The following is a 60844-nucleotide window of genomic DNA, read 5'->3' on the forward strand; positions in this document are numbered from 1 at the left end:
CGCCCCCCCCAGTAATTTCCTAATATTTATTCGCTCACATTGAGGGTGCCAACAATTCTGTACTCTTCAGCAGACTAGCACGCTACCCATGCTGTTCCACGGCGGACTAGCACGCTACCCATGCTGTTCCACGGCGGACTAGCACGCTACCCATGCTGTTCCACGGCGGACTAGCACGCTACCCATGCTGTTCCACGGCGGACTAGCACGCTACCCATGCTGTTCCACGGCGGACTAGCACGCTACCCATGCTGTTCCACGGCGGACTAGCACGCTACCCATGCTGTTCCACGGCTTGTGTCCTCTGTGCCCCGGGCTGGATTCCAGCCTTTCACCTAAGTGATTATGGAAGATGGGGGAACTCTGCATCTTTAAATCAGGCACGTCAAACTCCCAGAAAACATTATATATGCTGCTTTTTAATCCCAACCCATTCAATTGGCTTTAATCTGTTTATATCCAAGAAGCCCACCACTTTGAGCAGAGGAAGCATATTTCATATGCATTGTGGACATTTCTTGTATAATTGAATTAATCTGGAGGGAGGGGTCAGTTTGTTTCATTAAAACGAAGCTGGTCTGTTCATTTACAACCCAAATAAACTTTTATTTCAAGGACAAAATATTTAAATTTGTTCATTACTCTTGTGGACTTAACGTTCATTTCCAACAAAATTCAGATGTCGCATTTTCAAAATTAAAATCCTGAACAGTCAATGATAGTACACAGTCAAAAGGTAAAGACCATTCAGTGAGATTTCACCCAGTTTGGTCCAGTCACACACAGACACACGCTCTCAGTGTAGATGAAACATACCACATTACTAAGCAGATGGTCCACAGATTCGGCGGACGACTTAGTATTTGAATATTCATAACAGGAAGTAGTTTCATAAATTCATAACACAGAGCATTGAACACGCACCAAGACCAGAGTTCTGAAATGGTCTTTTAAACGGACATCAAAACTGCAATCATTCAGCGCAGCAGGTAGGGAAGATAACGAGCCAATCATATTCTCTCATTCTTAACTGTGGTGCAGATGAATGAGATGAAGCCGTAACATGCAGTACAGTATGAATATTTAACACTGGGAAATGCATTTACACAACGTGTCTCCAAAACCCAGTTGACCTGACATCTCCTGACATTAACAACGAGGAATCTCGACAGTAAACATATCCAGCATTCACAAGTTCTAGAGAAACACCGTAGAGCCGACATTAAATGAAATTTTAAAACCACTGCCACCACTGACAAGATGTTAGATAAAAATTTACAAAAAAAAAAAATAAAAAAAGGAAATTAATATATCTGACCACCTCCAATTGTCCCAACTATCCAGTCAGAATGAGAAACAGCCCATAAACACTGTAGTGGTGAGCTGCAGCGTAGTGCCAAGTACTGCAAAGCTGACTGACAAAAACAAAACGAACACATTGACCAATATCAATGCAAGATGGAAGCAGCTCCAGCTTCCATCCCATAGGCTGATTGTAAGTGCTAAACGTGAAATTGCTGGACGGAAAGTGCAGGGAATGAACAAGGAATCAAGGAATGCTCCCAGCAAATTGGTCTAAAAAGGAGCCAGCCTAAAATGCACAGCAATAATTCAGTCCAAGATCCCCCAGGAATGGCCTTCCACTATTAAAAGGCAAGGCAAAACAAGCCCCCCCCCCTCACCGTCCCCCAACCATAAGTTCAAAACTCTGATAAAAGCAGGGAGCGAGGGGGTGGTAGTTCAATAACAAGAACAAAAACATGCAGCCAAGCGGCACAATCCCATCCAGTACATTAAGTGCGCAGCCTGCAGGCATCGATCACAAAGACTGACCAGCAGCGAGTTCGTTTCCCTCTCAACAGAAGCCGGGGGGGGGGGCGGGGGGAGACTAGCAGCAGGCTAGTGGCAGAATGTGCCTTTACGCCCAAACACAGTAAACTGTCCTCTGACACCGAGCCTCCAGTCAATGACTGTTGACAAACACCATCACTGCTCATTAGCGCTTTAGCAATAGGAGCGTCTACTTTAACGACAGCTCTCCTGGTTTGACTTCGAAGGTGCCGGAGGAGGGAATGCAGTGTAAGAGCACAAAGAAATTAGTTTCGCCTCAATGACCCTGTTCAGGATCATACAGCAGAGTACAGCACATCCATTTCCAAGAGGGGGCAGTGGAAATTGTCTCCCAAATATCTTGCATTGTTCTGGCCAAAAATCCAACAAATTTATACAAAAATAAAATAGTAATAAAAAAAAGATGACACACTAGAGAGAATATGAATAACTACGAGTGCAAGGTGAACTTTGGGGAGAATGTGGTTAGTTCTGTACAGTAGTGCACAAGGCCATCCGCACAAGTGCTGCCGCAGATGCTGCGAGACGAGTCACCTCTCGCTGGACTCCCCTGCCGTAAAGCTCAGGTCCTCAGAGCTCAGCGGGTCACCTGGAAAGACAGAATCCCACCAGCCATTTTTATAAGTGTGCTAAAACACTGGCTGGCTCACGTCACACCTGTGCCGCACAGATTACAGTTAGTGTTGGGAGTGCGGCCCTGTACCGACCTGGACAAGGCAGCGCCCGCGCGTCGTAGCGGCAGTCGCCGGCTTCCAGGGCCACGGCCTCGTCCTCGTTTTCCGTGTCGCACTCGATCTCGCTGTCGCTGCTCATGCCTGGCAGGAGATGCAGAGGCTGCTTCGGGCAAGGCAGCCCTGTGGAGAGGGTGACAGGAACGTCCGAAAACGGCTATGTCATAGCGCCACAGACGGGCTCTACCAAGGCTGGTGCTCTCAGGCCGAACGCACGAAACATACGAGATCTACGGATACTGGGATTTGCACAAAATGCTGATGGAAGAGGGAGATGTTCCTCGGTTGTACCCTAGCAACTTGCATGGACCAAGTTCCCAGTGGCTGGTAAACCTGAGTTAGTGTCACAGCAAGCCTGAACGGCACGCAGCCAGCTGAAACGCTCCTGCGTTACACCCCTGCTCCTCTCTCTCCACTGACTCCCTGTATGTCCTCACATCAAGCTCTTGTCCTTGGTGCTGCCTTTCAGAGCCGTTAACACAATAGCAGCAGCCCTACGAGTCACTCATCAGGAACTAATGTTCCATCTCTCTCTTTACGATCAGCAATTGAACGTCACCTGGTGATTAACCTCGTGGAAATCGGTCCGGTACGACATATTGGTTCCTAGTTGGGGGAATGAGCTGCCAAACTACATCCTGTCTGCAGAGTTCCACATGATCTTTGAGAAATGCCTTAAGACCTCTCTCCAGGAAATACCATGATTCTCCCAAGCCGTCTCCATCTGCTGTTCCATTGATATGGTGTCACTTAGTACTTCTAGATGCCCTGCCCAGCAAATCTCCTTGTCTCTCTTGGCATTATTTGACCTGCTTCTAGGATACTACGTTGTAATGTTTTGTATAGCTCCTGTTCCCAAGTGCTTATTACTGGTCACTCACTGGACAACTAACCTGGCAGAAGAACCCAAGCTGGCTCCGTGACACTGATATGCTTGTGATGCATTATTAGGCTCACATTCATGTCACAAATATCAGCAGAATAAAAAGGAGAGAACCAAAGCGAAAGCCTCATGCAGGACGGAGTCACCTCCTTCGGGGTGAGTCGAGGCTCCCTCCGACAGCGCCAGTAGGGACTCCCGGATCTCGCTGGGGCCCTCCAGGTCCCCGTCCAAGGAGCTGTCAGTCAGGCCAGCCCTGCAGACAGGAAATGTAAGGGGGGGGGGGGGGCGGGGGGGGGATCGACACTCAGTTCACAGCATCCTCAAGACCAAAAATCCACATCCGCAGAATCAAGGCAAGTGCTGTAAGGACTAGACACTGACTCAGTATGATAATGACCCTCTGTGGAGTGAAAGGCAAGACAAAAATCACAGCTGCACATTGGAGGTATACACTTGACACCAGAGGTGGAGATTTCAGGTCCAGAAAGTAAAAGTCCAGACCAAGATTTTGCTTCAACCAACCAGTTGAGTATAAAGGGTCAGTCACACAGAGCTCAACAGGTTGGCTGAAACAAAATCTTGGTCTGGAGTTTTTACTTTCTGGACCTGAACTGCCCACCTCTGGTGCCTGAAGGGCCTCTGGGTTCAGTGCTCACTCGTACCCCAAGGCGGGGGGCCGGCGGTTCTTGGCGGCCGGCAGGACCCCATTGAGGCCGGCCATGCTGAAGAGGTCAGCGCTGGCAGTCCCGTAGTGCTGCTCCTCGTGCTTGGAGCTTGATGGCTTGTCGCGGGATGTGCAGCCGGAGCCGGCCACGGGGGGAGCAGAGGCATGGATCCCGCCGCGCGCCTTTGGGGCCCCTGCAGCAGACAGGAGCCCTCTAGTGTCCTCTTGGGGCATGACAGCAAATCATCCCACAGGTGTGGGGCAGAATAAGGTGGAGCCTCGCAAAGAGCCAACTAAAAATTAAAACTTAATTGTAAGACGTCACTAAGAAGCTCCAAAGTGAGGGTAGAATTAGGGGCTGCACATTTATCATCCATTACAGGCTTCATACATTTACAATTTATTTTTGTATTGAGATTATTGTAGCTGGTACTGTATAATATCTTCTGTGTGTGTACTGTGCAGCCTGTAATTACAAAGAATTACCTTCAGGGTAATAAAAGTGCTGCGATTCTGATTCATCATTAATCTGACATGCAAGTCCTGAGCTAGAGGCTGCTTTCACAGGGGTGTTTCCCCAAACACAGACCTTCTACCGCACAGGACAGCTCCCCCCTCCCGCCTTCAGTAGCGGTGTCTCCGGCTTGGCCCCGGGGCTCCTTATCAGCCCCCTCCGCTGCCCTGCGCAGGGACAGGCCGCCAGCAGCCCCCCCGACTTCCTGCTTGGGTGGGGGCACCTTCTTGGCACCTGTGGCAAACATACAGGGCTCATCGTAAGGTGCTACCGATACCAGCCTGCAGCGCCCGACGGGAGCCAAACAAACAGCCGGTTATCCCAGTCACACTAAGCAGACCATCATCCCACTGAGCTTTGTTTTGGTGTCACCAAAGACCCAAGATCTTAATATAGCGATATTTCCTTAACCAACTCCTGGCAGCTGTGCACTTTCCCCCATCCAATTACAGGGCAGCACTAAATACCAAAGAGAAGCAAAATTCAAAGGTGACACTGATTTATGTTGTTAGAGAATTTTGTAATTTTGATTGAAGTCATGCTTCAGCACAAGTAAATGAACAAGTAATACAGGTGGCAGTTAAAACCAGAGGTGGATAGGTCAGGTCCAGAAAGTACAAATCCAGACCACGATTTTGTTGCAACCAAAGACCTGAGCACAGAGTCAGTGTATTCAACTGGTTGGTTAAAACAAAACCTTGGTGTGGATTTGTACTTTCTGGACCTGAACTTTCCACCTCCGGTTAAAACCCAAAACGTTTGGGCAGAGGGCCAGCAGCCACACTCACCAGCCCGGCAGTGTCTGGCAGCGGCCGTCCCCTTGCTCAGGAGCTCCTGGCCGTTGGGTTTCCCTCGCCCGCCCTCAGCATCCACTGGGGGCGCCATAGAGCAGGGCGCGCCGGACGGGTTGGCTCTGGACTCCCCAGCGCCCTGTGCTTCTAGGTGGCACTTCACATCCGACATTTTGCTGCGCACCTCTGCCATCTGGGCCTTGAGTCGGATCAGGACCCCGGAATCGGGGGCTGACCGCCGCACTGCCTGCGGACGCCGGTCTCGATCCTTCCTGGAGTTGGTTTGGACTGGGCCGGGAAGAGAAAACAAAATGTGAAATGCTGAGATGTGCAGAACAGCAGGGTAAAGGTGGGCCGCAGAAGGCAGTGGGTGTCATGCCTGCGCTTTGCAGCAGAGACCCGGGGGGGCGAGGCTGGAGCCCCCACAGGGACTCGACGCTACTGCGATCCTTCAGGTCCAGCAGCTGGATGAGGATGACGGGGTCGATCTCCAGGAGGCTGCTGCTGGTGGTCGAAGCCAGGCTGGACGCCCCACGCCGTACACTGCGCGAGCCGGGGTTCGAACCCCCTGCAAAGAGCACCAGGACCGCACACACTGGTGTCAGTGCAAAACCACTCTGAAAAACACACTCAACAAAATGCGAGTGTATTTACAGCTTAGAGCTTTACAAAGTGAACATGGAATCAATGTTGCTTTCATGGTGGCACAACATCACATGCCGATTATATGGCGAATGCACCATAATGACCAGGGCAAATCACGGCATCTGTCCGGATGCCGGCTCTTTGGTACTTTTACTTATGCCCACAAATTGGTCAGCAGATGTTTAAAGTCTAAAACGTTTATTAAACAGAATGACATGCCGAACTAATACAGATTACTAACTTTTGGGCATCACAATATGCCTCATTAATATTTTCAGCTTACCATATTGGGGCATAGATAAACATCCATATAGTACCGAAAAGCCAGATATTTACACCCAGCACCAGAAACCCGGTAATTTATCATGCAATGCTGCTCTGATGGAAAGCGAGGAGAGTCCCGGGACCATGCAGGCCGGGACCGGAGCCCCTTCCGATCAGCATTACCCGCTGCTCCGGTCCCGGGACCATGCAGTCCCTTCCGATCAGCATTACCCGCTGCTCCGCCCACATCCTCCGGCAGCTCCCCTTCCTCCAGCTCCAGGTTCCCACTGTACTCCACGTCATTCTCGCCAGACCTGGGGTGCAGCGGGGGGGGGGGAGAGAGTTCAGCTCACATAAGTACCAGACAATTACTGCCCATCAGTGAGAGATGGACGGCAAGGCAAACTTTGGTCATTAAATGACTGAACTTCAGAGATTTGGAGTGGCGTGACAGTCTAATTGGCCAGGAGCTACAAGCCCAATGGCTTAACCCACACAACTTATCTACAGACCAACAAACAGGCAGAGTTTTTTTCCTCTGCTAGAGACCTTATTTAACACAAGTTCAAAAGCAAAAAAAAAAAAAAAACAAAAAAAAAAAAAACCGTGAGGGCCTTCTAGGGAACACTGAGCCCCCCACCCCATCTAAGTGAATTTGCTGCCATAAGTAATTCATCTGTATTTCTCAAAGCCTTCCCCATCCAAATAACCCAGGACTCAAAAATGTAGACCTAGCTGGTATTAAGTATTACAACCCACACACCTTTCCAGTACAGAAACTCATTACTAAGAGTTAGAGAGAACGCCTGTTTAAATATTTTCCCTGTTTGAGTTTCCCTCATTCCTGATGCTGAAAAATGACTTGCCGAGTGTCAGTCCAAAGAGATTGATGCATCATGTCAACAAAAAGTGTTCCCTCCACATAAAGAGCATTTTACAAAAGGGGTGCAACGTCTGCTTTGTTTCAACAGGCCGACAGACCGACCAGACAGATGAAACCTCTAAAGCGTCTTATTAGGAGGAAACGCTTCTTGGCTTCAGGCCATTCGGTCGCAGGTGCCAGGACTGTAACCCCCAATCCATTACTGCTGGAAAGTGATGAACATCGTGACAAGATACCAGCAGCTCTTGGACGGGACTTAGCAGCAAAGCTTTAAATAGCCAACCAACTGCACACGCTCTGCACTTCAAGACTGTGACAACATCTCTCCCAACTCTGCAGGGGAAAAGCAGATGGAGCCCATGACCGATTTTATTCCTCCGCATTTTTATGAATACCTACTTAAAACAGCTCCATCACAGCGAATTTTGATTCTTCTGAGTTTCACAGGTGTCCACAGAACCGTTTCATGCAACTGTCATTAAAAGTACAACCAAGACATGGCCAAGATAAAAAGGAACGGCAAAATGCAGGAGTATGATCAAATATCTATAAAGACATCCATTCAAAAGTTAAAAGTTCAAAATTCAATCTACTTTCAAAAATCCCCAACCCCAAAAATTATTCAGAACTATGCTCTTATGTGTGGGGGGAATTCATACAAATTCATACAAATCATTATAAAGCCACCTTACTGATGTAATACACAATGTCCAACCCATAAAAGTCAGAAAATGGAAGCCAAGTTGTATATAACACCGAGAATTAAAAATGAACCAGAGACTGCAGGACCTAAATTATGGCTGTATTCAGATCTACAGCTCAGCTCATAGGTGGTCCTGCGCTGTCCTCTCAAATTCCACATTTCCAGAAATAACCGAAATACCCACAATGCCCTTTATTCTTGCCCGTTGTGTTCTTAGACCCTAAAATGGGTGTTTATGTGTATCAGCCCAGGGGCAACATGTGCAGCAGACACTGAATAATAGATCAGCAAAGGGCACCCGGGGGGGGGGGGGGGGGGGGGGAGGAGGGGCTGTCAGGGTGACAGAGATGCTACTGCAGAGAAATTGGGTGGAGCTATTTATAGAACTAGGAGAACATCTGGAAGAATCCAGAACGGGAGGCCAGGAGAAAGCCTGCAGAGAGAGACAGCCGGCCTTCACTAGATCCCGCTCTAACGAGAGACAAGGACATTCCGGAAAGGTGAGAGGATGATGGGGATGTACAGAGGGACTGGGAGTGGGGGGGTGCTGCTGCGGGGGCTTTAAGGGGGGGCACGACCATGTGTTTGCAGCGATGCAGAAGCTGACGTGACTCACTGATGCCTCATCAGGTCTAACAGTAGGATGAGGGGGTGTTCTGGAGCCACACGAGCAGCAGTGACTCAACTCTGATCTATTGTTTTACAGAGAGTCACAAGCTAACAGGGTTCAGCCATTTTCTGCCGAATTCAGGGACATAGAAATCGGGGGAGGACGTCTACCCCCAATGGTTTAATTTGGCTCAATTCGCCCCCCCTATAAATAGACCTTAGCTTTTATATTAAGCTGCGCCCCCCTCCCCCCCAAATATCGAAACAGCTCCTATGGTGCCGGCTGCGTCTCCATTCGCCTGCATGCACAGCAGCTCCCCACTCCGGGGGGGGGGGGCTCCCTACTCGCTCGGCTCGCTCACATGGTCTCCTCGTCGATGTCGTTCTCCTCCGTGTTGCTGGTGGCTGTCGAGCTCCCCGAAGTGCTGCTTCCGTCCAGGGGGTTGACCTCCTCATCCCCCGTCAGACAGTCCACTTCCAGGTCCCCATCCGATAACTCCTGGGGGAGGGACGGTGCAGGGCGTAGAGCACAAGGTTAACCAGAAGGGGGGGGGGGGGGATGGTAGGTCTACCCGGGCACGCTCAGCAGAACTTCACTGCTAGTTGGCATTTTAAAAGTCATAAAACTCAACAACTGCTGCAGGAAGTACAGCCAGCCATAGAACTATTCCTGGTGCAAGGCATGCTGGGATCACGAAACTGGCAGCCTCCTCTAAAGCCAGGAACTAATAGCCCTTAAACTTTAAACTGAAGGCATTTGTTCCACCAAATCTGCTATCTAAAGTATAATTAGTGGAAAAAAACAAACACGTTAATTTGATGCTGCCTGCAGGAGGACAAATTTAGCGGGACGCTTGATGACTCACGTTGGAGTCGTCCTGCTGCGTCTTCTCCTCCTCTTCCTCGTCCTTGGCCTCCGCAGCTGCAGCTTGGGTGCCACCTTCTGCCACGGACCCCTTCCCAGGCCGGGGGTCCCGCTCCGAGGCGGAGGGGCACGAGCGCCCGCCGGGGGGGGACGAGCTGCGAGATTTCTGCCTGCGGAACAGCTCGATCGCCAGCCGCTGTCACCACGGCAACACCGACAAGGTAGCCATTACAATCACGCAAAAAAATAAATAAATAACAGAGCAGAGAAAGCTTTGCACTTCAGGGCTTCCCGCGGCGCGCACCTCTTTCAGGTTGTTAATCTGCTGGATGTAGCTGGTTTGTGCAGATTCAAGCTGGCTGATGTACCAGCATTGGTCTCTGCACTTCTGGAAGAACGTCGGCGATCGTACCTGGTACCTGCCCAGCGAGGTCACAAATAAACAAACACCTCAAGCTTATGTTACAGTCTATTATAAAATTTACCAAAAACCTGCTCAAAATGCTTCTGTGAATGTGAACTAAAACACACGAGCATTCCTTAACAGCAGCGTTTCCGAATCCGGTCCCAGGGGACTCAGATGATCCACGTTTTTGCTCCTTCCCAGCTAAAAACCAGGACTGTCTGTGGGTCCCCGAGGACCAGACTGGGAAACACTGATTTAGAGGGAAAAATAATTTTAATCAATAAAATTTTAATTGGCTCCTTTTTGCCACTTAAAAATGGTAGCAACTCATTAATAAAAACCATTATAACTTGTGTATAATTGTATATTATTTGCAAAGGTGTTGCAACCCAAGTAATAGCATGATTATAAACCACTCAAAAACCGTTTAAAAGGGTAATCTTATTGTAAAGTGGTACCATAAATTTTAATCTAGCACCTTTCGTCTCTTACAGTGGGTGCAGCAAATCTCCACCTGCACAGCAGAAAAGGACCATTGTGCTTCTTTAAGTCCCTGGTGAAAAATTGCCCTTTGATGCTAACACACCAGGCGCCCTGAAGGACATGATTGTGACACTGATTGTACGAGTCATACAATCAAGGTCAAAAGCCACTGTGTAGAGTTCAAATCAGCCGTTCGGAAACCTCCCGGCCTGAAAGCTTCCCCACATTTGACCAAAGTCTCCCCAGCTCAGCATGACGTACCGGAGGACGAGGGTGTCGGTCTGCATGTTCAGGTAGCCCTCGCTGGCCAGCAGATCAAGCCGGAAGAAGCGGTTGTATCCCCAGCACTCTCCGACCTCAAAGTCGGACGCGAACTCCCGGATGATGTTCTTTGTAGGGTCACTTGAGGCCTGGTGCACCATCTCCACTCGGTACTCATACCTCCGGGGACACAGGCAACGGCGTTAGATCTCAACTCAAAAGCTGAGGTTCTTTTAAAGAAGCAGAACTTCCAGAGGTGAAACTCACAAAGCCAGCTTTAAGACCTCAGACGGACCCACATTAGCCTTAGAAAGTCCTGCTTAATGCAGTCTTACATTCACATCACCCAAGTTGTTCTACAGTCATTCTTCAAAACGACAACAGAGGAACATACTTTGAAGTTTCTGGAAGCCCAGCTGAGAGCTCGAGGAACACCGAGAGGTAATTTCCACGGACGACGCCATTTCCATCCTGTTGGTGGCAGAACACACATTTAAGGAGTGTAATCCAGGCAACCTGTAATCTGTCCTTAAAAATTTTGGCACCAAAACAGATTCTTCAATAATGAAGAACCGCTAATCATTCGCCAACACAATCATGTCGTTAGAGACGTGTTAAGCGACCACTCACTGGATAAACCTTTAATCTCCAGCAGAGTCCCGAAATCTGAAGGGGGGGGCTGTATATGGGGTCAGCTCTTTGTCTCAGGGTGCTGTGAGTTAAACAAGGGGAGCACGGCAAGACAAGTGAACCAGAGAGACTAGTAACAGACTGAATTGCAAAAATAGCAGGTATGCTCTTCATTGACTTGATCTCCCCATTAAGGAAGAGAATAAAAAAAAATGAGAATTAAGATCTTTTGCAGTAGAAGTTACAATACAAAGCTCAACATCAAATCTAAATGCCTTGGTTCAATAATACTGTGTGTGCACACACACGCACACACACACACGCGCGCACACACAATCAATACCTGAAGTTCGCCAAAACAAAGGTGCTGGAATCGTAGGCTGGTACTAGCTCACTAGGAAGAGAGAAGCACATTAGCTTGTGAAAAATACATCCTAATGAAACATTACAGAAACATTTTAATGCAAGGACCGATACTGGTTTGTGAAATAGGAACCATTTACTGTAGATAAATTAACTGGGGAAAAAGTCTCCAGTATTCAAACTGGCCAACACGGCGGCAGTACGTAACGTCAGATCTCTGACCATCTAGAAATTGATCCGTTTCTATGGCATTGCAGTGTTCTGCTAATTACAAATTTGTCCAGCATAATGCACTTCAAACAATTTTTCAACGTCTGTCACTTAATCGATAAATGCTGAAAATATACGGAGTACTGAGGGGAACAGCATTCTATCCATTCTTAAAAAATATGCCTATCATTAATTTAACATTAAAGACAAAAACCTACCAAACAACTAAAAGGTTATTTTTACAAGAACAAAAAGACCATGGTACACAGATCTTCACTAAAACTGCATAATTCCCAAAATAAAACTGCATTACCCTATTTACTTGCTCTTGATGTCACTGAATGGCTTTATGTTCGTTCCAGCTTATTATAAAACCCAGAAAAGTAAATCATTTTCAAAGGTCAGCTAAGAAGAAAAAGAAACTTGTTTAAAGTTTACTGGAGTAATCAGAGATACGCCACCTGCTTTGGGGTTAAGCAGACTCCCGTCCATTTAAAATGAAGCTTAACGAAATCTCTAGTCACACAGTATTCCAATTTGGTACCTACATCCAACAGATTCGAGGCAAACTCCAGTTCTCACTGGCTGTAGGGTTTACTAGTCCGTCAAAACCCGAGTCTTCCGAATTAAAGGTCAACTGCTTAAACCAAGCTAGAATCTGAGCCCCTTTAAGAAACTGACACAAAATGGGTTAAATGCATATGCAAAGTGTTAGTTTAAAACTAGACGCTGTTGGAATGACGATGACATAAATTTGATTAGTTCCAAGTCTTCACCCATACAGCGTATCTGCAAAGTCTGAAAAAGATCCATCAAATACTTTTGTGACTTTGCACGCTAAAGATAAAACGTCTGCAGTGGCAGCAGTGGACTGGCCTCAAAACTATGCATTCAAGTATTGCAATTAAGAGAGATGAGAGAGATGTCCCTCAGATACAACAATATCAGGGTTCGACAGGAGCAATGGCTCGTTGTATGTCGGGCAAGTTGATTGACCAGTTCGGGCCAGTGACAGCGATTCTGCTTTTCACAGTAACGATGCAGCATGTCAAAAGGTATGTTACTCAGCTAGCCAATATGCGTTAGTGCAACTTCGCTCATAAATGACGGTAGGCACAAAACACAACGGTCATAGTGGGTCAATCAGCTAGCAGCCGAGCCTCATTATGTAACAAAGCTATGCAACATGAGCAACCTGCCTTAAGCATAGCTACACCAGCTGGCTAGCCAAGACACTTGTTTAAACTTTAGAGTCCGATGCGAATACAAAATTATGGAAGTATTTAAAAAAAAATAATAAAAAAAATATATAAAAACACATACTCCCTATATCCATTATTACTTGACTGCTTTCGTCATCTGTAATGGTGTGTTCGGATATCTAGTCCTCAAACTGCAGAAGATGAGAGCAGTTCAAGCTTATGCGAACATGCTTGGTCCTCTGAATTACTGTTGGATTGTGAATATATTGCACTGCACTGGTGATGGTAGCTGTTTACATCAAATCTCTTGTGCTTATATGCACAGAATAAGCAGATGAAGATAATTTGCTTGAACTCACTTACATGCATGTGAAGGAATCCATTCCTTCAGTAATCCAAATTTACATGACATTTTATAGTCGGCGTAGGGAAAGTATTTCAATGAGTGTCACGTTTCCTTTATCACAAGCTTGTGACTGGTGTAGGTCCAGGCGAAGAAAACATTTCAATAAAACTTTTGAGTGGGCTGAAGTGACAACTCAGTTACTACTCAAGTACAAATCATGAACAAATATTTTACCTTACAAGAAATATATGAACCGTTATGACTGATTAATAATGAACGAACATGGGATCAGTACGTAACCAGCACTTCTTTTCTGGTTAATACAATTAGTGAGAGTTCGCTACTACATCATAGGTAATGACCTACGACATCGTTTGGTCTGCATAGGACAGATAGTGCAGACACAAAATTTACAGTATACTTGAAAAAAGCAAAGAGGTGGATCAGGCAGACAGGAGGAGCTTGCAGTGAAGGATACAAAGCTCACAAAATACATTCATGAGTAAAATCAAAAATGCATATTCCAAGAATTGTTTTAGTTCTTTATTTGGATGGGGGAAATGTTACACTGGACTGGACCAGTGATACCTTAAGGAGGCGATACCGTAACGCAGCCCAAATTTAAGTTAAGGCAAAAAAAAAAAAACTTCTACAGAGCTCCTTTGCAGCATGTATTTTTACGTTTTTGACGTACGTGATAACTTAACCACGCACCCCATGGTCATTTGAGGACAGCCCACATCGCCCCATCCTTTAAATCTGACCAGTCAGCCCCTGCACCATTAAGTCACTGGAATGACACATCTCTGCCACAAAACTAAAGAGGCAAGCTGTCCTGCAGTTCCCACAAACATTTCACCTCCACCTGCTTAATGAACCTCATTTACCCTGATTTTAAATACAACTAATTGGCCGGGCTTGTCCCTGCCGGCTGTAATGCTCCCATCTTCCGGACAAACGGCCACAGGGACCTCGCATCTGCTGGAGTTACGGACTCCAAAACCTCCACCACGTTCTTGCCAAGCAATCCCATGATTGCTGTGTGTACAGCCAAGGTGTCAGTCATGTTACTTCTCATAAGTACTGACAGGAAGTTAAGAGACATGACAGGGGAGTCTGCCAACTGCTTTGTGGACTTTAACTTGTAAATAATGTTATAACGCTCATCAGATCTTTCATGTTTCTGGTGTTCAACAAGCGACACCGATGCATAAAGCAGCCAATATTAACGGGGTTAAATGATATGCAGTGGATTAGGTCACCTAGATGAAGACAGGATGTATGGGTCACTCTTTCACCAACACCCACTTCAAAATAATTTTTGCAGCTTGATGCAATTAGTCTCATCAGAAGCACTTCACTACTTCAGATGCAACGTGGCATTCCTACAGCAATTAGAAAGGTCAGCTGTGAATTTGCAGAAATCACAGTACATTTTCATATCAAAGGATTACATAAGTGCTATCAAAAATTCTCCTCTTCCTCCCCCCACACTTCAATTTAATCTTTCCAGTGGTGCAATTACAAGCAAATACGCAATTTTGTCCAGGCTGCAATACTGAACAGAATGACAATTGACATCTTGGCACCATTTTCATAGACAGCGCTTAGGGTATCAATTATTTTCTCCTGCAATTCTCAGATATTTGACATCAGAAAGCCAGTGCACAGTACAGACACAAGCGAGCCACCCAGCTAGTTTCCATGGTGCACTTCCCGTCATCAGCAGTGAGTCAAATGCGTTACATAATTCCCATTCTGGATAACAAACGTCAGGGCTTAAGGACAGGCAGAGACCTGGGGAAGGGAAATGCTGCAGGACGGCAGAGCCATGCGACGTACAAACAGCATAAGAAGTGACTCACAAGTGCTGCAAGAGTGCTTTTATAAAAAGAAACTGTGCAATCTAAATATACAAACTGGGCCAGATATTCCAACATTTCAAACTTTAGAAAGACCATCTACACGCTGGAGGAGAGAAACCCCAACGCCCGCCACCGATTTGTACAATCGCACTTTGTTTCGCACAAACGTCGCTTTAAGTTCATCTAGAACATCCAAAAATCGTAACGTTATATCTACATCCCCTACCCCACCCAGACAAAAGGGGCTTGACACGTCCCACCCACCCATGTGAGCACCACAGTAATGTAGCACGAACGCTAACACACTGTGTGTTTGTGTCAAACTAGTTGCTCAATTGATACTTTCCCAGACCTTGGTAACCTGTAATATACCCACAGAATAGCCAGCCACACGTACTACTAGAAACAGGGCTTCTTTCCTGAGAAAGACTCCCAAATGTTTGTTCAATGATGTACCATATTATCACCTAATATATACATTATGGACCTGAATATTACACACACACCCTACAACAAAGATATCTTCTTTGGGTCCAGCCATGTTGGTTCAAAGTAGCCAACACAAGCCAAGAATTTCTTTAGTTCTCCAAACCCTTCTACGATGCAACACCACAGTAAATTTAAAATGGGACTTTTGCTGAATGCTCATATCACGATGAACAGATTTAACCTCACGCCCCCCTTCACCTGCATGAAGCAGGAGGACACAAGGGAAAACCAGCGAGACTGACCATTAACCCTGGCAGAGTGAACAGGATCCCAATAGCACCACTATGTCTGAGAGCATTGTAGTGTGGGAGAGATACATTATACCACAAGGCTGGACGAAGAACTTGCTTCATTTGAAAAGTCATATGGGAAGAGCTTTTAATCAAGCAGAAAGGGACAGTTTCAATAGAGGTACCATTTACATAAATGTCAAACATAAGACAGGAATAGAAGTTTTCTTGCTGTCTGTTGCAAGCATTGCTGCTATTCAACTAACACAGATAAAAAGCTGAATGCTAGCATGAGCGATTCACTCCTCTCCTGAAGAGCAGACTCTAAAAAGTAGCAAACATCTGAAAGCAAAGAGGCAAGGTCAAGCTTTAGCTGTGAATAAGTCTTAGCATGCAGGCATGACCAGAATCGATAAAGCGGCAAGACAGGCCAGTAATCTTAGCTTTACTCCAGTAATGCCTGTAAACTGAGTTAATTTTAGAGGTCACCATTAAAAAGATCTTTATGCTTTGCTTGTTAGGCAATATCAACGGCATTTTCTGGAACTGACCCCGTCTTGACGTGAACTGAACACAACCCTCCTTGCTTCAAAGACCATTTCTCTAACATAGCAGCTCTCCAGCACACTTTCAGTTGATGAGGGAACCCCCCCGCCCCCAACTACCACAAAGCATAATAAAAATCTGCTTTCTCCTCAGTGAATAAGCAATCAAATGATAATGAAACAGGCCAGTTCATTAGTGCAAATGTGCCTATTAATGCTTTAGTTTTACTCTTCGGTGAAACTACTCCATAGCAACGATGCATAGAGATTCAATTCACGTTCCTGGTGCTGGGCCGGCCTCTGAGACACGACCGGAGATCGCATCCCAGCTGCGGCTCTGAAATCAATCTTAAGACCAGATAGTCGACCCTGAGCTTCTACCTGCAGCTGTAGGACATCAGGAGCCACCACAAAGGTTGCAGTGGTGAGCGGCCATTGCTGCGATATGGGAGCTTGGCAGGATCCTGTTGAAGGTTGACCAAAGACCACTAGGCATCCAAGGGCATCATTGACCAAAGACCACTCGGCATCCAAGGGCATCATTGACCAAAGACCACTCGGCATCCAAGGGCATCATTGACCAAAGACCACTCGGCATCCAAGGGCATCATTGACCAAAGACCACTCGGCATCCAAGGGCATCATTGACCAAAGACCACTCGGCATCCAATGGCATCATTGACCAAAGACCACTCGGCATCCAAGGGCATCATTGACCAAAGACCCCTCGGGATCCAAGGGCATCACTGGCTAGCTGTCGCTTGGCTCTTCACCTTTTAGCACTTGGGCCCCAACCCCCAAGACCCGGAAGCCTACCTGGTGAAGTCTGGCGGTACGGGTGTGGTGACGAAGGACTGCATGGGCTTGCGGTGAACCTGCTGGAACATGAGCAGGATCTCCGGGCTCTTGGAGATCAGCTCACTCTTGCTGCAGGAGCGAAGCTGTGGACGGGGCACACAAAGCCTTTGATGGTACCATCTGCTCCAGAGATAAACACAACCTTTGACCGGACGCCACCAGCTACCACTGTCCCTGAGTCACCGTGGGCCATCCAACACCAAGCATCCCTGGTGATGTTGAGAGCACAATAACACCAAGTGTGGAAGCTTTTCATAGCACCATGTCGCACAGAATCCCTTACAGCAGGATTCCCCAGTTCCGGTCCTGGAGGGCCAGTCTGTGTCACGGTTTGCAGATTTCCCTGCTGAAACACCTTATTCAGCTCACCAGCCAATTGCCAGGTTTAGTAGGAGTGTCTGAGCAGGGAATCTACAATCAGCAGAGGTGGAAAGTTCAGGTCCAGAAAGTAAAAATGCAGACCAGGATTTTGTTTCAACGAACCAGTCGAGTACTCTGACTGTAACTATGTTCAACGGGTTGGTTGAAACAAAATCGTGGTCTGGATTCTGACTTTATGGACCTGAACTTTCTACCTCCGTGTCACAGACTGGCCCTCCAGGGCGGGAATGGGGGAACCCTGCCTTAAAAAACACTCAAGCTTGGTGAACCTTTGGTCAGAGGCAGTTTAGTGTAAATACAAATCCTGAGGCAGGCAAGTTCAGCCGATAGACTAAATTGGAAATTGAATGACTAATGAAGTTGAGTCTTCGGCCACCTCAGGCTCCTCCGATCGGTTCAGAATATGTTCAAGCCTCTCCCCATGACACACCCTGCTACACTTTCCTGCTACTCACTGCGAGGCAGGAGACACAGAACGAATGTACCAGAGGAGAACAGTCATGGCCTGCATGAGATACGTGGTCTGCGGCTTGTGTCTGAAAGTCAAGACATTTGGACAGAGAACACTGGATGAGGTAAAATTAGCCACTGACTGGACAGGGGCCCAATTATTCTGTTTATTAATAATAACATTCCAGCTCAAACTAGGGCCATCTTCAAATATCGTTTTTCCCCAGTTGAAAGTCACTGGGAGGCACTAAAGCTGGAGGAATTTAAAAATCTAGCCATCAAGGAAACTAGGATACAGAGGCCATCTGATATCCAGCCAGCTGGCTTTCAAGCTATCCACTACGAAAATTAGCACACCTACACTCGACCATGAGTACACCATTATCGTGACCACTAGCTGCAAAGTGCTCCCCTCAAAGTGTACCGTCCTCTTCTACTGCATCCACTGCCAGTCCAAACCATTAGACGCTCAATCGGCTACACTTGTACCAGTAATGGCAAGTACCAAATTAGCTGTACAAATAATGTGATTCTCATACTGAAAATAAGCTAAGTATTTGGAAGCAACAATGCATCAGTGAATTTGGTAAAATTAGTGGAAGAGTGAACAGTTTCTCTTCATACTTTGTACTCCAATTACTAGCCATCTAGGGTGCAAAAGAATCCAGACCTTATTGTGCTGGGAAGCCTGGATACCCCTGATCACGCCACTCCGACATGAAGCTACACTTTGCTTGGCTCCCTAAGTCAGGGCCATTCGTGACACACAGGAACATGCAGCTCTACCTGATGTTCCACTTCCTGTAGCAGGGACTCCAGCAGCTCCGTCTCTTGAGTAAGCGACGTCTTCTGACCTAGTAAGAGGAGGACCAGACATGCGTGTCAGGCGTGACCGTCCACACCCCCTCCAGCGACACGCGGCAGGTTCAGAGGAAGGCCACGCCCACCCATGAGGGTGATGAGCTTGTTCTTCAGCTGGTTGTCCAGACGTGCGATCATCATCTCCACCGCGTTGCGGATCTCCCTCACGCGCTCGTCTTTTGCCCCACGGACTGCCTCCACATTTCTTTCCTGAGAAAAGAGAGAGAAAAAAAAAAAAAAGTGCATTAATATATTAATTAACAGGACCACCACTGAAAATGGTCATAAAAGCAAAACAATGTTGCATCTCAGGGTCATAAACTCAATACCGTTATATCTTGAATTAGTGGCACCATCTAGTGGACAAACTGTTCTTCTGCATCTAAAAAATTTCCATTGTGCGCATCTACAGAGATGCCAGGGAATGAGAGCTGGCCAATCCAGAGCGAGCCTGACGGCCTTCTGCGAATCACTGACCACTTCCTGCACCAGGCTGATCAGCTCCATCAGGCGACGCTGCAGCTTGGCCACTTCCTCGTTCACTTTGCTCACGTGCTGCTCGTAGATCTCGGCCAGGGGCTTGAAGGTATGTCCGCCGTGCTGAGGGGAGGCAGGCGTGCGTTAGGTTTGCCAGGATGCTGACGGGCACGTACGGCACAGCCGGGCACCAGACCTAAACATCACAACTGCAATGGGCTACTGGACATCTCTGCACCATGAGACCTAGGGTTCAGCCAGAAGGACTTGCAAATAGATAGATTAATAATCCCGAAGGAAGTTTAGGAAACAAATGGCAGCGATGGGATTCAAACTCACGCCTAAATCCAATGCCACTACCAGTAGTCACGTGAAGCACATATTGAAATCTTTAAACTTTGATGCATAGACAAATTTGCATATTTTCATATTAATGTCAATGCCTAAATATTCCACTGGATCTCCAAGTACAGTAATGTTACAACAAAAATGCTACCAGGCAGTGAGAACCATGAAGTCTCTCAGCGACGGCTCCTCGGTTCTTGCTGGACTGAACGACTCAAACCCAGCACACCCAGTCTGTTTTACCCCTTACCACCAAGGCAGTTAAGCAGTTTGATTGTGAACACTTTCCATCTGCCCTCAAACCAAACGTTAAGCTGCTCAGCGGCCAAAGATACAGGTTCTACATTAGACTATTACACACCAAACACATAAGAATCTGTATCACAAACAGCCAAACTGCAACAAACATGCAATACATTACAATGACCAAAATCTGGACATTTAGTATAAACAGTTAGAAAAATAAGATATAGATCAGAGAACCCTTTGTAGATCTGAATTAGCATTATTTATGCTTCATTTGATCAGTTACTGCATCAGCACATGCCTCACAATTACACACAGATCATGGTGAAGCTACCTTCACAACGAAACACTCACACTACGCCTGTTAAAAGCTCACTCTGAAGGCCTATGCCCACAGCCATCAGCTGGCACTTAGACCTCAGCAAATCCAAGGTTTCCAAAAACGAAGGGAGTAGGTGTCCGCGGCCAACCCTTACCATGCCGCCCCAAAGCGCACACTGATGACAGATACACTTCTTGCAGGTCCAGCAGAAGACACTGAGCTTCTCATGGTGATTCTCACACCTGAAGCGCCATGGAACAGACGTGGGACACTGTCAGAGTTTAGTTATCGCAACTCCTAATGGACAGGTACTTATAATATTAACACGGGAGTAGAAGTTTGCGTGAAGAGTTCACCGCTTAGATATTTTGGGTGTAGAAGTCACATTGAGGTTGGCCTGGATGTGTCACAGGATAAATCACTGCAAGATGCTTTTATTCACATAAGCAACATCTGGCTCAGTTTTTGCTCAACACTGAACATCGACGTCCAGAGCAGTACTGGCAGAAAGATCTGCAGAATGAGCCGTGGAGTGTGGGTGTCTGCACAATGGCCCCCCAGGGTGGGCAAAGGCTCACTTGTCCTTGTCGTTCTCCTCATGCTTGGAGAGGTTGCAGAGCTGCAGTGTGTCCAGTTGCTGCGTGACCTCCTCCGCCCACCGACAGTTGACGAGCTCCCGCAGTTGCAGTGGTGCCCTGAAAGACCTCATATTTATTCACCAAGTCATGCAAAATGACCACAAACATAACCTAAAGGGATCCCCTTGGGTGGAGTGTCGGACAGTCTATTTAAAGCCACGGATCGATGCATGTAAGAAGCATGAACTTCTGGTGAACTTAATACTTAATTCCACAGACCCATTTGGCAAAACTAATCAAAAGAAAGACGCGATAAACACCAAGACTCCCGCGAAAAGAATGAGGGACACTCACCGGCAGTGCGGACACTGAGCTCTCTGCTCCGTCAACCAACGCTGGAAAAAGGGCGAGAAACAGGGAAATCGACAGATTATTAGTGCGAAAATGGTCAACGAAGAAAAGCAGAAAGGATCTTGTGTCCATTAATAGAGTGTTTCCCAATCCAGTTCTCAGGGAGCCCCAGACAGACCAAAATTTTTGCTCTCTCCCAGGACGGTCTGTGGGTCCCCCCAGGAACGGACTGGGAAACACTGCTTTAAGAAAAGAGATAGAAGATTCAAGCATTATAGCAATGACCTCACAATGAGGCCTTAACACTTTTTCCATATAAAGGCTCCATGTACCTGGGGATCTGGATATCCCTCTTGTGAATATCACCACAAAGGAACAGACTCACTCTCTCTATCATCTGTGATTCTCAGCACGATCAAAACCACCCACTGAAAGACATATTTACATCTACAAGTTCCTCTACAGTGTAGCACACTGGTAAAATGCAGCTGAACGGCAATCAACAAATGCCTTGGCTCAAGGACTAAAGCTTATTGTCCTCAACTGAATTTGAACATTAGCTGTCGGGAAAAATGTTCTACAGGACAAGCCTCTTTACCACAAGTTTACCCACATCTCAAGACAGTTGCCTCCAAGAAACTGCGACCAGCCTCCGTATTCCAGAACCACAACCCAGAGCAAAAACAAAACTGCCGTGAGACATTTCCAGTAAGACACAATGAAGCCTTCAGCAGTTACACCACACCTTACCAGCACCTGCCACCTGCAGGCAGAGAATATCATGGCCTGATGAATAAAAATGGATTTTAATTATAGCATCACTTAAGTAGAATATCAAGCTCAGCTGTGTAAGTGGGCCTACACACCAGCGCAGAGTGGGGAAATGATCTATAAATGAACACTCCCACTAAACACATGTACACAGATTGGCAGGCTGGGGAGGGACAGGTTCATGTCTCCCATGTTTACCAGATGTGTTAAGTTGAAGTAGCAAATGCCTTCTGCACAATTTCCAAATTGAATATGTACATCCAGGATCATAAAATCGGACATGAGGGAAAAACTACTGCTGATATCCCCCCTTCCTGATATCCCCCCTTCCTGATATCCCCCCTTCCTGATATCTCTTCAGTAGCAGACAGCGTGCTCAGTAGGAAAATCATGCATGTTAACCCAATATCAGTTAGTAGAAGATTACAAAGTGAATGATCAACTCATGTGGAGGCTGACTGTTATATTTCCAAGCAACAACAAACCACAAATGCATACAATTTTAAAACACATTCTTCTCTGATGCCGAGTGGCTACATTCCCCCCGAAGATGAGCTTATTTTCACGCTACGTCGTTTGACGTACGAGCCAAGTGAAGCCCCGCCCCCCCCCCCCCCCCCCCCGCCCGACCCATCCTCACCCGGATGCAGCTGAAGCAGCAGAGCTTGGAGCAGTGTGGGCAGAGCCGGGCATCCCGCAACTTTTCCATGCAGATAAAGCACCTGAACACCTCCGCAATACTCTGGGGGGGGGGGCAGAAGTAAGGGATCGTGTGTATGAAGGAAGAAAAAAACTGCATTAAAGGAACACGGGGTCTATCAGGAAATAAATAACAGTAGTTATGCATTCAACACAGAAGCACAACCCATAACTACAAACGTCTCTGAATGGTATGTATTCCAGTAACTACCATTTTGACGGGAATTTAAATTAAATGACCCATTATTTGCCTTTTGCACAAGTACATTGGAATGCTTCTTTTCATAAATTCTAACTTTTCTTCAGGTGACAGTGAGGCTATGCTGGCAGTGCTTGAACCAACGACCTTCTGGTGACAGACACTGAGGCCTAACCCACATGCGTCAGCTTTTTAATGGTAAAACACGTCACGCTCAGATACATACTTTAGAGTAGCAGTGATGTACAATATTAACTGCTGAGGCACTTAATTGTTTGGAACAACAGAAGAAAATGGACAAACAGCAGCAGTCTGGTAAATCTGGCAAGTCTGGAAATAGCCTATCTGGCCCTCATACAGTATTCACCTGTTACATCTGAGAGAGAAATTCATTAAATATACCTCAACACTCTGCTCATCCATTTCAGCCGGCTTTGACTCTCCAGGGGACGGCAGCAGCAGGTAAAATCTTCCAACCCCTAATACTTTAAAAACATGAAAGTAATTAGAATAAGAAATTTAAAGACAAATGAAAGAGCAGATTCAAGGGCTCCATCATTCAGTTACTTTATTTCAATTAAGCTCTATAAGATACCATTTGTGCAGTGGATGACAGTTCTGCTTGTTTGCAAAGCTGTGGATTTTCGCTAATTAGGGGCAATAGGGCCATTACCTCATAACCCCCCCCCCCCCCCCCACCCCCACCACCACCACCAAAGAATATGGTGATGGCGGTTACATTACAGTAGAAAAACGCCTAAATACAACATTTTGAGTCCGTTGTGGAAGGGTACCGGTAATTTGGTTGATTTTCTGTGTATAACAACTTAAGAGACTGACGACACAGCAGGTTTGCAGCAGCTACACGAGTCACAAATAACTGGGGGGGGGGCGGGTAAAAACATCCGACACGGCAGTGCAGGGAGGGGGCTGCTTTATCCGGCACCGAAGGACAGGCAATCGAGGTCTATATCAGCCAGGAAAGAGGGCATCGGGAAAGACGATCTGATTAGGCAGACATTAGGGGACTAGAAATTATGCGAGGGAAATTTATATATACACATACATACATACACACATACACACACACACACACACACACACACACACACATATACATACATACATACACATATACACACACACACATATACACACCGTGCGCCACAGTCTGTTGATCAGCCGCAACTAAAATACCGAACTAAAATAACATGCAGCCATCGTGGGATGCACACTGCAGAGAAATGGAGCTGCCGCACGTCGATGCAAAAGCTGGGCAGGACCCAGCACGGGTCCTAGCTGGCGCCCAAGTGTAATCAGCGCCAGGGCTTCGTTTGGACCATCAGGGCAAGAAACAGCCTAAGCGCAGCGCCCAGTTGACGTTGACAGATTTTTAATTTTTTTTGTAAAGCGCCAGTTTGATTGCTATTTATCATTCCATCCACATGACATATATATATATATACATATACACACAAATATATTAAACCATCATTCAGACACAGTTAAACAAATACACACAAGAGCAAATACTCACAGCACTAGCTAGTCAGGATTTGATTATAAGTGTAGTGTCCGTGCGGTCCGTCTTAGCGACGAGCGGGTGGGCGAGCGCAGCGCAGCGCTGCAGAGCAGGGGCGGAGCGCAGCCTATGCAGTCAGCGTGCACTGCGAAATCATATACACAAACAGCACATCGCGGAGAAAGATTAACGAATCATGGCCGACACTTCAAAACTTATACAAGCGAAGCCGTTATCACTTGCATCGGAGTAACGAGCGGCCTAGCCAAGCCGGTTAACTAGTAAGACAGTGTTTCTTTTTAACTCAATTGCACGCCGCTATTACTGCTTCTGCTACCCAGCTTGTCACCATAGGAGACCGTTCTCCCTCTTCTCGCGAGACTTTCGAAAGGTGCTGAAGTCCAATAGCAAAGAGAGGAGACGGTGCGAAGGCGGGACTTCAGGGTGGCGAGAACCAATAGCGCCATCCGCCACCAAGCTTTCCGGCCAGCTGATCCAATTATACCAGATGGACACTAATCTGGTTGGCTGCAGAACTGGTTATACGATCAACTATTTCGCTTACTTACGAGGCGTTATAACACACGCAAAAACACACATATCTACCCACCTATTGTGTCATTAGATTCTTTAATTCCAGTTGTAATTAATCAAGAAGACATTCATTAAGGAGTATTATTTGGTGTATGCCGCAGCATGTAATCATTATTTAATAAACATGTTTAAAGAAAGCGTTCTGACGAATACAGATGTTACTAGAATAAAAATCACTGGAACTATAAAAAACAAAATTAACTGTTTAACTTGATTGTCAAATATTATTGCAGTATGATGTCCCCATTGAAAAGCCTGGTTCTGAGTCACTGGAAATCTCCCACAGCTCCCATGGACAATATGACCCAAATACTAAATGCAGAATATACCTGGAGAGTGGATGGAAGCGGAATTGCCTTCTCGCCATGCGGAGTCCTAATGAATGAGCCATATTTAATGTCCCAGGGGAACACAAATAAATTGAAGTCTTTCATTCAGGCTAGATCCACCGAGACACCTGATCTCAATTTGAAGGATGCTCTTTCTGTAACAAGTATTCAAACCAGATTACTATGAAACGGGTCAAAGTCTAAGTAAACCTAGTAATGTGAACAAATTGAATGTTTCTTTGAAAACAAAGTGAATATTGCAATTCTGCAATTATGTGATTCATTTTAATTTTATATATATATTCTCTCTCTCACACACACACACACACACACACACAGATAGCACCTCCAACAGGAAAGAATCAATTAATGTATGGCTAAAACCCTGCGACTGGGAAAAAAATGTGTTCCACAAACATATTTTTCATGGGCCTAAAACTGGATTGGATTGCACTTAAGCCCCAAAGCTCAAGCCCGGACAGTACTTCCTTCATGCCGGGCTGTACTGATTTGGCATAAAGATAGAGGTCTGAAAAGCAGAGAGGGTGGGGCCCAACATGATGCAAGACAGAATAAAAAATTTGAAAGCACTGAGTGTTGAACAAAGATTCAGTTATGATTATTTTTTTGCCTTTCAATTTATTTCAGTGTTGCACAGGGTAAGCGTTTCATGAAGGTAAATGCTCATTTGATCATTGTTTATCTCCTACAACCAACACACTTGTGTTTACAATACAATAGTAAACAAAAACCCAATCTTCAGCATTGGGGAAGTTCTCAAATTTGACAGTGGGATGTACCAGTGCAAAACACACCTGCGCTCCCAGAGTAAGTGAGAAACTGGATCATCAACACAACAGGGATACAGTAATGACAAAAAAGCAAGGCAGAATGAGAAGAGCTTTCGAAATCAAGCTGTAGTACCAAGAACACTATAGTAAATGAACAAGAAAGGGGTGGATGTGAAATCTCTCAACATTAATGAGTAATATGTAAAAGCCAGTGGCAAAATAAAATGACATTTCATGTGCCAAGACGGCATTGCATTATCTGGCACCCTTAAATCACTGATACGATCCCCCTGATGCCAAATGAAATTCATTCATTGTTATGGAAGCAATGGGCGGAGCCTAAGGAAGGCGGAGTCTTCTGGGTCTTTATTTAAAGGCAGTTAAATTACAAGCCATGAACAATATAAAACAATATTATTCTCATAAGTTATTTTACATAATAAATAGTCACATTAAGACCATTAGTTTGATACTTAAATGTACATTTTTACATTTTTAAAAGACATCTAAAGTAGTGTACCTGTGACAGTCACTCGAAACGACTACACTTGGGAGTATGTTACAAACAAATGCAGTCCTCCACACTTCATGGGAAGCTTATTTCTCAGCCCGGATCCCCAGATACCCCCCAGACGGTCCGCGTTTTTGCTCCCCCCCCCCCAAACAGTGCACATTTTTTGGGAGCTGTGAGGGACATGGAATGTCTGTGGGTCCCCGAGGACCAGAATGAGAATCACCGGCTTAAAATATAACCATAAGATTCCTACCAGCAGCAACAACCTAGTCATACCCATACTGGGACCTTCAATATTCTGCCTTCATAAAGCTCAGAACAAAACAAAATCGAAATAAAAATGTGATTTACAACAAGACATGTTCTACCTAAAGGAATAAAATCCATTGATTCCATGTCTAAATTAAAGGGAATCCCAAAGCAAAGCCATACCCTTTAATGCTAGAATGTGTCGTGTTCTCTGTCCAGTGTTACCTACCGCTGTTATAAAGCGATTGATCAGCAGTAAACTTGAGCTTAATTATATAAGCATTTTCCACAGAACTGTCAGTCCCTATACAGTAATAACTACTACATTAACAACAGGTATAGATCAATGTCTCACCATTTTCTACACTTAAAATCAACAGCAGTAGTATGTTTGTGTAATTTATACAATAAATTTTTTATTTTCCAGATGTCTTGGTACATTAACGGCTAAACAATTAAATAACCATATCTCCCACTGCAGAAACCGATCACTGTACTTGGGTATTTAGCCTTGTTATAAATAAAAACGTAAACCATAGCAGAACAGTACTGTTCCACTGACAACGTGATTCATTTATCATCTATTGTTCTCATCCCTAAAATTAGAACACGTGGTTTCAGATACTCACCAGCAGAGGGTGTCAATGGGCAAGTTCTGACCAAGACGATGTACAAAAACATTTCGAAGCTCATTTAGAAGTGCAAGCTAGTACCTCAGATCATATTCTCTGTCAAGCATGACGTGAGGGGAACATACTCAGAATTAGGCAACCACTTCACGAATCTGAAGTACTGGGCGAAACAAGACGTCTCTGAAAAATACATTTACAATTGTTGTTGATCACAAAAAAATGCTCCCTTCAGTTTAAAGACAGATTAAATTGACCATCTGAAACTTACGTGTCTATTTTTAAAAAGACAATAGAAAGCATCCTTGAACACTTCAATAAAATCAATGCGGCAAGATAAAGCTTATTGCAGAAGTGTCACCGAACGACTGGCATTACTGAATGCTGTACTTTATATCAGCATTGCCCAGCTTATGTTTCATTGCATTATTAATTTCTCACTTTACGTTTTTAGCGCTACACCTCAGATTACAGAGGTATAAGGCAAGACAGTGACAAATAATGTCCAATGTAAAATCATAGCGGTTCACCATAAAACTTGATGTACAGTACGGCTAACGTGTGAGTGGCTATCCCAGAATGCACTGCTACACCCAGAGCCTAGCTTCTGCTGCCGTCCAGTCACAATGAAGAGGAAAAGGAAACTCAACAAGGGGAAGTTAGATTAGTGAGGAACATACCTATCAGTTCAAGCACGTGTATTCTGGAGGGCAGATCCAAAATAAGAGGAGTGCGATTTGCACTCTTGTTGCTTTAATAGTTACTATAAAATGGCTAGAGCAGTACTTAAGCAGCTAAGCTGGGCAACAGGAGGGTATAGCTTCATGCTAGCTCATCCCATTAGCATAGTCTGCTTGGGCATTAGAGCGGGGTGTGTGGCCATAAATGTTCAGCATGCAGGGGACAGTGTCGAGCGTAACGGGGGACGAGGGCAGGGCGCCACATGGAGGTTAGCCAGCAAAGACCTGCGGCTGCAGTGGTGGCGGCAGGCGGTCATTCTCCACGTTGTCCGAGTCGATCGCTGAGGGGGGAGGCCGGATCTCCAGGGGGTATTTCGCCAGGATCTCCTGCACCTCGCGCTCCACGGCCTCCCGCCAGCTGATGAGGTCGCTCTCCAGGTTCCGTGCCGCTTCCAGGACACGCTCTTGCCGGACGCCGAGCCCATTCAGCAGCTCCAGGTTCTGGTGGGCGGTGCTGAGGGCGGGGCTGCCGTCGGGGCCTGCTGGGGTCCGGGGCCCAGGCTCCTGTTTGTGGGGAGACGCCTGGCCTGACATGTAGCGCTCGAAGTCCTCTGGGCTGAGGTTCAGAGACTGGGCATCCAGCTTCTCGATGAAGGCCACTGCGCAGCACTGTGGGACAAAGCGGGAGGAGAGGTCTCCAAGCTGTCACACACACTGTGGCTCACTCTGGAGCACTCCTGCCTCACACCTCCATGGCTGACGGTTCGAATCACACCACTTTTGTGTGCATGTAGGTACTTTGGTTGGGTTGTCTCAGCCCAAAGACATGAAGTAAGATGAGTGGCTCAGCGGGCTAAGCCTCTGTGCCTGCGATCGGAAGGTCGCTGGTTCAAGCCCAGCCTTGGCAGAATGGTGACATGACTGTGGTCTCTTGCATGAGGCCCTTAACCCCCAGCTCCATGTATACCACTGCAGGTGGCTGCCCTTCACTGCCAAGCTTGCTTTCAATTATGTTTGTGTCTGTGTCTCATGGAGAGCGAGACTGGGTAGGCGGTAGGAAAATTTCCCCAAGGGGATCAATGAAAGTATCATTAATATACGGTGTCTGTAAACTGCATATAGTGTGTGCATTCTGTAGAAATCTTACAAGGTTGGTGAAATAGTAGCCGTCCTCTCCAGTCATCAGGCGGCTGGGGTTGCAGAAGCGAGTGATGTACTGGATGTTGGACTGCAGGCGAGGTGGGTTGGCCTTCAGCACGATGTAGATGAGGGTCGGCAGGAAGTCGTCGGCCGAGGCCGGCTCCGTCTTCGTGATCCTGATGGCGTTGAAGATGTGCTTGCTGCAGCGGGTGATGCAGGCCAGCTTGTCACGGGGCACCCGCCTGGAGTCCATCTCGATGATATCTGCAGCAACGATGAGCCTTAATAACCTAGCTAAGGCTATACAGCAGGTGCTTCAAAACAAACCGCAAATATGGAAAATAATGTTCGGGTGTCACTGGAAGGAAAACCTATTTCATGTACGCCGCATATCTTCAACTACACCAAACTCCATAAGCACTCATGCAAAGAATTTCACGTCATAGAGCACTGCACCGATTTCATGAGGCCCGGATGTCTCACCCGTGATGGCTTTCACCACATTATCGGACACTTCGGGAATCTCTTCGTCGACTGGGACGCACAGCATCTGAATGGTGACCCAGTGAAGGGCCCTAGCAGAAAAACACACAGATGGACCATAGAATAAGAAATATGCATAATAACGATGTAATCTGTGCAGCCGACCCAGAAAGATTAGGCCTGTACTACCATTGGCATCCATCAGAAAGGGGAATGTGGGCTGGCCTACCTACCTACTAACTCAAAGGCAGCTAACAAAAGGGATACAGAGGCAAAGCTGACAGCCCCACCTGATCCGGTTTTGGGTTGCCAGATCTTTCTTCTCATCGTCCGTGGTCTCGGGACAGAAGACATTCTTGTAGAGCCGAGTCATTATGTACTTCTCCACCTGGTCCATCACACGCTCCACGCGGTCTGTAGACCCTGGATGTGCATCAACATAACATCCATCAACAACCTCCACCTACAACAAAGCGTGCTCAGCCACAAGAGCAATCACTGCTCCCACTGACTTCCAATTACGTTTAATGACTTCAGCAAGTCTAAGATTACCCATCTGCCAATAACAGACATTGATCCAGTTATAAAGGGCTCTTCTTACCAGTACTATCAGTTCTTCTTGTATCCCATGCTCAAATAAAAATGAGCAGATGAACAGAGAGGTATACAACAAAGAAACTACCTGTGGATGTGTATATATCCTATATCCTTTTGGCAAGCCTCCCCGGGAAAGACCTCATTACAATAACTGGTCTCTTCTAGTGCCAAACAGAGTCTGCTAACAGGTTAGTTTTCACCTAATGTTGGACTGGCATTAAACTGGAACTGGACTTTGGGGTCCCTCACAATAAATTTTGCCGGCCTACAAAACCATCGGTCCACCGTAAAAATTCCCGTTTTCACCCATCTGCGCTTCTCAACAGGAGTTCCACCCTGTTCAACCTGGCAGGACCCTACCTTTAAAATGGGTCATCAGGCGGTCAGACATGTTCTGGTAGAAGTCCTGCACACACTCGGAAAGCTCATCAGCACTCAGGTCCTGGTAAGTGCGGAAAAAACCTCATTAACTCATGAGGCGCTACCCAAGCAGTTCAGTAACCTGGAAAGTCAGCATGAGCTCAGGATGGTAGATACCGTGTTTCTTAAAGAAATTAGGATGATCAAAATGTAGAGGTTAAGATGAAGGGTGTGAGTTTAACATGTTGTGGAGACAATGTGGATGCTTGGTGTCATACTGGATGTAGATTATCCAATCTTTGATCTGGTTTAGCTACGTTTAGATGATTTGAGAACATGCTGTTTAGTCTTTCTTCAGAAACGAATGGTTACTGTTTAAAAATGAAGCTAAGTGTAACCCAAGGATGCAGAAATTTAAAAATATTTGTACATAGAGGCTCCATGATAAGGGATCACAACCAGCCTGATAGGACAATTGAACCCTCTGCACAGAAGAAACTCCTTTGCGACTGGCTAATTATTTCAAAACACCAAATGAGGACAAGAACTTCTAACCTGCCCGCTGCTGGCTCCAGCCCAGCGGCATCACCCTTTGAACCAGTACCACCCATTTACCTTCAACAGAGGCAATTATCCAACTACATGTAGCTACATATAAGCTGATTTTCACATAGTTAAAATAAACGTATTCCAAACTTCAGCGGTACCTTAAATTACAATCACATTAATTTGATGTTTACAGAAGTGTTTCCAAACCATTCCTCAGAGGCCCCCAGATGGTCCACGTTTTTGCTCCCTCCCAGACTCTACACATTTCTGCTCCCTGTCTGGCAGGGAGCTGGAAGAGAGTAAAAACATGGACTGTCTGCGGGGCCCTGGGGACTGGGTTAAAACCACAGTTGTACAATATGACCAACACTGCCCATCAGGTGTGCAGCTAGAAATTCTGGGCCCCCTGAGAAATTATCACCTTGGCCCCCCCTCCCCTTTACATTACATAACTTTATAATTTTATGTATTCTAGGGCCCTGATAAAGCATTGGGCCCCCATGGTTCTCCCAGGGGCCTATGCCCCTATGGCGCCCTCTGCTGCCCATGTCGGAATGAGGCTACCCAGATGACCCACCCTCTTATTGGCCATACTCTCAGTGAAGGCTCGACACTGCTTGTGAATATCGCGGCCCGGCTTCTGGAGGTTCTTCAGGAAGTCCACGAAATCCCGGGACACGCGGTCCGTCTCGGCACTGGCCTGTCGGCTGATGGACGGGCTTGGGGTCTTTCCCTCATGGTTTTCTAGATTTGAGTAGGGGAGGTGAGGGCACAGGTTAGGGGGCTGTGTTCCGTCCCTGTGGCTCAGGTGCCTTTTTGCATTACATAAATCGCTATAAGTTTACAGATACATAATCCACATGATTTGTCATTTTTAGACATGCAGGGCATGTACCAACAAGTCTATAGAGTGTAGAAATGGTAAACTACTCATTTTTGCCAGTGTCTACAGATGAAAACCAAGAAACCATCTTTCTAAAATAGACTCAAAGTTATATATACATTCAATAATATAAATTATACATATACATACGTTGGGTCAATGCAAATGAGCACCTAGGTAGGGAAAAACCTTTTGAGGCACAGAAAAGCTTTGTTGATAAATTGAAATGTAAAACAATCGCTTCCTCCTTCCATCTCGTACCAAGATGCCCAGCCCTGCTCCTTTATCTGCCTCAATGGCAAATTCTTTTTTAAAAGCAAATATATGCATATCAAGATGCCTCACCTGCTATCTTAGGTGTCGATAAAGACACCAAAGAAAAGATATGCGTGAAAACCAACATGACTCCAACCCTGGGTTACAGGGACGTGCAAAAAGCAAACATTACAGTAAAACCTGCTAAGATACCCAAAAAAACACTTAAAACATACAGTCAAAGGCAGCAGACTCGACACTGGAGACAATGCCATCTGAAAGACAATACAGTATCAAATAGCACAGCTGCAGTTATTGCCTCAAAGGCTCTAAGCCACTGTCTATAAATAAAATTTACTGACACACACTTAAATACATTAAACTTGCTTCATTTAGCAAAACCATCTACCAAAGGGAAAAAGACTAAGGCCCAATCCCAATTCTATTTTCTACCCCTTTGCCTACCCCTCACCCCTTCCCCTTGCCCCTTGAAATGAAGTGGAAAGGGGTAGGGTTAAAAAATTTCCCCTAAGAAATGGGACACCACTACTACACTGTTATACGTCATCATCCATTGTCACTACCTCCTAACGTTACGTCAGAGGACATGCTCCGATGTTTATCACAAATTCCAAGATGTCGCCGTCAGCATCGTAGCATGTAAAGATTACTCACTCCCAAAGTTTTTTTGCGCCGTATTTGGACTTTAAAAACAAATGTTCGTTTTCACCTCGAAAACGTGAGCCTTCGGGTTTCCTCAGCTGTCCCTATACAGAATATAATTTACAAAAATGTTGTCATGTTGCAATAAGTACGAATAGTGTAAGCACCGTTCATTTACATGTACACATATGGCCGTAAGCAAAACAAAACAACGCGTTACAACATGCAGTCAGTTACCGGGTAACGTTATATGACATAAAAATATATTTCCTAATATTGTGCAATCAGTGCTATCCGCAAGCAAACTTTAGCGATTTTTTTTCAAACGTTTCTTTACAGAACATCACCGTAAACACAAACACAAGATTGATGGTAATATACATGTAATGAAAAAATGTCATAAAAATCCTTATTAATGGCAAAAATTACTTAACATTTATGGGTCTGCTTGCTCGAGTGGGCAGCCATGTTGTAAATTTCTCTTAGCCCTTCGTTTGAAGTGAGGTCCCGAAAAATCTTCGTTTCGAGGGCTATCTAGCCCTTCCCCTTACCCCTACCCCTCCAATCAAAAGAGAATTGAGACACCCCTACCCCTACACGTGAACGCGCCAAACGGAGGGGTAGGGGTAAGTGTAGGGGTAAGGGGTAGAATTGGGATTGGGCCTTAGTTTCAGCAAATCCCTTAATACTTCAAATCGATAAACATTTATTTCAAATGAAAAACAAAAGCTGAAGTGTATTTAGAAAGGACTGGACTAATCCCATTACACGGCCTTTATGTTGATACAGAGAGCAACTACACGAAAAAGCAGGGCAGCAGAGCGGATGCTGGGTCTCAGCCTAGTCCGATCGATAGATTTGCTCTGATAGGAACGGCCTACAGCAGATAAGGAGTGCGAATGGAAAACACGCTACGGGCGGCGGGGGAAAGCCCACGACTGACACGCTACAAATGTCAGAAAGAGTCGCTACGGGGCAGTCTGCACGCGGGGTGTGCCGAGGGCCAGATACGGGGCGAGCAGGTCAAAACCCACCTCTCAGTCTGGAAGCCAGTGCTGCCGTCACATGACCGGATGGGCGGGAGGAGAGCATGAACGGGCATTATGTGAGTAACGACAATGAAGCACACATGCAACACATGCAGCTCTCTATTAACAGAGCGCACAGAGCACTCGGGGCTGGCGACCATGCAGGGAGCACAAACACACGCGCATGCACCGGCTGGCCGCTGCCACCACGCAGACAGACGCAAAGGCAGACTGCGGCCAACCAGAGATGGATCTCATGATCGATCAGAGTGGTGCAGCCACTTGGGGGACAGTGAAGAGAAAACAACAAAAAAAAATAAAAAAAATCACATGACCCAGGTCAGGGGGGGGGGGTACGTAGGTGACTCAGTCCTCCACGCACTCCGCAGTAACCGCTCCAAAGGAGAGCGGTTGGGGGAAAAACAGCAGGCTCCCCGGAAGGGAAGAGAATCTCCTCTGAAGGGATAGGAATGCGTTCCCACGTCTACCATGAGGACACAGGAGTTACCTTCACTGGGGTACACTATCTCCCAAGGCTGGGTGAACATGCCCCTGAGGTCCCTGAGGAACGCCTCGCCATGTCGCTCCCTCCTGACTGGCGGCATCTTCTCTGCTCTCTCAGCAGGTGCGGGAGCTCTCCGGGAGAAGGCAGGGCGGCGTTGGGGGAGGGTGGGGGGGGTCACCAAGCGTGGGTGTTAAGCCATGCATCAAGTGCGGCAAATGGATGGCAGATGATCAAATGGATGAGGCAGGCAACCGCCTGATTTTTTTCCTTTTGTTTTGTTTACAAAAACAGATCCATAAAGATGTAACCCTCTACAGCTCCTACAACATCTGAGATCATTTAGGGGAAGTGTGAGGAGAGGCCACATCAGCCTATAATTGGCCTGAACGAAAATAAAAGACTTTGCATGCTCTGAAAGGACTGGTCAACTGATCCTGAACTAGACACACCGGAATCCACAGCATACTAAGTTACAGGATTAAGTGTCCATCGAGGGCGACGGAGCCAGCAGCTGACGCAGTCAGAGGCATAAAGGTGAGATGCATGTGAATGTCCGCAGAAACGTCAAGGCAAGCGAAAATCGCACCCGTGCAACTGCAGCCGGCCGACAGGCAGCACACGAGCATTACGGCATCTGGGACGCCTTCAGCCATTACTAATGGAACAAAAGGTGCCCCTTTAATAGGCTGATTGGTCGAGATATGGTGCATTTTGATATCAAGTGGAGAGTGACAAGAACGATGTAGGTGGCAGAGAGTAGGGATGATGCGAATGAAGTGTGATGACACTTCACACACTAGGCCATATGCACACAAACATAAACAGCTTTAGTCAACTGCTGCTGCCCCAGAGAGAATCTGCTGCGGGATCATACTTCATGGCATGTACCTGAAGTGCCCCCTGCCCTAACATAACAGAGGAAGTACCTCTCTAAGGGAACCTGAACTGTTTGGTGCACTTTGTAAATATACCTAATTCAGTGATGCTGAAGGGCTTCTGAAATGCTCCAGGCCCCCTAAAGTCCTCAGTACCTTTCTTAGGTGCTGTGCGTGACGAAGGGCTGAAGAACTTCTTCACTGTAGTGACTTTTCGCGTCTTCTCATTGGTCTTCTTCTCCTCGAATTTGGAGAAGGGTGCCAAGGACGGCTGGGGGTGAGACTGCGCCCCCTGGCTGCTGGCGTAGGCAGCTTCCTCCTCCCTCTGCAACCTGGACCGCACAGAGGAGGACAGGAGCAGAAGAATAGGAAATGGACATTGATGACCTTGCATGTATGCTATATTTATTTACTTATTCTATTAAAAATATCTATCTGGATCTTTTTAAATGCACTGCATGGGTGATCCTCCCCTATGCATTTTACTGATTGGCCAAATAAATACAGAACAATTCCTGCTAAGCTAAGAATTCTATGTAGCGAACAAAGCAACCATGTATAATGCAAAATGTTCATTCAAAATGTTCAACACATTGCCAATGGCTGTTTTTTTTTTAGATTAAGAAGCACATCTTATATGCTGCTATGAAGTATTATCTATCAACCAGGGGCTGCAGCCTTCAATTGTTTATAGTTTTTTGCAATAGGAGAAGTTATGCACCTCTAACCATAACTGTTCAACTGTTTTTGTGGGGTAAACAATTAGCGCTTGCACTACTTTCTAAAGTTAGACCTTGTCAGCTCAGTGTAGGTCTTTTGTTGTTTTACGTGAACTGCTTTAGCAATTAATGAATACTTCCTGTAAATTAATGAATACTTCCTGTAAATTAATGAATAATTCCTGTAAATTTCTCTAGCTGTGCAATTTTGGTTGTGGTCAAGGACAGTACTATGGCTTTAACGCCATAGAAACTGGGCCACTGCAGCATACATTTCAACAAAAGAAAAGGAAGCAGGCCAGCAAAGAGCCTCAGGCCCCACATTTGACTTTGGTGGGCTAGGCTTGGCCCTGAAACGCAGATAAACAGCCACCACTGATGACATCACCACTGATGACATCACCACTGATGACATCACTACTGATGACAGTGACAGTATTAGGAAACAGAGCACCATATTTGCTGGTTTACCACAATGTTAAGCCAAAGTAACCTACAGAAGTGCAGAAAGCTTCAAAGCTCACAACCGACTAATTTTAAAGCAGTGCAAGTTCCCAAATTAATTTTGTGCAAACCACAATATGCAAATGTGATGATGAAACAGTGGATGCAAACATTTAAACCAGCAAGCAACATTGACCACGGTCAAAAGGAAAGCTAACACATGAGTGAGGCTGGTTGCTGAGACAAAGACCCATGGCTTACCCAAGCCAAGACTTTTAATATTAGAGATGTAGTATGCACTTACACTAATTATATATTGTGTGTCACAAATATTTATATATGATTTTGTATGATCGGAATCAGTTTCTGTGTTTTTGGCTTACAAGTAGTCAGAGTTTCTGTGATCCTTCCTCAAACTCCAAAAACATTCTCTTTTAATTATTCACGGCCAACTTGCAAAAAACCAAAAGCGTGAATGTCAAATTTGCAAATGTGAAGGGGTTATCGTATTGTATAATTCACAGAAAACAAAGCCCCATTCATTTCTGAGCAAAACAGCCTGTGTGACATTTCCAGGAACAAAAGTTACCGAAAAATAGATACAAAGATAAAAAAGGATAAAAACAGATTAACAGAATATTCTATTAGTTGAAGTAATAAAGAGAAAGTCCAGGATTACTTCTCTGCCAATGCCCAGTCCTCTTGGATCTGCTTCTGCCGGGCACGCTGGTACTCTTCCCTCCAGCACTTGGAGCAGAGGCCTTGCCAGGATGTATTGCCATAGTAACCACATCCTTTCTTGCACAGCAGCTCTGACTGGTCCACGTGGATCCCTCTACGCTCAGACTTTTGGCTCATCTCTCTGCTGACAGGACCAGAGTATGTAACAGGTGGAAAAACAGTATTTTAAAATTTTTTAAATGCACTTATACATAACCACACACAGAGATCTCATATCAAGTGTGGCTAGTCATATCTGGAAAGGGCCATTGGGTATGCAGGTTTTCACTCTAACTCCATAATTAGATTACTAATTAGAGAACTGATTGGCTGAAGGGTCCTCACAACTGGGTTTGAACACCTGACCCAAAGGTTATCCCAAATACCTGCATACACACCGGCCCTTCGAAAATAAGATTGGCCGCCCCTGTCCTATATCAAATCTAACATCTTTTTCAACATTTTTAGGAAATTCTGGTGTCCCATGCAATTCAGAACTAGGAATGGTAGCTCATCAAAAGAGAAAAACTTAAAACATTTTTAAAGATGTTTAATACTTATGCTCTACAGAGACTGGCACTGTTAACGTCGAACATTAAAGATAACTACAGATAACCCTCTGTATGTCTGTGTGTAAACCTTGCATTATACTTTACCACACCCTCTGCTTGTGGAAGTAGCTTCAGTAACTGTAAACAAGGTCATAGTATAATATTGCATATCACAACTTCATGCCCTAACTTAGCATTTTCTTGCTGTTAGCTCAAAAAAGCCAAATGCACAGCATACGGTACAAGTGCTTATATGCAGATATACAATAGTACCAGTGTTGCAGAATCTATGGCTCAGTTGTCTTCTGCTTTTAGCTAGACCCCATAAACTGCTCACAATGCATGCATCTCCTTCAGCAACAACTGCAAAAATGTGCACCGTCTAAGAATCCCTGAGCACTGGGTTGAGAAACACTGCTTAAAATCACTGGCCACAAGGTGATTGAAGTTGATTATGATTACTGAGGGAATGATCTGATGCATTGTGAATCTTCAATTTTTACAATTACTCGATTAATCGATTATTTTTTCTAACATAAATTCAAACATATTTTAAATTTGCTGAAAAAAAAAATCATAAATATTACCCGGGAATCTTAACACAATATTAATGGAATACAAAGAAAGTAGAATCTAGGAACATTGATTTTTATTATTATTATAAAATAGGGAGAAGTGAGAACATTTAAATATTGGCCAGCAATATAAGCCGAGAGTGACACACTGGGCCGATGCTGATATCTTGATCTTTAACAAATGTGAGCCGATACCAATATTATATAGCCAATATATCGTGCATCACTAAGGCTAATATTAGCTTTTTACTTGGCTCACTAGTCATCTGCTTCAGAGTCTTGACCACTGAGATTTTCCCAAAAGCATCATAGCGTAAAGATAATCAGATAGCGCATCCAGTGAGAATAATAATGAACTTCTCCCCTGCCATCCTATATTTGGGAAATTCTACATGCAGCATGTGAACAAGGGAGCGCGCAACTCGGAAATAATGGTATCTTCATCATGAAGGATTTCGGACGTTGATCGATGCATTGAATAGCCACCTTAAATCGATGGATCTTTACACAGAAGAGCACAGCTGATAATACAGTACAAACCTAATTTTTCCAAATTATGTACCTCAAAAATTGGTGTGAATATGTTGGATTCACTAAACTTCTGTTTTAAGCACAAGGAACTGCCCTTTGTGAATAAATATAAATACCTTATACATACAATTGAGAAAGCGGGGTCAGTCAATCCCTGGAGCACCTGGGCTTTGCTCAAGGATCCCACACTGAAATCTCTCTGCGAGCAGCAACCTTATAATCACATGGACAGAGTCCACACCTGCAGGGCAAATACTGGTGCTAACAGATTTAGACAACTTTCTTAGACATACTGGGGGTTGTGAATTTTCCGTTTTAACACACTAGTGTTCTTTTTTTTTGCTACACCATAAAAGGAGGAAGTAACTACTTGAGACAACCACTGAAGATTCAAAATGTTCGAAAAATATTCTCAAACATCACACACACAGCTAAGTTCTGAAAGGCTTTTGATTTTTATATAAATATAAATAAAAACACACACAGGAGATCAAAATTAGAGAACAATTTATGAACACTTGATTTTTTTCACTAATAATGTCATATTCATTCCTCAACATTTGAAGGAATTACTGTTGTGGCTATACCACGCTACTAGAACAGTGTAGAGAACAGAACAGCAATGACTGGAGCATGAAGAAAGATCACAACTAAATTTTCTGTCTTCAGTTTCAAGGAACTGCTTTAGCTGGTTTGCTGTGTGACAGGGGACATTATCCTGCATAAAAATTTCTGGCTGATTGGGCGATGAACACAGGGAAGGAACCACATGTTGTCGAAGAAGGTTCTGATAAACATTTGCATTCACTCTGCAATGTAGTTGTATAAGAGGCCCAACTCCTGCTGCAGAAAACATTCCCCAAACCATGACACTTCCTCCTCCACCTTTCACTGACTTCTTAACACAGTTGGGATTCAGTCTTTCCCCCAGTTTGACGACAAACATGATGATTCCCATCAGACCCAACTGAATTAAACTTGCTTTCATCACTAAAGTGAACTTTGGACCAGTTCTCCTCTGTCCACACAACATGCTCCTCCACAAAGGCTAGTCTAGCCTTCTGATTCTTTCTGCTTATGAGAGGTTTAGTCACTGCAGAGTAGGCTGTCAGTCCAAATGCTCTTAAACATCAAGACACTGTGTGAGACAGGTCCTTACCCCATTCAGCACTGTATTGACGAGCAATTCCAGCTGCAGTGTTGAAATGATTCCCCATTGACATTCTCCGCATTATCATGTCTTTCGTGGATGACCAGCCTTCTTGGGGGACTTGAATGAGTTTGTGACATTGTAAAGGTGCAATATTCTAAAAATCACAGATTTGGAATGACCAGCTTCTCTTGCTATGGCTGATAGGGTCACATCCCTTTGGCCTTCATCTGCACAACCTGCTGTCGCAGGGTTTCAGTCACTTTAGAACGGCCCAACATCTTGCAAAGTCATTGATAACTGCAACGTAAGGCTACAGGTTAAACAGGGTTTGTCAGATAATTAAGGAAATTAGCACCAGCTGCCAGATTAACTCCAATAACTGGGAGGTATCTGAACATGTTCTCTAATTATGATCAGTGTTCTTTTTCAAATATCTCATTTAAGTTCCTTATACTGTGCTTCTGAATTTATGTAACTCATGACATATGGTTAAAAAAACGCTCTTTTACTCCTGTTTGGATAACTTCCAAGTAGGACTACATCAGGGTTTATCAAATCACGGTCCTCGAGGTCTGAGCACTGCTGGTTTTCCAGCCTTCCTTTACCTGTCGGTCAGGTGTGAAGCCTCTGACCAATCAGAATCAGTAATTATTAAAAACTAACTACCTGGGAGAACTGAAAACAAGGCCTGAATTTGGAATCGAGGTCCAGATTTGAAGAACCCTGGACTACGTAGTGACCTTGACATTTAGGAAATTGTAGGTTGTTCTCTAATTTTGATCTCCAGTGTGTGTGTGTGTGTGTGTGTGTATCATTTTTGTACAACAGTTCTTTGGCTAATCTACCTAAAACTGCAATGTGTTTCATACGAGTGGCTGAATGGCTGCTACATGCTACTTTTTACTCGTTGTTCCTGGTTATTCTTAGAAATACAGGCAGAAAACCCACCACCTTTTTGGGCCTCCCCTGCATACTGACACCTAGCATCCAAGAGGGATGCAACAGAGCTACGGAAGCTTCAAAGGTTACAACTGAAGGTTTAATATTATTGACCAAAGACTCATTGGAAACTGTAGGCCACCATAGGATTTAAATACTATGTCCGGTCTGGTACCACATAAACCCATTTATAACAATGGTATTAATGACTTATCGCAGCGAATCGTGTGCCTCAGATAACCAACATCTGACCACTTAAAGTAACCAGAACTGAGCCACTTCAGGATTAGAAATACTGTACCTACCATTGCATTTCAGGAGCTGGAACAGATCAGTGTGTGACCGCACTTGAGAATATATGATTGTCTTGGTTACAGGATCCCTTTTGTTATGGAGGCCGGGTTGACTTACGACTTGCAGTGCAGGAAACATTAATATTTCAGCACGCTGAATCTGCCATTTTGGTTCAGAGGACGCTGCAAAAGGCTGCAGTCTGCATCATTTGTCTTTGCAACCTCTAAAGAGGTTATTCCTGCTCCTCAGTGTTTACTGTACCATTTATAATGTTTGTTCAATGACTAAAGGGACAGGCCTGAAGACTACAATGCGTAACAGAAAAGGAGTTAAGAAAGGGTCACCTGATGGAAATGTTGCCTACGTTTCGTTCCTCTTCCAACCCTCAAGGAAAGATACAGTGCTTTCATCAGACCATAAAACATACACCTAAATAAGATTAATGTAATTTTAACAAGACAGATTTTAACAAGACCCTTAGGTTACTTTATCATTAGTCTCTGTTATTAGTCACTATCCCCATCCAGCCACCTACATTACAAGAATGTTTGCAGTGCAGAAGCAGCTAAATCAGTGGAATTTTCCCTTTTTAAAAATGACCCAGCCAGGACTCCTGTGTTGCCTATTCATGTTCCTACTAGTCAATGCATTTTACAGCCTCCAGGCATCTAGAATACCATTTGTAATGAATAACAAAAAAAAAATTATTTGTAATTTAAAAAGTAATAATTATTAGTTGTAGAATATTTTTATAACACTAATCTTCTGCATAAAACGTATATGAAAATAAATTTTACTAGGAGTAGCAGCAGTCCATGGGGGTATCAGTCTTTCTGGTATGGTTTATAAATAGCATTGAACGCCACAGAGTAAATAAGTAAATGGACCTGCATGACATGGACACTACAGAGCAAGGCAGAGAACAATGAGATGACCTCCAAACTAGACAAGACAGACCTAGGGCCTCCAGATAAAGACCAATGTCTGACCCCTGACAGATACTGGGTCGGATTTGACTGTGATCCTTCAGAAATTTATAATGTTTGTTCAATACAAGGATTAACAACATACAGTAAGCACATTTTTACTGGCACTGTTACCTGCAATGTACCTGTCATTGCAAAGAGAAAAAGAAAACTAATTCTTCCCCCAGCACATATTTTACTTCACATAAGCTACACTCCAAGTAAACATCAATATCACACATAGTTCTAAAGCAAAAAGGCACACAGGGGTCACTGCATAAAACTGAACTTCCATACAGACAGTGACCTTGGTAAAGAAAGAAGTGTAGTTCCTCATAGTGAAGGTTTGGCACAACCACCCATACAAGCATATCTGAAGGTCAACTGTGCGACTTTCGTTAAGAAAAAGAAATGGGGTGTGGCACAACACTTGTAGTCCCATCAGAAAGAAATGGAAGCTAAATGGAAAGAAACATTATTAAAACTCCAACAAGATATTTTAATAAAAACAACAAGCAAAAAATCAAACCTTTAGCTGACAAAGACTAAGTTAGGGACAGATGATAGCACTAGTGTCAGCTGTAGTTCATTTTTAAAAAGTAAAAATAAAGAAAACCCCAGCAGCCCTCAAAAAACCACTGACATCAGAAACTAATTTTGCTGAGCTGAATGAGCCAAGTTCCCCTTGAAAGTCACATTTTCTTCTCTAGTTCAAGATTAAGCAGTTTGATCACTATTTACTTTAGAACATGCATACATTTCATAACACTATTTAAAAATGCTTTGTTAGTTCTTCCTCCTTTACTAAAAACAACTCATTTTGTTATTTAATTTTGCTACAGGGACATAACGCTTAAAGAAATGTAAATACCACGCATGAAACGTAATTTGATATTTGACCCGAAGGATGTTTTCAAAGGAGGATCAGTTATGTATGATGACATATGTAAATGGCCACAAAACTGCTGCAAATATTAATCACCTTAAGAAACCTTTATGACACAAATTTCTGAAGGATCACTTATTTAAACCCCCTCTGTCACTACTCAGCCATCTTCTAAGAGTTTATTCTGGTGAAGTTCATTGGGGGGGCGGCGGGCTGGAGCACACAAAACAAAGGCCGCTAGGACAGGAAACCGGACAGACGAAACCCATATGACACGGGTAGAATAGGCATACTGTACCCACAGTGGGGAGGCGGGACTCGAACCCACATCCCTGGAGATGTGCTCCAGTGCTACCTCCATGCTGACCTACCTCATACGATCAGTTACATTAAGCAGCTAAAAAGCAAACTACCTACCTCAATAGCCAGCTTAAGCTGTATTCACTCTGCAGCCGTTTCGACTACAAGTCTGCAGTCTGCACAGTTAGTTTAAAGCTTATTACTGCGCTGAAGTATAGCGAATGTCCAAAAACAAGTGGATAAAAATCAAAAAGTGAGAAACGTTAAATTTAGTATGATGTCACTTGTCTTTTTTTCGGATACGCACTCTTTCATCAAACTTAAGTGAAGCATTATTGAAAAACGACGAAACGCTTTCACCTCGTCAGCCGGCGGGCTGCAGTTCTCTCTCCGGGTAACCTTGTCAGTTATAATGCCGCTTCAGCTGCTCGTATTTACAAGCTTCAAAACACGCAGGCCCGGAACATCTTTTGTTTCCACACAAGTTCATACTTAGTATAGCTGGCAAGTTGCAGAACAACAGAAAAATGCATGCATTCGCAGATACAGCTAACCCAAGAGACCCGACTATTTACAGAGCACAGCCACTGCTTTTTTTCATTCGCACTGCTAAGCTAACAGGCTAACTAACAGCTATAGCGAAATTCAACCTCCTGTTATCCACAAGCTCGCTACTCCAGCTCCCTCGGCTGCCTGCCCCCTTACCGTGTGATGTGCGGTGGAGGCTGTGACCTTCAGCAGCTGGGAACCTCTTGGCTTGTGGTTTACTTTCACCAGGAACCCCTTCCTCAGCCCTCGCACTCCGCCGCCTTCGCTCTCCTCCCGTTATTTTGTTCTGCGGCTGTCGGCGTCAAAACCGCGCGTGGTCACGTGGTCGCGCTGGACCCCGCGGGCGACTGACTGACATCAACGCATAGTCGCGCGACCCTGCAAATTCCTCTTCACTCAACAACAACAACAACAACAACAATAATAATAATAATAATAATAATATAATTTTGTTATGAAAAAATTATTGTTAATTACTGGCACAATCCCCTTTAAAATCCCGATTGGCACTTTTAAGTAATATGTTAAAATTCCCCAATATATATTTAATTATTACATATGTATGAATAATTTAATGGTCTCCAAAATGTATGCGTTCTAGACATTTTTCGAACTTTTTGGACGGTTGTTTTTAGTTTGTATATAATTCATAGGCTAAAATACATAAAATGCGACACCATTTTAATAAACAACCGGTGAAACTGCAGAGGCTGGTGCCATCGAGTATTAAATTACTTGAATTATACGCTTTAATTCCGTGGTCAATACTGGATTCGGAAAGATGATACTCAGTCTAGAAATTTCAAACAATAAAAAAAAATCCCTCTCAGTGTCCCACGTAATTATAAAATAGGTCCTTACTGAGCATTTCTGATTTCCCCCCTAAGGACTTCATACTGTTTGGATTTGGATATCATTGAGATGCTAACCCTGAGAAGGATCATTCCGGAGTGTGGAGTCTAAGGCAGCACAGAGATAAACCTTGGTTGGGATGCCAGTCTGATGAGGGGCACAGACTCTCACACATCATCTTAAATCATGGGCAATTCAAAAGTGCCAACTATGTTGTCTAAATGTTTTTGAGGTGGAAGAAGAGAGCAGGGGTGCCCAACTCGAGTCCCGGAGGGCCGGAGCCCTGCACATTTTTGAGTTTCCCCTCATTTAACACACCTGATTCAACACCTTGTGCTAATTACCACACAGCTCTTGAGCTGAATCATTTATGGTGGAACAGGGAAAGAACTAAGGTACACAGGGCTCCGGCCCTCCAGGACTGGAGTTGGGCACCCCTGACCTAAGGGAATACACCGCCCACAGCCAGGTGAGATTCAAACCCTCAATCGTGGAGGAGTGGAGCTACCTACAGGGTACCCATGCTCCGAACATACAATGAGAAAAACAAATAGTTTAAAATAAAAAAAACAGCAGATTTTTTTTTCACACACAAAATGAGGACTCTGTAGACGCAGTGATGACTTCAAGCACAATTATATTGCACCTTATTTAAAAAATAACTGCAAAACACACACACACACACACACTTGACTGTTAGCACAGAGCAGCAATATATGCAGTGACCATTTTTGAAGCAAACCAGTAATTTTTATAAATTACCATTAATGGGCACCCCTAAAGCTGCATACATTAATCTGTAGGTTGACTGTCTCAACTAATCTTATTTAATCATAGGTTAGCTACAGCTGTGCAGAACACACACATGTAATATGACCTGAACAATACATGTACTGTACCACATATTTAGTATACAGTCTGCAAACAAGTTTATGAGGCACTCAGAGAAATTGTTCTTCTTACAACATTGCAATTGAGGAGAAGATTATGTCATGAACAGACACTGACCTGCTGATCTCCCATCTATGGAAACTAACAGGCAGTAAAACAAGATTTTTGGTGACAGCTGAGAGGTGAGCAGGTCAGGTAACAACATTAGGTCATTACTCACAAGTTACAAGTGCCCAGTTACTAAGGTACACATGTAACTGACAAATACAATGGGTTCAATAAAGCTTTCCCACTCAAAATTACCATTCAGTATTTTGTTAGTTGGAACAGTCTAGCCCAGTGTATCCCAACCCAGTCCCTGGGGACCCCCACATTTTTGCTTCCTCACAGCTCCCTACCAGACAGTCCAAATTTCTGTTCCCTCTCAGTCCCAGCAAAAACTTGGACTGTCTGGGGGTTCCTGAGGACCGCTTTGAGAAACATAGGTCAAGCTCTGGAAAACAATTGTAATCTGTTACATTTTACTGTGTAAATAATTACAATAGAAAAAAACACTGTCAAAAACCTCAGACAACACATCACCCGGAAACCTGGGAGAAAATATCATATTAACAAGGTTCTTTTCATAATCATGTCATTTTTTTAACAATGATGTACAAATTATGAAAATATATATATTTAATAGTGTCAACTCTCCTCAAAAACCTTCTCAATAGCAATCCTCCTTGAACATTTGCTTAAGTGTTGAATTGAATTTGCACATGAGCCCAATTTCCCTGATTATGAAACTGATAAAAATCCAGGGTCTACATTTTCTTATCTGTTATTGATTGGTAAAGTTTGGTATCTAAGGCAACAGAAATTGTTAAGCAATATAACCCTGGCTGCTGGATAGAAGATTGAGGGTAATTCTTCCTCTCTACCAATAGTGGTAACTGCATGAAATTCCTGGTATAACAACATATTAAAGCACTTGCCTTATTTCATACGTTTTAGCCACCAAACTTCCTGCTAAGCTAATTACCAGGCTTTTCAAAAAAGATGCATAGATTGCTTCGGCCGGAAACAGATAAGGTTGTTTTGTGTGCACACAATAACCAGAACATTATTGTTAACAGATTACCAGTAACTTGTGAATATTTACAGCATGTCTAGCATTTCCATGTATTCGCCCTTTAGAGGTTCAAAACATCTAAGCAGTTTAAAATTCACGTCCCAACAAGTTGTGCCAATAATATGTCTATTTTGAAGCAGACAAATGTGATATTTACTCACAAGATATTACGGACCCAGTCCAGCCAAAATTATGCTTTTTTCTTCATTTATATGTTTTTGCACAACACTAGACAAATAACTCCGCAAGTTCATTAGATGTGAAAAATGCTAGTTCATTCAAATGCTATGAAAACATGGACCCTTCTGTTTTCTAGGCTGTTCTGCAGGTCCTATCTTACCATTAGAACACATTCTTTGTTTTCACTGACCAGTGACGACTTGTGTTCCCGTACTGTTAATGAATTCATCTGTGCTGCATTCATGAATGCACTGTCATACCCTGAAATACCGAGGAGATAAGAACATACAGAGGAACTTAAGCTTACAGAAAAGTAGTTTTTAATTGTTCATTTACGGGTTTGACTTTAAAAATAACACGCAACACGGAGCTGGTGAGTTGTTACCTAGAGATGATGTAAAACTGTTAAAGTGACTAAGTATTTGGTGTTAAAACGACTAATTTACTCAACATACCAGACCGTTAGGTGCATACGAGTGCCCCTTTGATCTAACTGATTTCCTGCAGCTCATTTCCTTTGATCATGGTGACAGTGGAGAGCAGATCGGTGATAGAGACAAGGATCACTTTTTTAGCCATCGCGCTCTGATCAGTGTCACATACCCAGTGATCACCATAAATACCTAAAAGCGGGTGTAAAAATGTACTAGGAACACTCAAAATAAATTAGTAGGTAAGTGAGAAGCATCTTTTATTGCCAGCAAATCTTTTCCAGTGCCATTTATGGTCTGTCATTTGCCAGCCCAGTACCAAAACCTTTGTTTCCCATGGAATAAAATATCAGCTTCAGTGCCTTAACTTCTCAAGCACAGCCGAGAATTAAAAAAAAAAGTAAAACCTTGATAAAATAAAGTGACAAATGTGCGTACGCACGTGCCCATGAGATATTTGACCAGGTAGCTTAATTTCCTCCAGCTGTGATACAAAACCACAACAGAGCAAATGACCCTTCAACACAAAACCCAGAAACAAAACATGACCAGGACTGCCACCAGGAAGGCAACAAATACACAAAAATAGTTGTTTCATTTCCTAAAAATGAGCTTATGCTAGGGGCACAAGACTTCCAAGTTTAAAAAAAATGACAAGAGTGAGCAAAATAAAATAAAACAGCTGTAACTGTCAACCTTAAAAATACATGACACTGTTTATAAAAGCCGTAAAGGACAGTCGCCATATTTAACAGGTCTGTGGTTGACGACAAACGGTATGGCTACAGCGTGGTCGACACGTGTACAGAATTAGCTCAGGAATTAGGGTGCTACGGAAGAAGTGCCTGAAATCCTGACTGAATAATGCTGCCAGCAGCCATATGGGGGCTGGAATCTGTTCCGCATTTTATGAAGAAGTCATGGGCAGGACGTCCTTTACCACCATGTTATCTTGAACTCGTAGATGGGCCTTTTGCAATAGTAGTGGTTGATGAGGTGCTTATCGCACACCCCGATGCACTGCTGGTCCGCGGTTATGCCACGCTCGGCTAGGTCGCTCACGATGCAGTGAAGCAGGTCATACACGTCCGCCACCGCCTCCCACGGCCCGAAAGACACGTCTACCTCGCAGTGGTGCTCGAAGATCTTGGCCTCGCTCTCCGAGCGCTCGAAGCGCAGCGAGTTGAAGAGCGGCCTCTCGTACGGGGTGACGGGCATCTCCTCTTTGTAGACGCAGATCTTCAGCTTGGCGAAGCGTGCCTTCTTCTGCATGGCCCGCACCTTGGCGATCTCCACAATCTGCTCCAGGTTCTCTGCAGACGGGATACAGACGGGCTGAGGCTCAGTGAAACCAGGGCTCCTCGTGTCATCATACTTTAAAGACTCTGTGGAATACAATCTATTCGCAAGAATCAGGGCAAAAAGGTGCTGCGATCAAGGCAACAAAACCTACAGGGAGACTCTGACAAATGTAGACAACTAGGTTCAGAACACCTCACCTTTGTAGTACGGAAGTAGGTCAAGGAAAGCTTGTCGGACTTTCTCTCCTGTGAGAGGCTGAGTGTCCTCCAAACTGTCCAGCAAGGGTCCAATGGCATAGTACTGCGCCTCCTTGTGGACAGCCCGCACACGGTCACGCTGCGGAAGCTCCCCCTCTCGAAGGAAGTTCAAGATATCCCTACAGACAGCCCCAAACATGGTCATTTGCAAAATCCCCCCAAAACACAACATTGTAGAAAGGATATTCGCAGTAGCTCTTTAAAATTATGATCAGCAAAATAAGAGTGAAACAAGTTTATGAATTGGCCCCCAAACAACCTCCAATCACTTTTTAAAGTTAACCTTTTTTTTTCCAAACTGACAATAGACAGGTAGTATCTTTAATTTGTTAATAATTAACTTTATCTGTAATTTGTTCCATTCATCTTCCAATCACCTAACCAGTACAGGGTTGACAGGTGTGCTGGAATGTACTGTAAGCACTTCTGGACACTGTGTCCCATCCAGATCCTCGGGGACCCCCCTCTGGGGGTCCCCAAGGACCAAAACACAGCCATAGCACGCAAGGCAGGGGCAAACCCTGAGCAGGACACCAGTCCATCTGGGCACACATCACACACTATAGGCAATACCACTTAGCCTAACTGTCTCTAGGAGCAAACCAACATAACAGAGGGGGAATGTGCAAATCCTACACACACAGGTAGGGGACGGGATTTGAACCCCAAACACTGGAGGCAACACTGCTACACACCATGCCACTATGTTAACCTCATTAAATTTACAAAACTATTAATTAGCTTTAGTCAATCTTACCCAGGACTCACCCAAAATAAGCTCCATCCCTGTCGATGAAAAAGCGCCCCTCGGCATCGCGGGGGATGTGGTGCCGGCCGCTGAACATGGCCGCCAGCATGGTGTCCTCATAGCGCCGGAGGGTGGACAGTCGTGTGGTGAAGTAGGTGCCGCCCACATTCAAGGGGATGACTTCTGGGAACTGGGGACAACAGGGTCCGATAAACAGCATCATACCAACTGGAAAGGAAGAGCTGCTTGTCTTTACTGTGAAGCTAAACAACTTGTATTTCAATTATCGGCCATTTGGGAAAAGCCAGAGATTTAATAATAATAATAATAACTCACGGAAAGGATTGTGTTTACAGATTACTAGTCTCCTAACAAACACAAGTAAACTACCCATCTCTCCAACCAACCATTTTGCATCCTATGCAGGATCAGCAACTAAACAGCAACTAAATACGTGGATCTTATTCACGGATTTTCTTTTTGTTTCAGCCTTCTATAAGGAATGTTTTCCTTTTATTGTGAAGTAATCGTTTTCATCTGCATCTGAGGAATTACAAAACTGAAACACAAATGAAATCATGCCTTATTATAACGAACACCAGGTAAAGCAAGTTTCCCTGTTACAGTAAGTGGCATCATTTCAGCACTGATAGGGGAAAAAAGTTCTTGAAGGTACCTTTCAGGTGAAATCGACACCCTGTAACAAGAATTAAACCACAAATAAAATCCAAGCATTTAGAATAGATTCCGTGAGAAGTTCACAAAGACTGAAATGAATGAAAGTACAATATCAGGAAAAGAAACTGGCAGCCTATTATCTAACAAACATCCATGTAAAACAAAGAACAATTCCTTTGTATCACATCAGTGGCTGATTGCTAGCAAACACAAATGAAAGCATGCAAAAATCCTTAACATAAAATACTCTTTGGAGGTTTGGATATGCTCTGAAGTGTACAGAATATGAAAAGTGATTTTTGGTTTAAATTGTGTCTGTGCAGGATCTAAAGTCTTAGCACAGCTAATTTGTTCAACAGAAAACTTCTTGTTGAAGTCCATCCAATGGCAAGAGTTTAATTCACGTGATGCTCAGGGAAGTAGGACTATATCGTCAAATCGTCAAACAACAAATGCATTCAAACACCCCCTATGACTAATTTCCAGTCTCGGAATGTTATGGGAAGGTAAATCCGACTTACATAATTGTAACTTATGTAAGGGTCTGCGGAACGGTTCACTTATATCAGTGAAGAAATGCTTGTATGTCAAGTACATACAGCATGTTAATTTTTTTGTAAAATGCACGCAGGTACCATTGTGTATACAACTCAGAGCATAGGCAAATCACGTGTGATTTGGTTGATCTGTTTCTCGCCCTTTTACCAACAGTTAATAGGGAGTTTGCTTGATTACATGCACGATGTCGAAGGGCTGGCCCGAGAACCTCAGCCAGGCTTTCCGCTGCTGCCTTCCCCAAACGCGATTAAAGAAGGTTAATCCCAAAGAAGGCCACGCTTTGACATGCGCGTGATGTGAGCCAATTAGGACACAACGCCATTCGTCTTGGTGAAATAGTGAACCAATCAGATTCAAGCAAGCCGGAGGAAGAGGACATGAGTAATTCATCTGTTGCCAATGGAGACAAATCCATAGACCGAGGGGGTTGAGAAACGTGGGAAAACGGAGTTAAGACATCGGTAAATAGGCGAGCCTTTACAAATAAAGTTCCCAGGGGATATATTGTAACACTGAAGCACAGTAAAGCTTATACTTGTCCACGCATACAAATTCTACGCCGATCCTACTGCTAACAGAGCACGTAAACAGTATGAACAACAACATCCGCCCTGCTCTGTCTACTCACCTCCTGGGAAGCGTTACATGCACGAAGAGGCTTGCTATGGTTTAGGTTTGGGATGGAGACCGATGGCTTCCGGAAATCATCCTCGGCGGAACCCGAACTCGACATCGCATCGATCGGTTCGTCAGTCTCACATTGGGCGGAAAATACCACCATCACTCCGGGCTGTTGGACAGCTCGCCTGTCCTGTGCAAACCTCCTTACCCAAGAAGCAGGCGTAGGGACCGGGCTGCTGGTATTAGAGGAAATGGGTCTCTCTCCGTTAGAACTGTCGCCGGAACCATGCTGCTGCATGCACACACACACACTAGGACCGCTAATCACAGCCAGATAAATTAAATCCGAATGTAATGCAAAATGAATTCCACGTCGCAAGACTGACAGAACAACCGACACCGAAGTAGGGGTGGGACTTTACGGCTGCTGAAGTGGACACTTTCCTAGTGTCGCTCGGTACAGTAGCGCATCTGCTCGGCTGTTGCCGGAGCCCCGTGTCTCGGTGAAATACGGCAGCCGGCGCAGATCTCCGATAAGCCCAGAAGCTGTGCGCCCAACACATCTGTAGATGTCGACATCTCACTACTTTCATCGTTTTTACCCCTCCGTGTTTATTTATTGTCATTTTATTTTTTGAGTATTTTCAGACGAGCACTTCTTAGGCAATCATTTTATTTAAGGGGATACAATATAGGCTAATGTATGATCGCTACGTCTAGTGGTTAATTATTAAGGGAGAACTCTAAACTGTTATGGTCCAACTTTTTTAAATTTCCATATATTGATTAAACATAAAATGATGTCTTCACTTGCCATGTTCTAGTTGTTCAGCTTAATAATATTGATCATAAAGTCTCATCCTAACGATGGCGTGAAACGTTGATATTTTTCTCGGTATGCAATTAGTCCATGCTGCCGAATCTTCTTGTTCAAAGAACTTTAGTGTACACGTGTAAATGAGTGCATTGTGTTCGCATTTGTTATACTGTACATAATTACTAGAAATACCACATATAACACAAACACATACACACAAAGCTGAAACCCTAACTAAAATTGAAGTAAGGTTCCATTTGCCATTAAAAACTGCATTCAGGAATTCACTGCAATTTTTTTTTTATCACTTTATGTACTTCATAATGAGTCATACTGTTTGTCTGTTCTAATACAAATCTGTTATTGAGAAAAATAAGATAATGTTTGAAATTCCCAAGGTATTTTTCCTTGCCGGTAATATCTCTGTCTACATAAATACAAAAAAAAAAAAAAACAGTGACATGTATATTTTGTAGTTCTGCAAATAACTGAAACCTACCCTCACTCTCATCCAGCTCATTTGATGAATTTGACATATTGACGAGGTCAGAGGTCACCTGCCTAGTATTTTTCATTAATGATTATTTTGTTAGTTGATAGTTTGATAGTTTTGGCTCATTGTGTAGCGCTGCTGCTTCATACTTCCAGGGTTGAGGGTTTGATCCCCATGTCTGTCTGGTTTTTGTGGAGTTTATGTTCTTCCCAGAATGCATTGGTTTCTTGGTAGAACATCTACTTAGTGTAGCTTGTGTATCTAAACTGCCCCTGTAGCATTGCAAGTGTGTGCCAGCCTGGGGGTGCCCTGGCCTTCTGCCCCTTGCTGCCAGGGACAAGCTTAAAGCCCCCAGTAACAACCCTGATCAGAAAAAGTGGTTAGCTATGTGAGTTTACCCAGATACTGTGTAATCTGGTTTTCTTCACTGGTTTGTGTTTGCACAGACTGTCCCTGATTTATGGGTGGGATCCATTCAGACAGACAGGTCTGATCGCATGGATTTTTAGGATTAAGAATGAGACTGGAAGATGCGTGAGACTGTGCCGGTTGCTCTGCCATACAATACAGTACTTTCCCGTGGGAATTATCATATGGCGCACAGCGTACGCTAGGTAGCGTAGCACTGTTGGGCGTACAGCTGCATGAAATTTATTTTTACATACAATCGCTTAATTTAAAAAAAATTTTTTTAATAAACTTCAGTCGTAAGTTGCATAGGTTGTAAGTTGGGGACCGTCTGTAATTTTTAAGGCCTTGTCCCTGTCTGTGTTCCGTCTGCTTATGGTAAATAAAGCCCTGAATTTACTGGACTTTGCGGCCTTGCATGTCAATCGAGGTCATGTTTCTGGCTTCCAGTACCTAACCTGCCACAACCTAAACTATTGCAGTTAGGATCAGTCCCAGCCCTAAGGTGGGTGGCCACCCTGTGTCATTAGCTTGTAATGTATTTGCTCCTGTGCTGCGTTTGCTTGTTCGGTGGTTGCTCTGGTTTAGATTTATGTGATATGTTAGTCCCTGTGTTACTTCATAATTTAGTTCTTGTTTTTTTTTTTACCTGTTTAGACCCCTCGTGTTCTCTTTTGTTTTCTTGTCTTGTCCAGTCTTTCAAAAAACCTGTTCTGGAGAGCCGCTATGTGAATCGTCCTTTTACCATGCCTCGCTACCCTGACATTTTCAAGAATCAGGTAAATCATTAATCAGAGACAGTAAGATATGCTAGAGGAGGGTATGGTGGCTCAGATTGGGCCACTGTCGTCTCACACCTCTTCCCATGGATTTCCTTGAAACCTCCTGGTTTCTTCCTGCAGAACAAAGCCATGCAGTTAGCTTAATCCTTGTCCAAAGTGTGTATGTATGTGCCCTGCAAAGGCCTGGTAACCAATCTTGGCATAGACTCCACCCCCCTGTGAGGTCTGGTGACCAATCTGCTGTCTTGTGCCCTATGCTGTCTGGCATAGACTCCACTCCATTGTGGCCCTGCCCAGGATAATGGTCGCAATAGATGAATAAAAGATGCATAATATGTTTTTCTATCAAACAACTCCATCTTCTGAACATAGACAGGTGAACTGGAGCTCCACTGAATGGACTCTGTTAAATGTAAAGATCAGTATCTTAAGATGGATTGATATTGAAATGTCATGCGCATGATTTGATAACCTGAAGGTAACTACTTGTTATAATGTGGGACAGTCGGCAAGATTAAAAATGAATGTGTATGTTTAGCATACCTGCAGCACTACTCAATCATCACACACACACACGGGTTTGTAATTATATCTTTGTGGGGACTCTCTATTTACTTCTATGGGGAAAACTCTTATCACAACATGACGACCTTAACCCCTACCCAGCCCTAACCTTAACCATGAGTAAGCAAAGAAAATATGAGACTTTTGACATTTTTACCTTTTTGATTGCATTCACAAATCTTTGTGGGGACCTGAAAAAAACCCACATACCCAGACAGACATGTTTTAATCATCATGATCATTCATCCACCCATTTTCATTTTCCTTAAACCAGTACAGGGCCAGTCAACCTGGTGTGACTCCTAAGAAGCACAGAGCATAAGACAGAGCAATGTCCTGGACAGGATACCGGTATGGGCTTAGAGACACCAAATCACATCTTTGGACTGCAGGAGAAAAGTGGAGAACAACCTCAGAACATGCAAACTCCACACACACAGTGAGGGTGCCGTTTCGACTTCTTTAATCGGGGTGCAATTGCACCCCCTACTGGTCAGAGGAAATATTATTTGAATGTATTAAATTAAATCAACTTAAATTATATTGTTATATTTGGAATTGTGGCTTGTGTTAGTCCTATCAATGTATAATAATTATTTATGGTAAATGTATTTACTGGATAAAGTTTGGTGTACTGAAATTTCTTCCTTGTTAGATGTTCCACGGTCACCTATAAGTGGCATTATTGCAAAGTGGAAGTGTTTAAGAACAACAGGATCTCATCCACAAAGTGGCAGACCGTGTAAAGTAACAGAATGGGGTTGCCGAGTGTTGAGATGCATAGTGTGTAAAGATCACCAGCACTAACCCCAACACAAAAATTGTACACTGGGAGATTCATGGAATGGGCTTCCATGGCCGAGCAGCTGCATGCAAGCTTATAGCATCACCAAGCACAATGATAAATGTTGGATGGAGTGGTGTAAAGCACGCCACCACTGGACTCTGGAGCAGTGGACACGTGTTCTGTGGAGTGACAAACAACACTTCTCTGTCTGGCAGCCGTCTGGGTTTGGCAGATGCCAGGAGAACGTTACCTGCCTGACTGCATTGTGCCAACTGTAAAGTTTGGTGGAGGGATAATGGTATGGGGTTGTTTTTCAGGAGTTGGGCTAGGCCCCTTAGTTCCAGTGAAGGGAACTTTTAATGCTTCAGCATATGAAAACATTTTGGACAATTCTATGTTTCCATCTTTGCGGGAACAGATTGGGGAAGGCACTTTTCTGTTCCAGCATGACGGTGCTCCAGTGCACAAAGCAAGGTCTATGACAGGGGTGGCCAATCTTGTCCACAAAGGGCCGGAGTACATGCAGGTTTTTGGGATAACCTTTAGGTCAGTTGTTCAAACCCAGGTGTGAGGACTCTTCAGCAAACCAGTCCTCTAATTAGTGACCTAATTATGGAGTTGCAGCAAAAACCTGCATAGACACCGGCCCTTTGCGGATAAGATTGGCCACCCCTGGTCTATGAAGACATGGTTGGGTGAGTTTGGTGTGGTAGAACTTGACTTACCCGCGCAGAGCCCTGACCTCAACCCCATCGAACATCTTTGGGAGATTGCAAGCCAGGCCTTCACATCCAAACATCAGTGCCTGACCTCACAAACGTTCTTCTGGATGAATGGGCAAAGATTCCCACACACACTCCATAATCAGAGGTGGACATTTCAGGTCCAGAAAGTAAAAATCCAAACCAGGATTTTATTTCAACCAACCAGTTGAGTACTATATGACTGCTACTCTTTATACTTAACTGGTTGGTTGAAATAAAATCCTGGTTTGGATTTTTACTTTCTGGACCTGAAATGTCCACCTCTGTCCATAATCCTGCATAAAACCTTCCCAGAAGAGTGGCAGCTGTTACAGCTGCAAATGGGGGGTCACCAACTCCATATTGATGCCTATGGATTTAGAATGGGATGTCATGAAACTTCCTGTATGTGTAATGGCCAGGTGTCCCAGTACTTTTGTCCATATGGTGTGTGTGAGAATACATACATACAGTACATACTTCAGGGGAAAGTAGACCACCCAGAAGAATCCAATGAGGCACAGGGCGAATGCACAAACTCTACACACACACACACAAACAATGGGTTGCAAATTTTTTATTTAAAAAAAATAATAATTTTTTTTTACATTTGCTTTGTAGGAAACTGGCGGGGGCTGGTTTTGGTAGGAATCTGTAGGGAGAATCAGGTGACTAGGACTGGTGTACCACTCAACTTATTTCCCGTGATGTTTAGAGATTGGATTTCCTGTTTTCGTTTTTCTGGCTAATGGTCACAAATTGTAGCTGGATGACGGTGAAACCGACCGATGCCTTTGATTAACTTTAGTAACGGCTTAATCACAAACGTACCGCTACAAAAGAAAATACACAGAATAGTAAAAAAAATAATAATAATTACATATACTTTAATACTAATGTATGGAAGCCCATTTCCGCCAGTAAAAGAAAAAAAAAATGAAATAGAAAGTCGAAATTATGAGATACAAAGTCATAATTACGAGATAGAAAGTCGAAATTACGAGATACAAAGTCATAATTACGAGATAGAAAGTCATAATTACGAGATAAAAAGTCGAAATTACGAGATACAAAGTCATAATTACGAGATAGAAAGTCATAATTACGAGATAAAAAGTCGAAATTATGAGATACAAAGTCATAATTACGAGATAAAAAGCCGAAATTACGAGATAGAAAGTCGAAATTACGAGATACAAAGTCATAATTACGAGATAGAAAGTCGAAATTATGAGATAGAAAGTCGAAATTATGAGATAGAAAGTCATAATTACGAGATACAAAGTCGAAATTACGAGATACAAAGTCATAATTACGAGATAGAAAGTCATAATTACGAGATTGACGCCAATGAGGCGAAGACAGCTCTTCAGATGGACTGGAGCGCATGCGTACTTCCTATCTCGTAATTTCGACTTTCTATCTCATAATTTCGACTTTCTATCTCGTAATTATGACTTTCTATCTCGTAATTTCGACTTTCTATCTCATAATTTCGATTTTCTATCTCGTAATTATGACTTTGTATCTCGTAATTTCGACTTTCTATCTCGTAATTATGACTTTGTATCTCATAATTTCGGCTTTTTATCTCATAATTATGACTTTGCATCTCATAATTTCGACTTTTTATCTCGTAATTATGACTTTCTATCTCGTAATTATGACTTCCTATCTCGTAATTTCGATTTTTTAATCTCGTAATTACGACTTTACATCTCGTTATTTCGACTTTCTATTTCATTTTTTTTCTTTTACTGGCGGAAATGGGCTTCCATACTAATGGAATATTTTCCATGTACACCATGTAACTTATAGGGTGATCAGATAATCCATGTCAGGAAGGACACTTTGAGCTACTTCGGGTTTTACAAACTACTTTCAAATTGAAAGGCTCCTGTGCTCTGCTAAATAGTTCAGCTCTTCTTGTGCTTTGACTGGTTTGTTTCCTTGACGGAAAGACTCATCCAGCTGTTTCACATTAGCATTAGTAGCACATGCATAATTATTGGAGACTGACCAATCAGCACACAGCAAGAACTCAGTGCTCAAGTGAAATTCAGGCCAAATGGTAATTTACAATTGCTGTCCTAGCTCAGAGTGTCCTCCCTGTTATGGATTATCTGGTCACCCTACCTCTAACCATCCACAGAAGCATTTAAAACTCTTTTTAATACAGCATAACAAACGGTCTATTGATCGACAGCATTAATCTAAGATAAGTTTTAAAACAAACAGGAAACTTTAACAAAAAGGTACAAAGACAACATGTGAAGCACAACTTAAGCATAAATACCTCGTTCCCGCTCTAGGCGATAGTTTGCAAGAAATGTTCGGTAAAAGTCCAGTCACACCCAGAAAATCAAACCTACCCGCCAATGGGGATCTTTAACCCGAAGTATCAAAATAAAAGTACCACATTCCTTGCAAGCTCATTCAAATTAAATAATAGTTTGCAAGAAACGGGGCAAGATACTCCAGAGCCCCAGGTGACTGACTCAGAACAGCTAGAAGAATTTGAGTGCAAAATGACTGATTCAAAAAACCTATAGGGGTAGGAACAAGAAAAAAATGTTTTGGTATGTGGGACAGGGTGTCAGGTTGTGCAATATGTGTAACTGACACTTAATATAATTTTGGTGTGTGGTATTTCTTGTTTTATGTAAGGAGGTTATTTTTCTCTGCTTTTAATTTGAATGAGCTTGCAAGGAATGTGGTACTTTTATTTTGATACTTCGGGTTAAAGATCCCCATTGGCGGGTAGGTTTGATTTTCTGGGTGTGACTGGACTTTTACCGAACATTTCTTGCAAACTATCGCCTAGAGCGGGAACGAGGTATTTATGCTTCACATGTTGTCTTTGTACCTTTTTGTTAAAGTTTCCTGTTTGTTTTAAAACTTAGCTTAGATTAATGCTAATTTGATTTACAATTCCTGTCCTAGCTCAGAGTGTCCTCCCTGTTATGGATTATCTGGTCACCCTACCTCTAACCATCCACAGAAGCATTTAAAACTCTTTTTAATACAGCATAACAAACGGTCTATTGATCGACAGCATTAATCTAAGCTAAATTTTAAAACAAACAGGAAACTTTAACCCGAAGTATCAAAATAAAAGTACCACATTCCTTGCAAGCTCATTCAAATTAAAAGCAGAGAAAAATAACCTCCTTACATAAAACAAGAAATACCACACACCAAAATTATATTAAGTGTCAGTTACACATATTGCACAACCTGACACCCTGTCCCACATACCAAAACATTTTTTTCTTGTTCCTACCCCTATAGGTTTTTTGAATCAGTCATTTTGCACTCAAATTCTTCTAGCTGTTCTGAGTCAGTCACCTGGGGCTCTGGAGTATCTTGCCCCGTTGTCACACAGTCACGTCTCTGCCTATTGAGGCGGGGAGACTTTTAAGGGGTGCTTCCTCCACATTGTACCAAAGTTCTGGTCGTAAAAATCGGAATGTTCTGATTGGGACGCATTACGCACAACATCTACATGCGAAACATAAAATAGTTCCAATTATATATGTATATACATATGTAGCCTTACTTGATCATAATCTGCCCAGGGGATTAACTGAAGTACCGTACACTTCGTGTGTAAGAATTATGGCAAGCGGTAAGTTATTTATTTATTTATTTTAAAAAACAATATTCATAAAAGCTCCGTTAATTAATATGCATACATATATATTGATTTTGAATGTTATGAGCTAACTTAAAATTTCTGAAACAAGATCTTTTTAAAAACATTAGTTCAAAACAGATACATTTTAAGATGAAACGGTACATTTTTACTTTCGTTTACGAAAGTGGATTTCTATACTGTACAGACCCGGAAATATAACTAATCTTAATCTAACTGAAATTGCGTTCTTTCGTTAATACTGCTATTCATTTCTCTGGTAAAATTTGTATGAGTGAGACATATAATTTGTTACACTAAAAAGCGTGTCTAAATACTTAAAGTTAGCGCACACTGCATACTGCAAACATTATTAAACATAATGGCTGACACGTTCAAGAAACTACGGGAAGCAAAAAGGTGAAATACGCCTACACTTTATATTTGTACTTTATTATACATTACTATAATATTTTGGCTCATGTGTTTTCTATCTTTGCTAAATGTGTTGTTAACCCTTTCAGGCTCAAATTAAGTTTTAGTAACGACAGGACAACTAAGTCCTGCAGTGGTACTTCTGAGTAAAAAAAACTCATAAAATATGTATGTGGGGTAATAAGGTAGTTAGTTTTTAACTGTTGCAAATCAGCAACGCCTGCCTTGAGAGGGTTAATGGTATGGGAAGGTGTATCAAACTGTGGAATCAATCGCTCAATGACCTAGTAATTAAATTACAAGGAA

The 60844-nt window shown here is 43.9% G+C and overlaps 3 protein-coding genes across 10 annotated transcripts; all 3 read right to left on the bottom strand.

Annotated features, from left to right (window-relative positions):
• Positions 1-581: 581 nt before the first annotated feature.
• On the bottom strand, positions 582-24864 carry trim37 (tripartite motif containing 37). 5 transcript variants are annotated; one of them, XM_072702020.1, is made up of 26 exons: positions 24509-24864; positions 23374-23450; positions 22714-22815; positions 21306-21346; positions 20952-21068; positions 20528-20615; positions 19461-19583; positions 19070-19193; positions 18909-18976; positions 18128-18208; positions 17250-17374; positions 11527-11577; positions 11184-11265; positions 10948-11024; positions 10554-10733; positions 9708-9822; positions 9405-9599; positions 8901-9037; positions 6527-6657; positions 5814-6002; positions 5432-5722; positions 4719-4877; positions 4128-4323; positions 3612-3718; positions 2559-2705; positions 582-2440 (listed from the first exon to the last, which is right to left on the bottom strand). In XM_072702020.1, the coding sequence occupies exons 2-26, from the start codon at positions 23392-23394 to the stop codon at positions 2382-2384; spliced, it is 3006 nt and encodes a 1001-aa protein (XP_072558121.1). In that variant the 5' UTR covers positions 23395-23450; positions 24509-24864; the 3' UTR covers positions 582-2381. The 5 variants fall into 5 exon arrangements, with proteins under 5 accessions (XP_072558121.1, XP_023675223.2, XP_072558120.1 ...); XM_023819455.2 differs by having other exon boundaries at positions 6575-6657; positions 23374-23456; XM_072702019.1 differs by having other exon boundaries at positions 23374-23456.
• A 1694-nt stretch (positions 24865-26558) lies between these two features.
• On the bottom strand, positions 26559-44562 carry rabgef1 (RAB guanine nucleotide exchange factor (GEF) 1). Of its 2 annotated transcripts, none has more exons than XM_023819454.2 (9): positions 44400-44562; positions 37460-37645; positions 35774-35949; positions 31986-32152; positions 30860-30941; positions 30193-30325; positions 29903-29994; positions 29427-29683; positions 26559-28948 (listed from the first exon to the last, which is right to left on the bottom strand). In XM_023819454.2, the coding sequence occupies exons 2-9, from the start codon at positions 37636-37638 to the stop codon at positions 28550-28552; spliced, it is 1485 nt and encodes a 494-aa protein (XP_023675222.1). In that variant the 5' UTR covers positions 37639-37645; positions 44400-44562; the 3' UTR covers positions 26559-28549. The 2 variants fall into 2 exon arrangements, with proteins under 2 accessions (XP_023675222.1, XP_023675221.1); XM_023819453.2 differs by having other exon boundaries at positions 37460-37642; positions 44400-44561.
• A 1153-nt stretch (positions 44563-45715) lies between these two features.
• On the bottom strand, positions 45716-52415 carry kctd7 (potassium channel tetramerization domain containing 7). Of its 3 annotated transcripts, none has more exons than XM_023819402.2 (4): positions 51883-52415; positions 50039-50208; positions 49211-49389; positions 45716-49024 (listed from the first exon to the last, which is right to left on the bottom strand). In XM_023819402.2, exons 1-4 carry the CDS (start codon positions 52171-52173, stop codon positions 48648-48650), a joined length of 1017 nt encoding a protein of 338 aa, XP_023675170.1. In that variant the 5' UTR covers positions 52174-52415; the 3' UTR covers positions 45716-48647. The 3 variants fall into 3 exon arrangements, with proteins under 3 accessions (XP_023675170.1, XP_023675173.1, XP_023675172.1); XM_023819405.2 differs by having other exon boundaries at positions 52084-52414; XM_023819404.2 differs by lacking the exon at positions 51883-52415 and adding an exon at positions 51432-51869.
• Positions 52416-60844: the final 8429 nt, after the last annotated feature.

This window comes from Paramormyrops kingsleyae, chromosome 18 (assembly GCF_048594095.1).
Source record: "Paramormyrops kingsleyae isolate MSU_618 chromosome 18, PKINGS_0.4, whole genome shotgun sequence".
Classification (NCBI taxonomy): Eukaryota; Metazoa; Chordata; class Actinopteri; order Osteoglossiformes; family Mormyridae; genus Paramormyrops; species Paramormyrops kingsleyae.

What these genes read in the sequence shown, in the direction of transcription:
- kctd7 (XM_023819402.2), bottom strand. Translation starts at nt 52,173, where the DNA reads ATGCAGCAGCATGGTTCCGGCGACAGTTCTAACGGAGAGAGACCCATT. An exon ending in AGGGATGGAGCTTATTTTGG is followed by an intron (nt 49,390 to 50,038) that starts GTGAGTCCTGGG and finishes GGCTGTCTGTAG; the next exon opens with GGATATCTTGAACTTCCTTC. An exon ending in CCTACTTCCGTACTACAAAG is followed by an intron (nt 49,025 to 49,210) that starts GTGAGGTGTTCT and finishes TCCCGTCTGCAG; the next exon opens with AGAACCTGGAGCAGATTGTG.
- rabgef1 (XM_023819454.2), bottom strand. Translation starts at nt 37,638, where the DNA reads ATGAGCCAAAAGTCTGAGCGTAGAGGGATCCACGTGGACCAGTCAGAG. An exon ending in CCTGATGACCCATTTTAAAG is followed by an intron (nt 30,326 to 30,859) that starts GTAGGGTCCTGC and finishes ATGCACATCCAG; the next exon opens with GGTCTACAGACCGCGTGGAG. An exon ending in TGTGGTGAAAGCCATCACGG is followed by an intron (nt 29,684 to 29,902) that starts GTGAGACATCCG and finishes TCGTTGCTGCAG; the next exon opens with ATATCATCGAGATGGACTCC.
- trim37 (XM_072702020.1), bottom strand. Translation starts at nt 23,394, where the DNA reads ATGGATGAGCAGAGTGTTGAG. An exon ending in GCTCAGTGTCCGCACTGCCG is followed by an intron (nt 21,069 to 21,305) that starts GTGAGTGTCCCT and finishes GAGGTCTTTCAG; the next exon opens with GGCACCACTGCAACTGCGGG. An exon ending in GTCTCTGCTGCAAAGCGCAG is followed by an intron (nt 5,723 to 5,813) that starts GCATGACACCCA and finishes TTCCCGGCCCAG; the next exon opens with TCCAAACCAACTCCAGGAAG.